This window comes from Arachis hypogaea, chromosome 14 (assembly GCF_003086295.3).
Source record: "Arachis hypogaea cultivar Tifrunner chromosome 14, arahy.Tifrunner.gnm2.J5K5, whole genome shotgun sequence".
Taxonomy (NCBI): domain Eukaryota; kingdom Viridiplantae; phylum Streptophyta; class Magnoliopsida; order Fabales; family Fabaceae; genus Arachis; species Arachis hypogaea.
In genome coordinates, this window is record NC_092049.1 from 72,347,606 (window position 1) to 72,419,694 (window position 72,089).

At 36.9% G+C, this 72,089-nt stretch overlaps 1 protein-coding gene across 4 annotated transcripts; it reads right to left on the reverse strand.

Annotated features, from left to right (window-relative positions):
- Positions 1-14,290: 14,290 nt before the first annotated feature.
- LOC112742101 (1-aminocyclopropane-1-carboxylate oxidase homolog 12) lies at positions 14,291-41,379 on the reverse strand. Of its 4 annotated transcripts, none has more exons than XM_072214176.1 (4): positions 41,088-41,379; positions 40,403-40,943; positions 38,804-39,125; positions 14,291-14,639 (listed from the first exon to the last, which is right to left on the reverse strand). In XM_072214176.1, exons 2-4 carry the CDS (start codon positions 40,804-40,806, stop codon positions 14,379-14,381), a joined length of 987 nt encoding a protein of 328 aa, XP_072070277.1. In that variant the 5' UTR covers positions 40,807-40,943; positions 41,088-41,379; the 3' UTR covers positions 14,291-14,378. The 4 variants fall into 4 exon arrangements, with proteins under 4 accessions (XP_072070277.1, XP_072070273.1, XP_072070276.1 ...); XM_072214172.1 differs by having other exon boundaries at positions 40,403-40,992; positions 41,088-41,355; XM_072214175.1 differs by having other exon boundaries at positions 41,032-41,355.
- Between the last annotated feature and the right edge of the window lie 30,710 nt (positions 41,380-72,089).

The window sequence follows — 72,089 nt, forward strand, 5'->3', positions numbered from 1 at the left end:
GAGGCTAGAACCAAAGGCGCAATATTCTCTGATCCGGAATATTCGACCTTTTCTGTGGTGTCTTGAGTAGGATCATCAAGGGAATGAACTGCAGGAGCTTTACCCTCATTCAGATTGGGCGCACACTAAACCTGGCGTTCGGCCTGAGAGAGGAAGATTGGCGGCCATTAAACCGGCGTTGATCACTTACAGCCTGCCATGGAAAGAACCACTCACAGTTGGAGAAGACATTAGGAAAGGTTGATCCAGAAGAATGAAGCATCTTCAAAGCCTCAACCGTTCTCTTATCACTGGTTTCACTCAAATTAAGTAATTTCATCCCTATTCTTGTTTTATGCATTTCTCTCAACAAACTATATTTTCTAGTCGCCTGACTAAGATTTACAAGGTGTCCATAGCTTGATTCAAGCCAACAATCTCCGTGGGATCAACCTTGACTCACCTCAGGTATTACTTGGATGACCCAGTGCATTTGCTGGTTCAGTTGTACGACTTCTTATTTTGCGCACCAACTACGCCGTTCTAGCCTAAACCATGGAAAAGTCACCTATGGCATCCCTCTAAAAGCTATCTAGCAGGTATCAGTTCAATCTAAGAAAGCAACAATAAAAAGGAAACCAAGGCAACAATGATGTAGAATAAGTAAAATGGCATAGATAATTGGTCACTTTCCAACAATTGTGACGCAGAAAGGTGCTCGAAGATGGAAATGGCAGGACTCTCGTGACAGTAGCAAAAATCAACAGAAAAGGAAGGAAATGGTAGTTGTAGAAGGGAGGAAACACAGGTAAGTAATGGTAAGCAATTATGAAAAAAGAAGAGAAAAAGAAAAAGATAATATGAAAAATGAGCGTGGTAACTGTTACTAGGGAAGTAGAAGTGCAAAAAGGTAGGGGTATAATGGGCTTTTCCACGATCTTTCAAATCAATTAAGGGGCATTTAATGCTCTGGCCACAGCAATCGAAGCGACGCCTTCAAGTAATGGTTGGGGACAACTCACGTGCGCGAGGAAAGCGCTACAAGCGTGAGCCTTGCCAACGGAGCCACGATGGGCGAAGACTGCCACATACGAGAACACGGGCTAAGTTAATGTGCTAGTCACGAACCCCCCAACTTGGCGTATTGTGGGCATTGTTCTGCCCCAGCCCAATAAGTGCCGGAGGTCCACCAAACGGACCCACGACTTGGCTGTAAGGTGAGACACCATCACGTGACACGACCTCCTGTAGGAGGATTTAGACAGCTGGCGGAAGCTTTTAAAGGGCTAGGCCTGAGTGAGAGGGCTGACGTTGGGTTTTTATGGTGGTAAAGAATTTTATAAAAACAGTCGCGTTGTAGATATAGTCTCTAAACCAACAGAAATCCCTTCGTACAAACGTTTTGGTTGTCACAAGTAACAAACCCCTAAATAAATTGATAACCGAAGTATTCAAACCTCGGGTCGTCTTCTCAAGGAACTGCAGGGAAGTATGTTCTTATTATTGGTTATGGAGATTGTAAATTGGGGTTTTGAGAATGAGGAGCGAATGGTTTAATTAGCAATTAAAGTAAATGAAGAACAAGTAATTTAAATGGCAAGTAAAATAAATAAATGACTGTAAATAAACTTTTGGCAAGGTATGAGAAATTAGAGGTCCTATCCTAGTTATCCTTATCAACGATGATGAGAATTGAATCTTAATTCCACTTTGTTAACCTTTACTAAGATAAAGGAAGGTCAAGGGATTAATTGGTTTGATCTTCAAATCCTATTTATTTCCTAAGAAAAGATTGGGATTATTGAAGTTCAATTTAATTAACAAAGATAACAATTATCAATCATGCTTGAGTTTGATAACTCCTGAGTTACTGATTTCTTAACCAAGACCAAAAGGAGAAAAGTAAATCTACTGGAATAAAAATGTCTTCAGATGGAAATAACAATATTGTAAATAAAAGAAAAGCAATATTAAACTGAAATACCTCAAATAACATTAATTCAAAGATGTAATCTGTAACATGGAAGAATTCATAAATCAAATTGCAAGGGTAAATAAAAAAGGAATGTTGAACCTGATAAAGAGATAATCCTGAAAGCGAATAAAATCCTAATTCTAAATCCTAATCCTAAAGAGAGAAGAGAGAGGAGAGAACCGCTCTCTCAAAACTAAATCTAAATCATGAAAACTAACTAAAAGTGGAGACTCTCTTTGAATGGATGCATTCCCTCACTTCATAACCTCTGGTCTATGCCTTCTGGACTTGGATTTGGGCCAAAAAGGGCTTCAGAATTCGCTGGGAGCATTTTCTGCAATTTCTGGTGCGTGACCTCTGTCACAGTCATGTGACCGCGTCATATGTGTTTCGCTCGAGGCGCGCGGTCGCGTCAGTTATGCGACCGCGTCGCTGCTTCTTTGCGCTGGCATGCGGCTGCGTCACCCATGCGATCGCGTGGATGCCAGTTTCTCCAAAAACTCTATTTTATACTTTTTCTTCTATTTTTGTATGTTTCCTTTCCATCCTTTAAGTCATTCCTGCCTTAGAAGATCTGAAACTACTCAACACACTAATCACGGCATCGAATGGAAATAAAGGTAATTAAAATAATTAATTTTAAAGCATAGGAAACATGTTTTTCACATACATCACATAATGAGGAAGGGAAAGTAAAACCATACAATTAATATGAATAAGTGGGTGAAGGATTGAATAAATCACTCAAACTAAGCACAAAATATATCATAAAATATGGGTTTATCAACCTCCCCACACTTAAACAATAGCATGTCCTCATGCTAAGTCTAAGAGTAATGTTAGGTTGAAGTGGTGGAATGTCATGCAATGCAATCTAATATAAATGAAACTACCTAGATGAATGATGCATCATGCAATTCTTATTTTTATTCACTTGTATATAAAGCTTGCATGTAGTTGAATTAATTCATATTCTCAATGAGTCATATATATATATATATATAGCCAAACCTTAGATAATGATAAAGTGCCTTTACAATTGAGATGGGCGAGAAAAACATTTTATAAACTTGCAAGACAATTAATAATTTAGCAGAGATATATGTTAATGAGCTATTGAACCCTCACTGGATTTTATGTTTACTCTCTAATCACTCAGTGTTTATTGGGTTAATCACTCTATTCTTCTTTTTATTCTTACTTTCTATAACTTTGTTCTTCATCTAACCAATCAACAATTATAGAATATAGACATATCAAAAATCATGAGGTCTTTAGTTAAGGTTGTAATGGGGCCAAGGTAAAGGTAAGGGTATATGTATAGGGCTAAGTAAGCTAATAAGTGAATCCTTAATTAGTCTAAGATCTCACCTAACATACATACTTTGTAAAGCAAAGCTTCTTCACCTATTCTCCCATATTTTCCCACTTTTGATGTTACATGCTCATGTTTCAATGTTTATTATTTTTATCCCATGTGCATTGCTTTATTTCTCATTTGGGGAATTCTTTTGTGTCCCCTTTATTCATAACACTTTTTTTTTAATGCACATGGTCATTCAATTATTTTGATTTCACATGAGCATGCTTCCCAAAACTTTTATTTTGAATTATTTTATTCTTTTCAACATTTCTACCTTTTGTTTTTATCATCCATGTTCCCAATAGGTTTCCCACATGTAAACCATACACAATTTCTATCTTAAGCTAACCAAGGATTCAACTTTGGGATTTTTATTTTGTTTTTCTGCTTAAGGCTAGTAATGTGGTTTATAAAATAAAAGGGATTTAAAGACTCAAGGGGCTAACAAGGGTGATGTAAAGGGTAGGCTATTTGGGATAAGTGAGCTAAAATCAAATAATGGCCTCAATCACTCTCTTGGTATGTATTTCTATTCTATAATCGGACATATAGATTAAAACAAAGTAAAGAACACAAAGTAAAAAAGAAGGGTGGAACACACAGGAATAAAATATTATGGTTTGAATGTAACCATACAATTAAGCTCAAAACTCACAGGCTGTGTGTTCTCTAGCTCAAAAATCATTTATCACTTATGTATGTCATGCAGGTTTAGTTAAAAATTCCCATTATTCTCAATGTAAAACTTATATTGAATGGCTTTAAAGTTCTAATGTTTCTCCTTGATGAAATGTTGTTAACTAACTAACATGTAATGCTATATATACAAGGTGTGTGGATTGTTTCTATTATGTTCAAGTTCCTAGTTTACTTCCTTTTTATATTTTTCAATTTAAACTAAGCTATCTTATGCTAAAAAGGGTAAACTATACTAATTAATCCACAATTTCTATAACTAATAAGTTAGAATTGTAACTAAAACTAAATGGCTAAAATATGAACTAAAGTGCAACATGCAGAAATAGAGTAAAAATACATAAAAATAGCAATGTATAAGTAAAAACAAAAATAAGGAGAAAAATAACAAAATAAAATAAAAAGAGTATGTAGTGGTTCACCAAAAAATACGCCAGAGATGGTGACCTCCCCACACTTAAAATGAAGCATCGTCCCCGATGCTCACTCAAGCAGGGTGTGAAGGGGTGTCATCACTGGAAGGACGGGTAGCTGGAGTCTCTGTGGTGGTGGTCTGAGGATCTGGATGCTGCAGAGGAGGTGCTAACTGGATAGGGATCTCGGGGTCTACAGCCTGAATCTGAGGCATAGCCTCCTGATGTGATGCGGCCTACTCTGTGCCTGCCTGCGCAGCCTCGCTCTGGGAATGGGTCTCTGCCTCGTGATCATCCGCCTCCTCCTCAGATGCCTCGGATGGTGTGTTAGGCTCGGAGGGGATGTCGCCAGATCGTATCATCAGCTTCAGGTGCTCATAACGTCGCTTGTTGCGACGCTCCATCTGGTCAAGCCATCGAAACAGGCGGTGCACTAGATGATAGATGGGCTCTGGGGCAGGTGGAGGTGCAGTGGTGGTGGCAAGGGTAGCTGTGGAAGAAGAGGGGCCAGCAGATGGTGTGGCTGTGTCAGCAGTAGCAGTGAAGAAAGGAGGTCTGTAGCCCAAAGCCAGAAAGTTCCTGTTGTGAGGGATAATCTTCTTGCATTCTGCAGCAGGTGGCTTTTCATCAGCATCCTCCCAAGGCACGTCAGCTCGACGGCCTAGCTGTGTAACCAGATAAGGAAAGGAAAGAGTGCCTCGGACGTGGACCCTAGCCATATGGTACCGGATAAAGCGTGGCAGGTGCAGGTCCTTACCCTCCATCACACACCATAGGAGGGTGATCATAGCGGCTGGTATCTCAGTCTCGTGAGTACTCGGCATAATGAAGTTGCTAAGTATCTGATGCCATAGCCGAGCCTCATCATTCAAATAAATCTGCTTGATTCCCTTTGGCATGGTGGTGTTCTGACCCATAATCCAAGGAACGGTCAGGTCAAGGGCTATCCAGGCCTTGACTGCATCCCAATCAAATCGCATGAAGCGCATATCCTCCTCAGCTTTTTGATAACCATCCAGCTGATTAGTTTTAGGCAGAAGCTTCAAGACATCTTCAATGGCCTCTTCAGTGACCAGAATCTGCTTTCCTCTAAGGTTCACTACATCTAGGGAGGTTTTGAAGTAATTGCAGTAGAATTTCCTAACCCAAGATGTATTGACCTCAGTCAGGTTTCTCTCCAGGAAGAACCAGCCTCTTTGTTTGATCTGATCAGAGGTGTATTGCTAGAGTTCTTCTGGGATCTTCAAAGTTCTCTCCAGGTATAGGTTCCTGGAGTTTGCAAACACCGGATACTTCAGCTCACAGTATCGGTTTGCAAATTTCACTGGATCGGTAGCAGGGATTAGCTGGTCGGCCTTCTCCTGCGGGGTAAAATTTTTCTCCCGCAAGGATTCATCGTGCATCATATCTATGATGGACATAGAGGATTCTTCTCTTTTACGTTTTCCAGTAGTAGCCTTGCCTTTTCCTTTTCTCTGGCTGGCAGACATCCTGAAAAATAGAAAACCAAGATATAGTGAAAACAGGAAAACAAATAGGCAAATAGTCAAAAGAAACACAAAGTGGGAAAGGAGCAAAAGGATAAGGAAAATGAGTTAAGTAAATGTGCATTAAGGATTGTATAGGAGTTAAAAGTCCGAAAAGGAGAATTCACAATCCAAAATATAATTGAATTCATGTTAAATAGAAAAATTAACATCATGCCATGGTTAGAATGTTAAAATAAAGTGAAAGAAAATCAGAAGAGAAGTTTTGAAAGGTTAGGTTGGTTAGAATTGAAAAAGAGTTTAGGAAGTTAACATTAGTGAGTTAGTAAAAAGTGGATTAAAGTAATTGGCATAATGAAAATATTCCAAGTAACAAGTATTCACAGTTAGAAACTATAAGTAACTCATATCCAAACAAGGAAAACAAGGTGATGATGATTCAAATAGATATAGAGAAAGCAAAAATTGGAATCAAACATCAAAAATGTAGTTTAGGAACCAGGAAATCAAAAAGGATAAGAAAGCATGCCCTGGAAATCATGAATTGGTTTGGTTAAAGCAGAGGAAAGCAGAGTTCAAAATGCCAAAACCAAAACATGAATGAAAACATTTTACAGAAATTTGGGCAGCATTCCGGCTAAAATTGGATTGTCCCGGAAAATAAACAACAATCAAATAGTTCATATGAATCAAAATTAAAGCTGCAATTACATATGAGGAATATAAACATGAAAATGCAGTGTACAGAGCAGCAAGAAACAAGAAAGTACAACATATAAACATTACAATCATCACAGCAACAGCAAAATAAAACAAGAAACAGGAACAGTGCAATGAAACAGACCTAAATCCACTAACCACATCCTAGGCTACCTAACAACCTAAAATCCACTACAACATGCATATCTAACTAGCTTAAATATGAACAGAAATAGAAAAAAATTATGAATTAACGACGAAGGATAGAAGGGTGGCGTTTGTCGGAACCTGGTAGGCGAATTGAGGAGAGTGGGCAGAAAGGTGGCTGGGGATGACGGCGGTGGTGTTTGGCGCGGCGGAAGAGGGTGGCGCGGCAGCAGTGGCTGCTGTGCGGAGGAAGGGAGGGAAAGGGGGGTTGTAATGGGGGTAGGGGGAAGAAGAGGGGGAAGGGGGAAAGGGGTGGGTGGCGCTGGACAGTGGTGATGGCGGCGCGGGGGTGGTGGTCGCGGAGAGGCAGTGGCGGAGAGGGGGGAAGAAGAAGGAAGAAGAAGAAAGGAGGGGGAAGGAGGAAGGGGGGTGGGTGGCGGCGGGGTCTAGGTGGTCGGCAGCGTCTGGTGGTGGCGGTGATGGTGGTTGGGTGGTGGTTGGGGGTCGGAGAAGAAGAGAGGAAGTGGAGGGGTTTGGGGAGGGGGGGCGCGACTGATACGGTTCGCGTGACTGGGGGGGTTATAATTTGAATCCACGCGATCGCGTGGGGCACGCGGTTGCGTGGTTGGGGCGAAAAGGTGGTTGATGCGATCGCGTGGGTGACGCGATCGCGTGGAGGGAAAAAAGAGTAAATGACGCGATCGCCTGGGGCATGCGATCACGTCGCTGGAATTTGTGCTAAACGCACGAATCCAGCGTCGTTTTAGTGCAACTCTCTATCTCATTTGGGGTGTTTGTGCAATCCATGCGACGCGATCGTGTCGCTCACACTGTCGCGTGGGATTGAGGTTGTGCAAGTGACGCGATCGCGTGGGGCACGCAATCGCGTGGGTCATTTGTGCAAAACGCACAATGGCCGCACGATTCCAGCCTAACTTTCTGGACGTTGGATCTTTACGCCGATCTCCAGGGCACGCGGCCGCGTGGATGACGCGGTCGCGTGGAAAGTGTTTTTCACAACTTGACGCGATCGCATGAATGATGCGGTCGCGTCGCGCACCCTTTTTTTTATGCAATATGCAGAATGCAATGATTAATATGAATGAGATGCAAAACTCCAGGTTCAATATAATAAAATAAAATAAAACTTGAAAGCAAATAAAACTAAATAAAAAAAATATTGAAAAAGGAACGATCATACCATGGTGGGTTGTCTCCCACCTAACACTTTTAGTTAAAGTCCTTAAGTTGGACATTGGATGAGCTTCCTGTTATGGCGGCTTATGCTTAAATTCATCCATAAATCTCCACCAATGCTTGGAATGCCGATAGCTTCCAGGGTCCCAAACTAGGCATGTGAAGCTTCTGAGCAACTTCAAATAGATTGTCAGGCTCCCGGGGTGATGAATGTCAGCACAGATTCCAGGATCCCAAACTTTGCTTTTGAATCTACCTTCGTCTTGATCTATACTTTTCCATCCGGGCAGTTTAGAGATTAGATTCTCACCAGAATAACCAAACATTTTTCGAGATCCATCTGATTGATCATGATGCCAATCCGTGTACTTCGAGTTGAAGCGTGGAACCTTATTGAACCTTGTGCACCAGCTCTGAGTACGAGCCATTTCCCGCTTACTCTTAAAGCCGCAGAGAGCTCTAAGCTGGCCATCTGTTTCAAGCAAACCATATTCAAGTGGAAAAATACAGTTAAAGGTTAAGGATTGTACCCACTTGAAGCTTGTATTGGGTGGTAATGGCCTTGGGATAGGTGGTTCTAGTGGTTCTGTGAGTTCTACTCCCTTGTGCTCTTCTGTGAATTTCTCCACTTCTTTGCAGGATTCTACAAATGTATCCATGTCCTGATCAAAGCCATCTATGTCTTCCTCATCACTTAAGTCATAGACTGGAGGTTGAGAGAAATCTACCTCCGTATCATCTTCGTATTCACTTGGGAAAGATTCTTCGATCTCAGAGAATTCACTTGCGGATGCAGGTTCATTACTAGGAGAACTCGACTTGTGACTATCATCATCAAGGAAATTTGCTTCTTGGGTTATTCTGTCTAGTTTTTCATGAAAGACTTGCTCTGGGGATTGCGCACAATCCTCCTTAGCATCAATTGTAACATCCTTGACAGAATGCTTCACAACTTGGATTCCCATGTAGGTTCAGCGTCTCCTAAGTCTTCAACCAACTCTTCTTCTTCAATAATAACAGCTTCCTCTACTTGTTCCAGTACGAAGCCATGCTCTGTCTTGTCTACTGGAGTTTCTAGTATCTCCTTCATACTACGCTCTTTATTAGATTGTCCACATGGGGCTGTGGGAGGTCCTTGAATGCTCGAACGTCTAGAAGATAATTGACTTACTGCTTGCTCCAGTTGATGAAGGGTTGTTTGAAATCGATTTACTGTTTCCTTGAGGCGAACCTCTGATTCTCGGGGTGATAGATTTGAATATGGTACAGGGGGAAGTGGTGGTGTTTGGGAGTGATTGGATTGGAATCGGGGTAAATGCGGATCATGTGGTGGCGAATGGTGAAAAGGAGCTTGTGAGTGTGGTGGTTCGAAGTTGTGTTGAGAGGATGGTCTATAAGCACAGGGTGGGGCTTGTTGGTGATTATAAGGTTGTCCACCATGTCTATTTGCTTGGTATGCATTGTAGAAAGGTCTTTGTCCATGATATCTTGGAGGGTGTTGTTGCCTAAAAGGTTGATCAGATCCTCTTGGCTCCATCCATCTTTGGTTGCTCTGACCTTGATGCATGTTCCTGTTATAACTTCCATTCCTTTCAATAACATTAGAACCAAACTCAAAACGATATGGGTAAGAATTCATAGTAGCTAAAAAGAAATAAAGAGGGGAAAAATAAAGACAAATAAACAAGTAAAAGAAAAATATTTACAATAACCAATAATAAGGCACAAGATTGCAGTTCCCCGGCAACGGCGCCATTTTGACGTTGGGTTTTTACGGTGGTAAAGAATTTTATAAAAACAGTCGCATTGTAGATATAGTCTCTAAACCAACAGAAATCCCTTCGTACAAACGTTTTGGTTGTCACAAGTAACAAACCCCTAAATAAATTGATAACCGAAGTATTCAAACCTCGGGTCGTCTTCTCAAGAAACTGCAGGAAAGTATGTTCTTATTATTGGTTATGGAGATTGTAAATTGGGGTTTTGAGAATGAGGAGCGAATGGTTTAATTAGCAATTAAAGTAAATGAAGAACAAGTAATTTAAATGGCAAATACAATAAATAAATGACTGTAAATAAACTTTTGGCAAGGTATGAGAAATTAGAGGTCCTATCCTAGTTATCCTTATCAACGATGATGAGAATTGAATCTTAATTTCACTTTGTTAACTTTTACTAAGATAAAGGAAGGTCAAGGGATTAATTGGTTTGATCTTTGAATCCTATTTATTTCCTAAGAAAAGATTGGGATTATTGAAGTTCAATTTAATTAACAAAGATAACAATTATCAATCATGCTTGAGTTTGATAACTCCTGAGTTACTGATTTCTTAACCAAGACCAAAAGGAGAAAAGTAAATCTACTGGAATAAAAATGTCTTCAGATGGAAATAACAATAATGTAAATAAAAGAAAAGGAATATTAAACTGAAATACCTCAAATAACATTAATTCAAAGATGTAATCTGTAACATGGAAGAATTCATAAATCAAATTGCAAGGGTAAATAAAAAAGGAATATTGAACCTGATAAAGAGATAATCCTGAAAGCGAATAAAATCCTAATTCTAAATCCTAATCCTAAAGAGAGAAGAGAGAGGAGAGAACCTCTCTCTCAAAACTAAATCTAAATCATGAAAACTAACTAAAAGTGGAGACTCTCTTTGAATGGATGCATTCCCTCACTTCATAACCTCTGGTCTATGCCTTCTGGACTTGGATTTGGGCCAAAAAGGGCTTCAAAATTTGCTGGGAGCATTTTCTGCAATTTCTGGTGCGTGGCCTCTGTCACGCGTCCGCGTGGGTCACGCAGTCGCGTCATTCGGAGTTTTCCTTGTCACGCGGTCACGTCAGTCATGCGACCGCGTCATATGTGTTTCGCTCGAGGCGTGCGATCGCGTCAGTCATGCGACCTCGTCACTGCTTCTTTGCGCTGGCATGTGGCTGCGTCACCCATGCGATCGCGTGGATGCCAGTTTCTCCAAAAATTCTGTTTTATGCTTTTCCTTCCATTTTTGTATGTTTCTTTTCCATCCTTTAAGTCATTCCTGCCTTAGAAGATCTGAAACTACTCAACACACTAATCACGGCATCGAATGGAAATAAAGGTAATTAAAATAATTAATTTTAAAGCATAGGAAACATGTTTTTCACATACATCACATAATGAGGAAGGGAAAGTAAAACCATGCAATTAATATGAATAAGTGGGTGAAGGATTGAATAAATCACTCAAACTAAGCACAAAATATATCATAAAATATGGGTTTATCAAGGGCTCACCCGACAAATGAGGATAATAGAGAGGGACCTACCCCTCTCCCCAGATACATTACTTTTAGCCTAATTAGCCGCCTCGTCGTATGGACACTTACTTTGGCATCAAAGTGTCCTTACAAATGGCCCCACCCACCGACCCACCGACGACTTCTGGCTTCACACCTCTTCTCAACTCTCGCGCTTAGGTTCTGACCCTCACCTTCAACGATCCATACTCCACCGGTCTGATGAATAATCGAACAATAAAAATTATTATCATATTATATATATTTGATACAGAATTTTACAATCTCGCATAAACTCATGGTGAGTGAGTGTTGATCCCACGAGGATTAAGGAATTAAGCAAGCATAATTTTGATTGAATATTCTAGTCAGTCAATTCATATGGAAATGATAAACAAAATTATAAACTGGAACTTAAATGACTTGAATTCAAAGAAAGCAATAATGTGACTAGAAGGTAAAGAACATAAATGTAAAGTGCTAGGAATTTAAATTGCAAGAAAGTAATTATTGGAAAAGTAAATTGCAAGAAGACTAAAGTACAAGAAAGTGAAGTTCAAGAAAGTATAGTGCATGAATGTAGAGTGCAAGAAAGTAAATGAAGCAACGTAAAGAAACATTAATTAAAAGCAATTAATAAAGAGTGGGGCTAAGAGAATAAGGGAAGATCATTGGGGTACTAAAATATTGAATTCTCTGGATCAAATAGCTTTTCATCTCCTCTTCAATCATGCAATTCATTGATTTCTTGGCAAATCATAAGTGATTAAGTTCCAATGTCTTGGTAATTCAATCCCTCTTAACTTGATCAATTGCCAATATCTTGATTTAATTGCTCATGAGAAGAGATGAAGATTGGTCTCTGATTTAAAGCCACACAATTTCATGAATCAAGTTATAGGTTGATTACATGTCACATATCAATCCCAAACCCAAATTCACCAAATTGGGAGATAGATCTTCAAGCTCAATTCCATGATTCCTCTCTCAAATTTTCATAGAATTCAAGTGAGATTGAAACCATCTCTCAATAGATTGTAAATCCTTGGAATGAAGAATGAAGATTCTTTCTAAAGAAGCAAATGAAAGATGAATTGAAGATGAAGAGTAAATCACAATTGATCCATTAAATTTAATAGATCTTTTTTCCCAATAAAATAGGAAATTAGCCACTCATGGCTTACAAAATGTGAAAGGTAAGAAGAGGAAAAGAGTGGAAGAAGAGAGCTCAGAGAGCTAGCTAGATGCCCCAAAGTTTTCCTTCATCCTCTATTTATAATCTATCTAAAATTACAATTCAAATGAAATTCAAATTACATTAAATTCAAGATTAAATTGAGACGGATTCCATGGGCTTGATCCAATTGAAAATTTGAAAAATTAAGGAATGAATGATGAAGTTGAACATTGGAAGTTGGAGGTTGAATGTGGAGCACAATGCAAAGCCAAACATTTTCATCAGATGATGGCCCAAATCTTGCCTCTGTCGTGCTACGCTAATTGCTTTCTTTCCTTAAATTTTTCCAAAAATTGATGAGTGAGGCAACTAGCATGGGACGACAATGTGCTTGGCATGGCACTTGAATAAGCCTAAATATCCTAGTACGATGCTGAGGCGTGGTACGTCGAGGACTTGGCGTGGCACTTCAATGACTATTTGGCCCAAATTTGTGAAACTTAAGTCACAGGCGTGGTATGGGTCAGCATTGGCATGGGACGCTAATTTGCAGTTGTGTGTACACATGCTTTATTTGAAGATTACGCCGGTTGTGCGTACGCATGAAATGATGCGTAGACATGACTTACTGAATTCGCTATTTGTACGACGCATGAGTGCATGCGTACACATACTTTTACTTAATTTGGACAACTGTGCATACACATAAATGCATGCATACGCACGATTGCCATGGCATGCCAACACTTCTACGTAGGATGGCAAAGCTTTCTAGACCCAGATGTGTTGGTTTTTGTCTTTGGAAAAAGTGTTTCCTTAGCTTTCAAAGCGTGCCCTTTCTTCCAAGCATGTCCTTTGCTTCCTCTTTTGTTCTTTTAATTTTTGTTTCATTTCCTACACTTATCAAAGTACAAAACAATTCTAAAGAGTATTGATCAAGGCACCAAAAGTCTCATTTAAAGCAAGAAAAATTTCTATCTTAAATTTAAAGAAAGAAATATTAAAAACATGGATTAAAAATATGAAATTTTTAATAAAAACTCTAAATCATTACCATTATTTAAAGAAATAACAACTAAAAACTATTAAAGATATGCATGCATCAATGTTTTATTATCACTATCAAAATTCTTTGGATTTGTCACTGCTAATGACCTCAATTATCAATAAAAATAAATAAATATTTATTTTATAAAAATGTATATTTACTGACGCCCTAGCCGAGTGGAGGTCGAGGAGCTATGACTGGAGCATCACAGGATGAGTAATTAGTCACTCGCATCTTGCCCATAGAGAAGTCCATCGGTAACGATGCTCGTCCACTAATTGAGATTGGATAGCTGTGTGTTGACAATCAGCTGGAGGCGGGTATCTGCTTCTCATACCTCTATTGAACACGCCGCTACTCCTCCTACACATACTAGTAGCGTGCCTCGAGATCCCTATTGAGCAAGATAACATGCTCTTGCTCCCTAATGTCGATCGGTCTATTAGAAGTAGACTCAGCATCAGAATAACATGGAGTAGTGGCGATACAGACACGTTCAATCCCGTAGATCCTTTTCTGCTTGCATCCGCCTGCTGTCTACGTCCACAAAGGCATCCTCCGAGACTTGGGGGGGGGTCTGGCCCCTTCAGCGACCCTGGTCCCACGGTGGTTAATTATATTATTAAAATATTTAACATTTCAATATGCTCTTTTCTATAAAAAAAAAAAAAAGAAAAAAAAAAAGAGATGACTTAATTAATGTCTGATGCATCGCATGAGTTACAATATTTAACATTTCAATATGATGCTCTTTTCTAACGTGAGAATATGATGTTGAGATGTTTCTTACATTAAGGTCATTTATGAAGGGAAACAAGCCATATATCAAACTCTCAAAGGAAATGATGACTTATTTATTCCGATGAATTAGGCCACTCCATGTAATAAAAAGTAGTGTAATAACGTGTTGAATTCACAATTTAAAAGAACCCAATTGAGAGCTCCCATTTAGGCTCTTGGCAAAATATTTTGCTAAAAATTCCTTTATTGTGGTCTTTCTGTAGATTGCAGGATTTTCTTCTGAAAGTAGTTCCTTGATAGGACCATAGACCTTAGGAGTACCTTCAACGGGATCCTGTGCATTCACAAAGAAGCTTGCTATAGAAATTCTTGGTCCTGTTTTCTTTGATAACACCCGGTGATAAATACTGATGAATTTATCATTTGTGATAAGCTGCAACATTCAAAGGGAAATTGTTAAATATATTATATCCACAATTGAAGAAACAACAGAAGTAGTTCACATTTCTATTTTTCTTATGCTTTCTTCTTTCACCTACCGCCAGTCCAATTAAAATTTAAGGGCTTTTGTTTTTTCTTTATTTCCCCCTAATTATTTTATCCATGAAAATGGTTGATTTTGTCCCCTTTAGAGTGTAGTATTTGAACGTGCATTAGAAATATTAATAATCTATAAAACTATTTATAACGGGATATGAACTAAGATAGGTCAATTTTTTTTACCTAAAATATATTTTATTTTATATAATCTATAAAAATTATATTTTGTTGTTTCTAAGTATAATGAGATGCTTATTATTTTGGCCAATGCTATATCTATTATTTTCTCGTACATTTAATTTAATAAATAAAAAAGTAGATTAACGCCTGGTCATACACTAGTTATAAAATAAAGGAAAAAATATGCATTTTTTTCACTCACATTGATGAGAAGCTTTAAAATTATAATTAACTTTTAATTTTATTTAATTTTATACTTAGTGTTCGAAATAAATTTCAATTCTAATTGCTACATTTGCTTTTCTATAATCTACATATTATCAAATTTAAGCTAGGTTGACAAAGAGATCCACTTCACCCTACTCTATTTTATATAGAACTCATACTACTCTTACGCGTAGGGTTTGAAAATATGTATTTTAATTTTTTTTTAGGTTAAAAATGAGACTCAAATTTAAAATTTTTATTTAAAAAAATGTTATTTGAAATATAATTGGTTAGCTATTTTTTTGTTTGGATGTGAGAAACTTATCAACACTGAATCATCAGAGTGGTGCACGACTTTCTCTAATACTCATCACAGCCCAATATGTATTCTAACCTTACCGTTGAGTAAATCCATATATGTATTTGAATAAAAATATATATATGTATTCAATTAAAATCATAATTCATAATTTTATATTTTTATATTTATTTTTTTAATATTTTTAATATATAATAATTATTGTAATTATATATGTGTGCACACGTATGTGCATGTGTGCTTGTCCGTATCTCATCCTACTTTGTAGTAAAACTAGTCACAAAGACAATTTGTTCCTCACTGTTCAAGTAATTATCTGTCTTGATTGATTGGAGAGAATGATATTTGCGAGTTTAGTTACTATTATCTTCTATTTTTTAATTTTATCTTCTACCAATATTCTAAAAATTGGATCAAATTGCCCAGTTTGATCAAGTAAATTGAAAATCCGTCTTCTGACCAGTTCGATTAATATCTAAAATCGACTTGCAAAAAATTAGTATAAAAACCAATCGAACCGACTGAATTGGACCGATTTTTGAAGAGTCGGTTTGCTCTTCCACATTATAACAACGTCGTTATGATTTTTTTTCCAAAAAAAAAAAAAAAAAGAAAGCCCAAACGGGCAGAAGCTCATCTCTATCTCCCCAAAATTCCTAGTTTTTAATTTGTGCGACTAGAAGCAAACATATCCCCTTCTCTCTTCTCAAAATCCAACTTTAATTTTTTTTAACCCTATCAAAGAAAACAATAAAGGCACGTCAGCGGCATGCCCCTCTCACAAAAAACTCACGTTGCAGTTGAAGTAGCATCATTATCCTGTCGGCATCACTCAGTTTCATTCGCTTTTGACTCTCACTGACATGCTTCAGATTTGTCGCGGACTTCTCCGATCCCTCCCCGTAGCTTATGTTCGTTCTTTTCTTGTCGGCGCTATGTCGCGGTTCTCTTCCTTGCATCACCGACGTTCGTTCTCTCCTTGGCATCTCTCTTTATTCAAGCGCTCTCTCTCTCCGAATTCACTCCATGTCATCGCTAATAAGCCTCCAGCTCTCCACTGCTTCTTCAATTTCATTTGTGAGCTAATTGTTTTTTTTTTCTTGATTATTTTTTTGACTATTGATTGTTGTTAACAGAGATATGGATTGTTGTTGATTGTTGTTAACAGATTCTGGTGGTGCCTGATATGTGATTATGATTATGATTTGTGATGAATGGTATTTTTTTATTTAGTTAAAAAGTTTGTTTTTGTTTTTGTTTTTGTTTTTGTTGGTGGAATGTATTTGTTAATTATGTATATTTTGATTTTTTTTTATAAACTTTGTTATTTATTTATATTTGTGAATTTTTAAAGATAAATTATAGACAAGTTATTTTATAAAATTGTAAAATTTTAAATTTTATTAGTTTAAAAATTATTATATTTAAATGTTTGAATTTTATATTGAAATTTTAATATATATTTATTTTATATTTAATTAAACCAGTTCGATTACGGTTCAACTTCGATCGAATCATTGAACTATTAAATCAGTTATTTCAGCGGTTCGATTCTCACAAACTTGTTTCTACTACATCATCCATTATGGTGACCATCACATCACCAACTCTGGTCCTCACTATCATATTCCCATCCAACTGCACCTTATCCTACACCACATCATACCATCCTAATCACTGTCATCATTGCCACCATTACTTCGAAAAGCAAAGTTGTTTGGTTTTTTTTTCTCCATCAATTTCACTCTTCAGCTTGCTGACAATGTAAAGTGGAGTGGTGTAGCAGTGGGTGAGGTGTGCTGACAATGACTGAAAGGTGACGACAATGGGTGTACTGATAGCATTAGATAAAGGGAATGGTACGTACAGTGATGGTGTGAGAGGTGATGATGGTGAGACGATGATAACAATTCAGTACTTATAATAAAAAGAATAAAAAAGTTAATAATAAGAATAAAATTTAAACTTATTATAAACGTTAGATAAAGGGCAATTTACATAAATAAAATGAATGGAAAAAACTGTTACGTAAATACAACATTCTGAAAAACCAGATGCAAATGCATCAAACCCAATTGTATGTAATCCACGACACCCTAACGCGAAACTTGGATACACGTAATCTGCTACACCCTGTCGCGGATTAACTTGAGAAGCTAAAAACTCATAAACCGCTACACCCTGTAGCGGTTTATGATCATATGGACCCGAAGCCTATTCCGCTACACCCTATAGCGGATTATGAAGAGAGTGGAAGCAAAGAAGATGCCTATATATACCCAGCAAGTTGTGTAGAGTGTCATTTTCATTCATTCATAAGTTGAGGAATAAAGAGTGAGGAGAGCTTTTTGGTGTTAATACACTCTTCTGGAAAAATAAAAAAGAGTAAGAGGCACAGTGTGAAGTTTATAGATAGAGAACTACTGAGTGTTTTCATCAGGTCGTCTGATACACTGTTGGATCTGAAGACCAGTATATTGCAGAAGTTGGGCGCGTGTGGCACAAAGTGGATGAAGAAGCTGTTCTACAATATTCCTATTGCGATTGTGTCAACCGACGTGCAATATGAAATATTCATGTTATGATCAGATGAAGATATGCAAATGTTATTTCATTATCGTCGGAGTTTCCTGGAAGTGAGTATACACGAGTTGTTTACAAAGTTGGAACATGGGATCGATAGTTCTGGGGCATCTGCGCCAAACCCTCAATCCACCACGATGGGGGTTGCCTCTACCTCGATACCCGTCATTGCACCTGAGTGTTTGTTGGAGTATCGACTAGCTGGTCCAATTGGGGTATTCACCTCAGCGCATCCATCTCCAGATGTTGGACGTGAGGGGGAACCGGATCGGGTTGAAAATGCAATGCTAGAGGATGATTCCGATGAAGAGCCTGCTAACATTGGAGGGGACAGCGATGATGAAATTCTGACAAACCCAACAACATGTCAACCACCGTCAAGTGCGGGCACACATGAGCAACCTGCACATCTTTCTACCCTGGACCTGGAAACCATCGGCCAATCGCCAGATTCAGTTCCAACCTTTGGGGGTCAAGGTTTGCACGAGGGAAATTCTGTAGTTGAATTTCAAGTTGGCCAATCTTTTCACAGTAAGGAGAAAGCTATTCTTACTGTAAAAGATTACAGCATTCGGTGCGATGTTGAGTACAGAGTGATGGAGTCGGATCATCTTAAATACCATGGGAGATGCAAGGAGTTCGGCAAGGGTTGCACGTGGATGATTCGCATCAGCCTTCGAGTGCGAAAGGGAACCTAGGAGGTTCGAGGGTACAACGGATCATAACATGCTTGGCTACATCGATATCAAGCGACCACCGACAACTTGATTATCACGTGATCTGTGCGAAAATGTTTCCTCTGGTTCGAGCCAATGCGGCGGTATCGATAAAGGTGTTGCAAGAAGCTACCGAGGCAACGTATGGGTTCAGACCAACTTACAAGAAGACGTGGTTGGCAAAACAGAAGGCAGTAGCACAAATATACGGGGACTGGGAAGAGTCCTATGCTGAGCTACCTCGTTGGATCCTTGGTGTGCAGTCTACCATGGAGGGGACGGTTGCCTTGTTGAAGACATCTCCTGTTCGAGTCGGTGATGATGTTGACGACTCAACCGTGTACTTTTATCGTCTTTTCTGGACACTTCCTCCTTGTTTGAAGCTTTCTGACATTGCAAGCCATTGGTCAGCATAGACGGTACTCATCTGTATGGCAAGTATGGCGGGACTTTGCTCCTAGCCATCGCCTAAGATGGGAACTCCAACATCTTGCCTATTGCTTTTAGTCTCGTGGAGGGGAAAAATGCCAAGTCGTGGTCTTTCTTCCTGACCAACCTATGCCAACATGTGACTCCGCAATAGGGGATACTGGTCATCTTGGATAGGCACAACGGCATCAATGTTGCACTAGAAAATCCTAACAGTGAGTGGTTAGCCCCTCATGCATATCGAGCATTTTGTATTCGGCATGTTGCAGCTAACTTCGCACTCAGTTTCAAGGGCACGGATGCAAAGCGTTTACTTGTGAACGCTGCTTATGCGAAGACTGAGACAGAGTTTTACTATTGGTTTGATATAATGCAGATTGAGAATTCGGTAATGCGTGATTGGGCGAACAGAATAGAATACGATAAGTGGACTCAGCACTAGGATAGTGGCAAACGATTCGGTCACATGACGACCAATATATCTGAGTGTGTTAATTCTGTTCTGAAGGGTATACAGAATCTTCCGGTTACCGTCCTGGTGAAGTCCACATTTGGTCGGCTAGCGGAGTTGATTGTGATTCGTGGTCAGACGGTAGAGGCTCAATTGGCCAGCGGTGCCATGTTTTGCCAGTCTTTTATGAAGGCGATGGAGCGCAACTTGAGAGACTCCAGGTGCTTTACTGTCACCCTATTCGATAGACACTAGTCTGAGTATACCGTTGCCAAGACGCCACTGACCGAGACCTTTTCACTTGGGACGTACCGAGTTTTTCTTCAGGATCGTACATGCGATTGTGGGTACTTTCAAGCTCTCCATTATCCATATTTCCATGCGATTGCATGTTGTGCCCAGTCACGGCTTGATTGGTCTATCTATGTCGACGAAGTCTACACTATGCAGAAGGTGTTCAGGGTGTACCAGATGGGTTTTATGCCGCCAATACCAGAGGGACTTTGGCCACCTTATGATGGTCCGACCGTTATTCCGGATCCTAGCTTGAGGCATTGTCGTGATGGGCGAACGAGGTCTACCAGAATCTGGAAGAACATGGATGAGGCCGACCCTAACCGACCGAAGCGATGCGGGCTCTGCAGACAGCCTGGGCACACGCATAGATCTTGCCCCCAGAAAGGCTCCACCGTTGCTGGTAGTTCGTAGGACTTGTAGTGTTTGTGCTTCTAGTTTTTGAATTTTATTTTCTCATGTAGCGATTTACGTTTTTGGGTGTTAGTGTTAGTGCCTTGGGTGTGTTAGTGTTAGTTCCGACCTATTTGTATGACTTATGACATTTTTATTTCCATTAAGTGTTAATCGTTTGTGACTATTACATTTGTATGACTTATGTAGTAATTTATTCTGTGTTTGTGTTAATGCCTGGTGGCTATTATATCTGTACGACTTATTGCTTATGACGAGTATATTTGTATAACTTCGTACATTTTGCATCACAGGTTGTTAGTTGTTACTATTTGACTGGTATTCATGAATATGTTTCCAAACTTTCACTCTCTTCATAATCCGCTAAAGAGTGTAGCGGAATAGGCTTCGAGCCCATATCTTCATAAACCGTTACAGGGTGTAGCGGTTTATGAGTTTTTAGCTTATCAACGTAATCCGCGATAGGGTGTAACGGATTACGTGTATCCAAGTTCCGCATTAGGTAGTCGTGGATTACATACAATTAGGTTTGTTGCATTTGCGTTTGGTTTTTCCGAATGTTGTATTTGTGTAATAGTTTCTTTCATTCATTTTGTTTATGTAAATTGCCCTTAGATAAATTTAAATCAAATTAACATAATAAGGTTAATTTTAAATTTCTTCCATATGCTAAAAACAAGAAGTATACTTGATTAAGTATATAATGTATTAGTATTGTTAATTTTTTTATAGATATTTCATTCTGTAGAATATATACTTCCTATAAATTTTAAAATAACCAAATTTAAAAATGTTTAAAAACAATCAATTTTATTATCGTCGTTCTTTTATTGTTATTGTTGATGCGTTTTTTTATTTCTTTTCCTTCTCTTTCTCCAGATAGTTATTGTAATATTTTTTATTTTTTTGTTTGATTTTTTCTTTATTTTTTCTTATTTTTATTCTTGTTAAGAGATGAAACAGAAAAATTATCAGAAGGTGTAATAAGAAAAAAGACAAAGAAGAGAAAGAAAAGAAGATGATGAAAAACAAGAAAAAGAACAGAAAATTTTTTTGAAGTGTAGAATTTATCAGAAAAATAGCACTGTGATACATAAAAATTCTTAATTTTGACACTAAAATTTTTTAACCGTGACATATGTTCTTGTTAAGAGGGTGAAATAAGGATGATGATTTTAAATTATGTAGAATTTATCAGAAAAATACCTCCGAAACTTTTTAACCGTGAAATAGAAATTTTTTAATTTTGACACCGAGAATTCTTAATCGTGATACAAAATTTTTTCAACGTGTTATTTTCAACTAAATGATGTTCTTTTCTTATCATTGAACTATCTGTTCCGGTGTCATTTGCAACGAATTGATATATTTTTAGTTCCAAAACATATTTGAATATATTTTGTTAGTTTAGTGAGTTTAGGTTTTGGCTTTGTGATTCTTTAAAGATTTTTTGTGTCATTTATCAAAAATTCCTATGTCATTTCTAACTTAATGATGTATTATTTTTTATCACTGAAATGATTGTGTGGTATTGAACTAATATATAAGAGAATTAGCCATTCATGTGTCATTTGCAATAATTTAATGTATCTTTTAAATATAAAATATATTTAAATATATTTTGTTAGTTGAGTTAATCGGTTAACTAATTGTATGATATTTAATGATGATGATGTTGATGTGTAATAACCTAGATTTTCAATAATGGACTTTTCAGGCTTCATATGCTGGAAATTTGCAAAATTTGAGTGACACAGTTAGATTTTATTTAATAAGCCAATTTTTAATTTACAGAAAAATAAATAATAATATGTTATGATAATAATATTTTATTAAATAACAAAAATTATTATGATATTAATATTTTATTATAACAATATTTTATGATAATAATATAATAATCAGATCCAAAGTTTAACCAGTAAAAATTATTACCAGTATTCCTAAATCAGTGCTATGGTACTAGAACACTCTAGAGATATTCTAGAATATTGATAATCATAATATATTGATATCAGTGTTATTTATACTGGTATATTAGATATTTAGTCTTATTAAAGTAAAAGTATGCGATCAAATATATCTATTTTTAGTAATTACTCATAAAATTTTACTTTTATTTCAAGTTCATTCTTATCCCTCATAGAAATTCGGTCCTCTCTCTCATTCTCTCTCTCTCTTTCTCTCTCTCTCCTCCAAATTTCTTAAAGTTTCATGAATCCATAAGAGAGAAAAAAGAGAGAAAAACTTTCATGGAAGTTTACTTTCAAACTTGATAAATGAAGGATTTAAAGTTCAAATCAAAATTCTAAATCGATTAAAGTCTTCTTCTCATCTTTCTTTTCATCCTCATACCAATTTTCTGAAGGTAAATTGAAGTATAACTCTCCTTTTCCCTTTTGAAATTCGGCCATATGGTTGTTATGGAGAAAACTTCAAGTTCTTGATGTTTTTGTTTAGAAAATCCTATCTAGAAGCCTCAAGGAACAAAGAACCATCAATTTCTAACTTGAAAGGTGAAGAAAATCTCTTTCTCTTTGTTAAAGAAGGTTCGATTTGATGGAGCATTAAAGGAGTAATCATACTTTGTTCTATTCCTTTATCATGCTCTAGATATTATAAGAAATTCAAAGCCACAATTCTCAAACTCAAAGGGTGAGTAAAACTCTCCCTTTTTCTCATGAGCAATTCGGCCTTAAGAGTTTCTTTGTGTTAAAAATTATTTTTGATTAAAATATAGGAAAAATTTGGTGTTAAAAAGCTTCTAAAAAGTGATTAAAAGGTTCGGAATCAAAGTAAGGGTTTGGTTAAAGTAATTATATGATTATGTATGTTTGATCTATAATTAATGAATTTGATGTTTGGTGAATAAAATTGAGTATTTAAATGCTTAATTGGTGATATTTGTATGTTGATTGAAAGCTTAAAAACTTGATGTTTTTTAGAAGTACCATGGCTGAATTGACTAGGTACTTATAAGAAAGCTTGTTCTAATCTTGTTTAAATTTTAATTTGTGAAGTAAATTTGAAAGTTTAATACATGAAAACAATGTTGCTTGAAAAGATTAAAAAACAAGCTTAAGGAAGATGTCAAGAAATAAAAGAGAAAAGAAAAAGGAATGATGTAGTAAGAGTAGAAGAAGATTCAGTCAAAGAGAAAAAGGTGATAAGGTATAATATTAATAAAGGTAAAATGGTCTTTTAATAAAAGATTAAGGTTAAAATGGTAATTTGAGGACACAAGGATATTATGATCATTTAATAATGGAAAAGTATGGGAAACTAATGTAATTGGTGTACAATGTGTACAATGGTGGTTAACACAAAAATGAATAGCACTTTTGAAATTAGAGTAAACATGGATAATTTTCAATTTTAACTCATATTGGACTAAATAAGCCGCCCATTGTACACATTGTACAGATATTCCATTAGCTCCCTAACGGGATTCTTTAATAAAATATGTGAGGGTAAAAAGATTTGTTCAAGATTTTAGGGATAAAAGGGTAATTATGTAAAAATATAGTGATAAAAGTGTAATTTTAAAAAAGATAAGGGGCTAAAATATAAATAGATAAAAGCTCTGGGACAAAATATAAATATGGAAAGTTAAGGAATAATTATGTAATTATATAAAGTATAAGGGACATAAATGTAATTATAATAAAACTTAGGACATAGTGATAAAATCAAGAGAAGATCATGGGCGTAATGGTAATTTTTAATAAAGAAGTATAGAAAAGGTAATTTAAAGCCAAAAACTCAGAACTCCTTTACATAACAGATTTAAGGTAGAGATGGCGATTTGAGGGAAGAATAATTGATGATTAAAAAAGAAGAGGATAAGTAATAGAAAAAGGTTAATATGAGGAGTGATAACTGAAAACTGATGATTGAGAAATGAGGAATTGAATTGATAAAGAACAAATATGAATTGAGAACAGAATAGTTAATGAATCAAAAAGAGAAAAGAGAACTGAGAATCGATAAGCGAGAAATGATAATTGATAACTAAAAACTGAAAGCAAACTGAATGACTCCAACCATAAGACTTAAGCAAGAGAGAATTGAAAGTCAACTGAATTGCACTAGCCATAAGACTTAAACAACTAAAAACAGAAAACTGAGAAAGATGAATAAAATGACTGAAAATGCTAAATGAATGACTAAATGCCTAGCAAGGTCAAGGGTTTTGTCCTGCTTGCTCAGTGCTTGAATGTAATAGTAGGGACGCCCACAGACTAAGAACTATTTTTCAAATGTAGGTGTACTAGTGCAAAGAAAATTCAACTGAATGTCTATGTCATAGGGCTTATTGCAATTCTGGAAGTCAACTGATATAGTTTCATCATAAAGGCTTATGCAACTGAATATCTAGAAAGTCATATTTGGGACTAGCGCTCGGGTAATGTTGGGTTCTGGGTAGTCAATCGATACATGAGCCATGGCCTATATAGGTCTAGACATGCATCATACTTGTCTGCAGCATAATTTCTGTGATCTTGTATTATGCTTGAATTCTTGTTGTTGTGCTCTATGACTTGTTTGTATTTTGATTGTGTGGCTTGTCTGTGATCGTCTGTTAATGGTTGACTACTTTGAGATTGACCTTAAAGTTAAAGATGAAAGGAAAATTGTAAGGAACAACGTGAAAAGGAAAATAAGGCTAAATTGACTACGGAGGAAAAGTTAGTAAGATCGTATAATCTAGGATCGAAAAGATTACGCGATGAATTACCTCTATGCTAGATCGTTGTCCTAGGACTAATGAAGGATTCATTACCCTCGTTAGTACCCTACTGGGAACCATAGATTCTCACTCCCTTCCCTTCACTATTCCTACAGGCAGAGCTGATGGCGACTCCCGTTAAAGAGATGGTGCCACTCTTTTTGCTATATCCTAGACTTAAAGTACATATACGTTTAAAGGACGTCTGATGCTATGTGAAGTTATAGAGCCTAGAGTGTTTTTCCCTCTTCTTGTTAGAATTTTCCTTGAGGGATAAGACTTATCTAGGATGAGTTCCAGACTAGAGGCTTTTTAGATGGGTTAGGGCTCAGGGTGTCATATATATCCTAGAGGCTTTTTATATATATATATATATATATATATATATATATATATATATATATATACTAAAGGTGTCTAAGTCTAGGCTAATACTATTTACGTTTGTTTGACTAGTGCTACCTTATCCTTTCTTGCTGCTTGTATGAAATTTATGTATCTATGTTGTGAATTAAGTTTATTTCTGTCTTTTATTATGATTTATAACTTATTGTGTATGACCGCTATTATTTGCAATGCATTTTAAAAAAAAAACTTACCTCAAAAATGCGTTTATGTTTCTAACGGCGAACCAGGCTCATATGTTATATTAATAAGGAGTTAGAGTTTTAGGAGAACAAGTTGGTAACACCTTTTTTCTAGTGCGATTATGACGTGCTAAAAATTAGATTGTTACAAGAAGAAAAAAGATAGAAGAGAAAAAACTCAAATGAGAAAGAGAAGGAGGAGGCGGTAATAATGATAATAACGACCATGATAATGTAAGAGAAAGAGAAAGAAAAAAAAGGAACAAAAGAAAAAAAAAGTAACAATAGTGCACAAAAATAAAAATGACTTGGTTAAAAATTTATTTTGTTGTCTAATTTTTCTAAAAATATACAGTGAATGTAAGTTTAAAATTACTCAAATTTGTTAAACTAAATATAAATACAAGCCTAAATTAAACCAAAATAAATTCCAAGATAACAAAAGTGTAGAGACAGAAGAATTAAGATAGTTTGATAAATCTCATTATGTTTTCAATTCGAAATCCACCATAAAAGATTAATTTATTGATTTGTGAGGGTGCACATTTTAAAGATAAATATCTAAAAGGATAAATATTTTCAAATAATTTAATTAAAATCGAAACTATCCCATTAACATACACACAAGAGCCAGCAATCCTAACAATTATGAGTAACACATACCTAAAAAATCACAAATATACCCAACCCGCAAATCTAAGACATCCAAACCAAATAATGACTTTTCAATTATAGTTACTGTCATGCCTGTTAAGTTGCACTTTATGTTATTATTCTGAGTGATTTGCATATGTAACAATTTAATACCACACTAATTATTTAATATCTATATCTGTAAATAAAAATATAAAAGAATAATATAGAAATAAATAGCTTCTAAACACAGTTTTATGTATAAAAGTGACTATTATACCATTTTAAAAAAATTCAAAGCATATTATAATAAAAAATAGTCATTTTTAGCTATAAAAAATTTGAACACTAACAAAATTGAAAACAAAAAAATTAAATACCCATAAAAAATGAATATTATTTGACAAAAATATTCTATCGTTAAATTTTAAATTGATCTCGTTAAAATTTTATAAAATTTTTAAATTAACCTTTCTATCATCTACTCCACCGAATTTTTTTAACCTAACGTCTTCAAAATCAGAATCAACCTTAATAACCCTCGGTCCCTCACTTTCATTCTCTCTTACTCACCTAACTCAACCCCTCATCCTTACCTCTCTTATTTTGCTTCACTCACCTAACTTAGCTCTTCATTCTAACATCTCTCATTCTCCATGACTAACTGAATCACTTCCCTCATCCTTCTTCAATCGTCACTCTCACTTACTCAGCCTTACTCAATCATAGAAGCAAGCTCATCTTCCTTCACACCAACATCGTTATCTCATCATGATCACTGGCTTGTCTGCTACTCTGTGCTGCCAACAGCTCCTCGCCGTAGAAATTTCAGAGTTCATCTTATTATTAACTTTTAGGTTTTCATCTAGGTGAGTTGGTCTTCTCTTTCATGTATTAAAGTATTGATTATTGCTTTTGCTATTTCTGAATTGAAAAATTCTGCTATTCTAGCTTGGTTCCATACTTTGTTAGAAAGAATTAAATCTGAGACCCAAATTGGTATGCTGAATTAGGGATAGATATAGGTGTGATTGCAGTATATTCTTTAACCCAAGAATTAACCTAAATATTGATTGAAATTCCTCTACCTACCTTCTAGAGTAGTCCTTTTTCTAGCACCTTCCTACCCTCCAAAATATTTTTTCAACCCCAAGAAGGATTATTACCAGTTTCTACTCGTAGGAAATTAGTAAACCTGAAATACTTGCTCATATACACCTTATAGATCAAGGAGTTTGTTTGGATTAGAAGCCTCCAACCTTGTTTTGCAAGTATTGCAATGTTGAAAGCTTTTAAATCTTTGAAGTTTAAACCTCCTTGTATTTTTGATACGCAAGTAATCTTCCAACTTACACATTGCATCTTTGTTTTTGTTCCTTTTTAGCCCTACCAAAATTAAAGAATAGGCAGTTTGTCTAAGAGAATCTCTGACAATTTGAAGCAACTTTTAATGCAAATTGGAACCATTGTAGCCACTACCTTAATCAAAATTTTCCTACCGCTTGGGGGATAGTAATGCTCTTTTCCAATGTTGAAGCTTCAGAGTTACTTTGTCTTTAATGTAATTAAATATGGCCTTTTTTTTATCTCTGAACTAGCGAATAGGTAAATCCAAGTACTTGTTTTTATTTCCAATGTGAGGAACCATTAGAATGTTGGCTAAGTTTCTTGGGTTTGTAGTGAGGTGTTATTGCTGAAAAACATTAACGACTTATCTAAATTAACCATTTGCCCACTTAATTCTTCAAATACTTGTAGGGTATGCATTAGGCCCTGACAATCCTCTTAAGTAGCTCTAATAAATAGAATTGAGTCATCTACAAAAAATAGGTGGTTGATCTTCAGACATCTGTGATTAAGTCTCAAGCTAGTAAACTCCTGTCTTTGTTCTCCTTTGTTGAGCAAATGGGAGAGCCCTTCTGCATAAAATAGAAAAAGGCAGGGGAAGAGAGGGTCGCCTTGCCGCAGCCCTCTGCATGGTTTGAAAAAACCATGAGGTTGACTGTCCATAGTAACAGAATAAGAAACTGTCGTCACACATTCCTTGATCCAGTCCATCCATTTGATACAAAAACCCAATTTCTTCATCATAACCTAGACAAAAGGCCACTCAATTTTGTTATACGCCTTACTCATGTCAACCTTCAGGGCTAGATCATACTCACCACATCTTTTGTTCTTTAGAAATTGCATGAATTCATGAGCAATTAAAATATTATCACTAATGAGTCTTCTTTTAACTGCTACTAAGACTTATTGGTTGATTTGCTTCATTGAACTAGCATTAGCAACTTTTGGAATTAAGCAAATATTTGTGTGATTAAATGCTTTAAAGTTTTTACCTTCCAGGAAAAAAACTTCTTAATGCTTTAACCACATCCTCTTTGATCATTTCCCAAAAGAATTGGAAGATTTTGTCATTGATCGAATTAACAGCCTATTAGTGGTATCATCAATTTTCCATGGTACTTCTTGAATTTCCTCTTTAGGATCCCTCGAATTGGTTGATGAGAATAGTTCTTCAAAATACTGCCGAGCGATCAAGGCTATCCCTTCCGATCAGTTACTGAATTGCCATATTCATCCTGCAAAATGTGTACTTTATTCTTTTTATTCCAATTTTTAAACTTGGAATGAAAGAACTTAGTGTTTCTATCCTCCAACTCCAATCACTGCAATCTTGATTTCTCCCTCCAATACATTTTCTCCTCCATCAAAGCCTTCTCTAATTCTGCTTTCACCACCCAAACCTATATAGGATTGGCCCTGACTTCCTTCCCTACGTCAATCAACCGCTCTTTAATGCACAACATTCTGGTTTGGAAGTTATTAGGAGATCTTTTTTGCCACTTATTTGTGTCGATAATTTTCAATTTTTCAGCCAGTTTACACATCGATAAGCCATCAATATCTATCTTCCAAGCTTCCTTAACTAATGAAATCACTTCGTCCTTATCACAACATCTTTCCTGGAATTGAAAGCGTCTTTTATACCTCCTCTCTCGCTTGTCAACACTTAATAATAGTGGTTTATGGTTGGATCCAAGGTCTTCTAAGTGCATTACAAAGGCATTCGGCCAAGCTATCCTCCACCCATTCGTCACCATCACCCTGTCAAATCATTCCCAGATAAGGTTGCTACCAAATTGATGGTTATTCCATGTAAATTGCTCCCCTTCATATCCTAAATCAGCAAGTGATGTGTGAGTATCTTATTTATATTTTCTATTTATTTTAGATATAAATTAAGTGAGTTTTAATCTTATTTTAGTATTTGGAATCTCTTTGGATGCTACTTAGAGTTGCTTTAGTCTTTTAATTATTTCGGGTAAAGTTCGGATTAGTTTGGCAGAGTTTATGTGCAAGAAAAGAGAAGAATTGGAAGCTGCTAAGTTGGCGCTAAGCGCGGACCTGGGCGTTTAGCGCTAGTAGCTCAGAAGCGCGAGAGAGCTCTCTGCCCACGAGGGCGCTAAACGCCAGACCTGGCATTTAGTGCCAGCAAGCCAGAATGGATAGAAGCGTTTCTACCCCCTAGGGCGCTAAACGCCGAATCTGGCATTTGGCACCAGCAATGTTGATCACACTTCATCAAAAGAGCATTTTTAGTTGGATTTAGCTTTTAATTGTTCTATTTTATTTTATTTTAGTTATTTTTAATTACAAATAAAATCTTTTAGGTTTAGAATTTATTATTTTATTTTAGTTTCAAATCAAATTAGGTTAGATATAAAAGGAAAAATATTTAGCCCTTCAAGGGATCTTCTCTCTTTCGCACTTTCACATTTTTTGAACCCTAGTTTTCTCTCGAAGTCATGAGCCGTTAAACCTCCTTGGTTAAGGTTAGGAGCTCTGTTTATTTCTATAGATTAAGACTATTGTTTTTCAATTTTAATTAATGTGTTGATTCAGTTTTAAGGATTACTTTCATTCTTCATCTTATGAATTTGGATGTATTGGAAAAATAACTTTTATTCTATATGCGTTCTTATGATTCTTGGAAGAGTTATCTCACTTGAATACCTGCTTGAGAGTAAACTCCTCCTAAATTGCTAATTACTTAGACTTAACGAGATACGTAACATATAATCCTTTTATATTTGGGTAGTTAGAGTTTTGTGGCCAATAAACTAGAATTGAACCTAATCTTCTAATCTATATTAAGTGACTAAGACATTGGCGGTTGATTAGGTTAGAGGAGACTAAATCACTAAGGAATTAGGGTTTAGTCAATTACAGTTTGCCATGAAATGAATCTTGCATGATTAAAATAGTTGGTAAGAAAACTTAATCCAGACAAATAAATAACTCTGAAACCTTAACTGTTTTCTCCCATATATTTCACACCAATTTACTGTTTGCTTTCTGATTCTCTGATTTTACTGTTTAATGCAATTGAACTCTCAAAACAATATTTTCTGCTTGCCTGACTAAGTAATTCATTCAACTACCGTTGCTTAGTCCATCAATTCTCGTGCGATCGACCCTCACTCACCTGAAGTATTACTTGGTATGATCGGTGCACTTCTCAATTCAGTTGTGGTATTCATATTCCACACCAGCAAGTTCTTCTGAGTTAATGAAGTCATTAAAGTCTTGAATTGACTTCGCTGAGTTATCTTTGCCTCCTTCCTTCTCATGGTGACCCCGTACTACATTGAAGTCTCCCATAACAATCAGATTGTTGTTGCTCCTTTCAATTATCTGCAATATGGTAGCAAATTAATCCCTTCTATTCTCATCCAAAGCCAGATACATTCTAACTACCTCCCATTACTTGTTTGTTTTCAAGTGGACATTTTGAAGTGAATGAAAAAGCATTTTTGATTAAAAAACACATCCGTCCCATCCTTCCACACACAATTGCCAAACTACATAGTTTCCCTTTTAGGTCCACTCACTCCACTGCCAAGGCAATATTCTTAGTTTCACATAGGAATATTACTTCAGAGGAATGGGACTTAGCAATCCCTTATGTATATATACATGTGTTATTTATAAATTTTTAATGTAAATTTTATATTTTGACATATATTCTATATATGTGGTTAATTTAGTGTATACGTTAATATTAAGACTACACATCAAAAAGTTCAAGAAAGCAAGATTTAAGAACTTACCTAACTAACTGCACAAACAGATTTTTTGTTTTTATTGGTTTTTCTATTTTTGTGATGGGATTCAACTATATTTTTATGTTGGTTGTCAAAGACCTAATACAACCCTCATCTTTTATCCCGGAAGTAGTGTTAAATGAGCAAGGATTCTCGCGTTTTCGTAAACAGACGAGGGTAAATAAGCTAGTTCACAAAGTTAAAGGTAAAGGTCGGAGCGACAGAAGGTTGAGATTTGGGACAAGGAACATAGGCACTCTAACAGGAAAGTCCATGGAGGTAGTGGACACGATGACAAGGAGGAAGATTAACATTATGTGCCTACAAGAAACAAAGTGGGTAGGTGCGAAGGCTAGGGAGTTGGCTACTTCTGGTTTCAAACTTTGGTATACAGGAAAGGTGAAGAATAGGAATGGGGTTGGAATAATTGTGGATAAGCAGTGGAAGAAGGACGTAGTAGATGTCAAGAGGGTGGGAGATTGGATCATCTCTATCAAACTTGTAGTAGAGGGAGGTGCTTTCCATGTGATTAGCACCTATGCACCGCAAGTGGGTTCGGACGAACAACACAAGATAAGATTTTCTTAGGAGGAGATTTAAATGGCCATGTTGGGAGAGAAGTGACTGGATATGGGAGTATTCATGGAGGCCATGGTTTCAGGGTGATCAATGTCGAAGGTAAAACTATTTTGGACTTTTCCTCAATTATTGATCTTCTCATCGCAAATACATGTTTTAAAAAGAGAGACGAACATCTTATAACTTATAAGAGTGGCATGACAAGCTCTCAAATCGACTTCTTCTTGTTGAGGAGAGTCAACCAGAAATTTTGTATTAATTGTAAAATTATCCCGAGAAAGAGTTTGACAACACAACATAGGGTGCTCGTCATGGATTTTCGCGTTGAGAAAAAGTTGAGGAAAAGACATCATACGAAGAACCCAAGGACGAGGTGGTGGCGGATGAAAGGTGAGGAACAAAGAAGCTTCCTAAGACGGGTAGGAGAAGAGGCAAAGTGGGATGGGAATGGAAGCGCAGAAGAGATGTGGAGGGAGATGGCAGAAGTTATTAGATGAATAGCAAAAGAAAGCTTTGGTGAATCTAAAGGAATAGGACCAAGAGATAAGGAGTCCTGGTGGTAGAATGTGAGTGTACAAGAAAAGATAAAGATAAAATGGAGTGCTTTAAAGAGTGGTCTTTATGCCGCAATGCAGATAATTGGGAAAAATATAAGGCGGTTAAGAAAGAGACAAAAGTGGCTGTAAGTGAAGCAAGAACAAGAGCATATGAGGGCCTCTACCAGTCTTTGGGCACAAAAGAAGGAGAAAAAGATATATATAGAATCGCAAAAAGCCGTGAAAGAAGAACGAGAGATTTGGATCAGGTTAAGTGCATAAAGGATAAGGATAGAGAGGTGTTGGCTAAAGAGTAGAAGATTAATGAAAGGTGGAAGAGTTACTTCTACGAGTTATTTAATGAGGGACAGAAGACTCTTCTGAGCCTTGGTCGGTTATGCACAAGGGAAGAAGATCAAAACTTTGACTACTATCGAATGATTCGAGACTTCAAGGTAAAAGAGGCTCTAAAGCAGATGAAAAATGGCAGGGCAGTAGGACCTGATAATATCCCGATTGAGGTTTGGAAGGGTCTTAGAGAAAAAGGCATCAACTGGTTAACCAAGCTTTTTAATGAGATTTTAAGGTCAAAGAAGATGCCTGATGAGTGGAAAAAGAGCACCTTGGTACCTATCTACAAGAATAAGGGGGATGTACAAAGTTGCGAAAACTATAGAGGGATCAAGCTTATGAGTCATACCATGAAGTTATGGGAAATGGTGACAGAACAGAGGTTGAAAAAAGAGACACAAGTAATAGAGAACCAATTCGGATTTATGCCAGGCAGATCTACCACTGAAGCGATATACCTATTAAGAAAGATGATGGAGAAGTATCGTAGTAATAAAAGGGATCTACATATGGTGTTTATTGATTTGGAAAAGGCGTATGATAGAGTACCAAGGGAGGTCTTATGGAAGGTTTTAGAAAAGAGGAGAGTAAGAATCGCATATATTCGTGCAATTTAAGACATGTATGATGGGTCACAACTAGTGTGAAGACTCAAGGTTGTGTGACTGAGGAATTTTCTATTGGTATAGGATTACACTAGGGATCATCCTTAAGTCCATACCTTTTCACATTAGTCTTGGAAGTGCTCATAGAGCACATCTAAGAGCTTGTGCCATGGTGCATGCTTTTTGCCGATGATATCGTCCTTATGGGAGAGTCAAGGAAAGACCTAAATAAGAAGTTGGAGTTATGGAGAGAAGCTCTAGAAGTGTATGGTCTGTGCATAAGCCGTAGCAAGATGGAATATATGGAATGTAAGTTTCAGTTTGAGAAGGGAAAACCTTGATATAGAGGTGAAGATTGGAGAAAACATCCTACGAAAAGTTAAAAGTTTTAAGTATCTTGGATGTATCATACAGGATAATGGAGAGATTGAACAGGATGTAAATCATAGGATCCAAGCAGGTTGGTCAAAATGGCGGAGTGTATCTAGTTTTATATGCAGAAAAGTGCCTTTAAAACTTAAAGGTAAATTCTATCGCACCGCTATACGATCGGCTATGCTTTTATGGTACGGAGTGTTGGGTGGCTAAAGGGGAGCACGAATATAAGCTGAGTGTGGCAGAGATGAAGATGTTGAGATGGATGAGTGGTCATACGCGATTTGATAAAATAAGGAACGAAGATATAAGGGAGAGAGCTGGAGTAGCACCCATTGTGGAAAAAGATGGTTGAATATCGGGTCTCAGGTGGTTTGGACATGTGAAAAGAAGGCCGATAGAACATCCAGTCAGGAGGGTGGATGAGATGAAAGATGGACAAGGGGCGAAAGGCAGAGGAAGACCTAAGAAGACAATCCATGAGGTGGTCAAACGAGATCTACATGTAAACGGTCTCTCTGTAGACATGATACATGACAGAGCACAATGGCGTCGTTTGATTCATGTAGCTGACCCCACTTAGTGGGACAAGGCTTTGTTATTGTTGTTGCTGTTGTTGTTATTGGTTTTTCTATTTTCTAACTAGTTACTGTGCTAGAGATGTAGTAAGATGTATGTGTCATGTGTGTATATAAGATGGATCATTTAGATGAATGGATGTATGAGGATTCTAGCTATTTATTTTGAACACAAAACAATTCTCTTTTCTGAATTTCTCTACTTTCTTTTCTTACTGCACAAGCAATTACTTCTGATTTCTATTATGGTATCTAGTGCTTAGAATTTTTTTTCTTTTCTCTTTACCATTGATTCTGTAGGTGAAATATCATCCATCAACATTGATCCTCCAAGCAACAATGCTGGAAATTCTTCTCAACAACCATTTATCATCAATCAACGATCCTTCACACTTATTTCTGATAAATCGGGTGAAAACAATAAGAAAATTTGGCTGCAGCAAGATCTAGCTGCTATTAGAGAAGAAGATCTAGAAGAACACCTATATGCAGATCGAGTTCCATCCCAACAATCATCAACAGCAACACAAGGTTCCTCCACAAACACAACAACTTACAAGTAATGGTGTCAAGATTATCAAAATTTAAAATTCACCTAATTTTAAAGGATATAAATGCCTCTCTTCTAGTGAAAAAATGTACATTTCAAGAAGTGTTCATTTTGATGAAACTCAATTTTCATATTCTGAATTATTCACTAATACCTCTACTGATAGAATTATAACTAATGACACTGATAATCATGATTTTGCATCCTCTTTCACCAAACACTCTTTACTGCATACAGATCATCATCGTATTACTACTGATAATACTACTTCTAAATCAAACACTAGCCACATTAATTCTCAAATTGATTGTCTTGATATTACTGAGAATGACATTAATAATCAATTACATAATTCTGATTTACCCCTAAATTCCTCCCAAATTCCAATTTCAAGCATAGAAATACAACACCCTGCCTTAGATACTGATGCCATTGAACTAGATTTACCTCATATTAAACGTTGTGCACTTAATGCTAATAAACACTTTGGTTACTAGGTCTAAGGCTAACAACAACAATCCCAAAGTCTTAAATTCTATCATTACTTCCCCTTATTACACACAACATTCACCAAAATCTGCTAAAATAGCAGTTACTATACCTCATTGGCATAAGTCATGATGGAAAAATATCAAACCCTTATGAAAGCTAAGATATGGATTGTAGTTCCACCACCACATCATGCTAAACTTACAGGCAGTAAATGAATTTTTACCATTAAGAAGCATCCAGATGAAATTATACAAAGTACAAAGTTAGACTTATTGCTCAAGGCTTTCATTGAGAAGAAGGCTTTGATTTTGAGCAAGTCTTTAGTCCTGTAATTTGGTCATCTACAATTCGATTAGTTTTGAGCATAGTTTTATCTAAAAACTAGATTTTGAGGTAGTTTGATTTTAATAATGCATTTCTAAATGGGGATTTAAATCAAATCTTATATATGCATCAACTAGTTGGTTTTGAACAAATTCTATCTAAATATGTTTGCAAATTGCATAAATCCATTTATGGATTGAAACAGGCCCTAGGCAATGGTTTACTAAACTAAGTACTACTCGTTACTCCTAAATCTGACACATCTTTATTTGTTAAACACAATTCTAGTTCAGTTATATATCTTTTGTGCTATGTAGATGACATAATCATTACAGGGAACAATGCTAGTAAAGTTCAATCCTTAATCAATTCACTAGATAAAGTGTTTTCTTTGAAAGATTTAGGAAATTTAAAATTTTTTTGGGCATTGAGATTCAAAGAACCAATTTAGGACAACTACATCTCTCATAAACAAAGTATATCACTGAGTTGTTAACAAAATTGGGAATGGCATGATCCAATTCAATGCTTACTCCAATGATCTATTCCCTTCAACTCCTCTCAACAGGCTTAGATACCCTTGAAGATCCTAATCTCTTCAGAACAATGATTGGATCTTTGCAATACTTAACCATCACAAGACCAAATGTGGCATATGCAGTGAGCAAGATTAGTCAATTCATGCATTCACTCTTCTTGCTCACTAGAAAGCTGATAAACGAGTTCTAAGATACCTTCAATGAACTAAAGAGCATGGACTTATGATACATAGATGCCAGAATTATAGACTATATAGTTTTTCAGATTCAAACTGGGCAACTGATCTTGAAGATCGCAAGTTTGTTTCTGATTTTTGTGTGTTTTCAGGTACTAATCTAATTTCTTGGACATACAGAAAATAACACACAATTAGCAGATCGTCTATAGAGGCAGAATTTCAAAGCCTTGCATCATGTGAAGCTGAGTTGGAGTGGCTCAAAAACTTGCTCTTAGAGTTATAAATTCTTCTCAAGACAACACCTACAATATTTTGTGATAACATGAGTACATTTCTTCTAACGACAAGGCCCTACTCAAATTTGAAGAGGATATTAAAACTACACATCAAGAAGTTCAAGAAAATAAAGTTCAAGAACTTACCTAACTAACTGCATATATAAATTTTTGTTATTACTGGTTTTTCTGATTTCTATCTAGCTGCTATGCTAGAGCTGCAATAAGATGTATGTGTCATGTATATAAGGTGGAACATTTAGATAAATGGGTGTATGAGGATTCTAGCTATTCATTTTGAATACAGCATATAACTTTCTTCTCTGAATTTCTCTGCTTTCTTTCTTACTGTACAAGCAATTACTTCTGATTTCTATTAGTTAATATATACATAATTGATTCTTATTGCATTTAATAATTATATTTTAAATAGTTTAACTAAAACTGTGAATAAACCGGTGCAAAGCAGGAGCTAAACTCTAGTTGTTTTCTAATGCTTAGTAGCATGAGTAGTTGAGATTTTTGTGTGACTCTGTTTGTGGTGTTTTCTCATTCACTCTATTTGCATCCTTAACACCAGACAATCATGCCAAAAAAAAAAAAAAAAACCCATGAAACAAAAGGACAAAATAATGAAAATTATTGGGTCTACGCATATAAAAATAAATAAAGATTAAACGAAATAAAACTTTTCGTACTTCTATTATCCAAGAAATATTTTATTGAGAAACTCAGCAAAGAAAAAAGACAAAGAAGCTTAGCTAAGGATATAACAGATTGCCTGTCATTATATTTCGAGGTAGTTGTCTCAAAGAAAAAATCTCCGTTGATTAATATTTGCCATGACAGTCCTTAATATGTTTTCTTTTTCGGTTGTTCCTATCGATCCTTTTATACAAAAATTTTTAATAATTTAATTTTTGTTCCCGATTATACGGATAGTCTAATATACTTGAGCTATTATTTGTTTGTTTCTTTTCTTTTTTTTGAATGATGAATCATTACCAATAAATTTTAAAATTATGTGGAAAATTTCTTCCAGAAAAATTTTATCAGGACCACATGAGATCAGATGTGTGATAGCTATATTCTAATTAGCGCTAGACTGTGTGCATGAAAATAAATACCTATTTAAAATGGAATTAATAACTAGTTACTTGGTAGTGCATTAACATCAAGAAAAAGAGATTTAATAGTGAGTCTTCAAACTAGACCACTAGTGGAAGTCAGAATGAAAAATTGGCATTATGTATGTGAATAATGTAGAGCATCTATGCATAGTGGCACCTCATATATGCAACTTTCAAATCAGTAATGGTAGGAACGAAGAGTTCTTTTTCGTGTGTTCCTGTTTTTACTGTAAACTTATTATTTATTATTATTATTATTATAAAATAAAGTGGCCACTATATGGAATCAAAATATATGTCAGATATATATAGCACTAAAATATTAAGTAAAATATTTTATCAAAATTGGCTCAAGCCCGAAAAATAGCCAAGCAAAATACACATCTTAAGGAATTAAATATTTTTATATATGTTTATTGTGTATTATTCATCACCTTACTAACTAGAAGATGAAATATTGTTTTCAACAAAGTAAAAATTAAAATCATCTTATGACGTGTGAAAGAATAAATTAGAATCAACAAAATAAAATAAAATAAAATAAAAACATTCTTTACGGATAATATATCATTCATGTATTTATATCTAATATTTTAAATTTTTAAAATAAATAATTTTATAATATAATATCATAATTTTATCACCAAAATATTTAAAATTTAATTCTTATTATTTATTTCATAAGTAAGAAATTTTAATAATAATAACTTAAACTTGTTGAATAAATAATTTCATGACCCCATTCTGGCCCTTCCTCTTTCTTTCCCAAGCCTTATGAAAAATTGATATAATAAAAGCTTAATAAAACCATTAAAATGCAGATATTTTTGTTAACTTACGATAAAATAAATAAATAAATCCAATGATAACTTTAATTCTTCGAGTATTTACCTGTAGAAGATCTCCTATGTTTACTATTATAGCTCCATGCACAGGAAGAACATTGACCCATTGATTCTGGTGAAGAAATTGAAGCCCACCATGTTGGTCTTGCAGAATTAATGTCATGAAGGTGCTATCAGTGTGCTTGGTGGCTCCCATTGTTAATTCAGGTTCAGGGCATGGTGGATAGTAGTGACCCAAAATGTAGAGTCCTTCGGCACAATCTAACTCCTTCAGATAAGAAGGATTAAGGCCAAGGGCCTCTGATAATAACTCAAAGATTGTGAAACCCAATTCCATTATCTTCCTTGAGAATTCAATCACAATATCTCTGTGATAAGTACGTAATAAACTCATCATCATGGGTTGAAATAATTCAGTTGGACAAGATCATAACAGCAACCGAAATTCACTTGCAATGGTAATTACTCATCATTTAATGTACAACAGCCTAAGTTATTACAGCTGAGAATTTGCACATGCACTTGTAAAAGGGAAATGTTTGATAACTAAAATAAATTAACTGAAAATAATTAAAATTGGTCTTATTTAACCTTTATTAATTGTTCATAAATAAAGTAAGTTCTGATTTTTTTTCTAACATTACTGCTTGCAAAAATTAAGATAGTATTTATTGAGACATAATTTAACCTTCATAATTTTATGTATATATATAATATTTATTTATATATTTATTATATTTAAAATTCTATAATTATTATAACTAACTCTAATGTCTTCCAAACATGATTGCAAAAGTATCTAAATATTATTCTACCTTTTTAATAATATAGATGATACAATATAAAAAATGGTATTCGTCTATGAGAAAGTTTTAGGACTAGTATTTTCATTAAAATTTAGTCAATATTTAACTATTAAGAAAAGAGTGTGTAATTTCACATCATTAAATATAATCTCATACCATTAAAGATATTAATGATGACTAACTAATAACTACAAATACAAAATGTGGTGGCCCCTATCACTATTGTTACCCATTATAAGTTAAATTGTATATAATCAAATTATCTAGTCTTGATCAAGGAAGAATTAATCAAAGTGGTAAGTATCTTGATATTTTTTAATAAGAAATCTAACATTTAATTTAACCATATGACTTTCAATAAGGATAGTAGATAACTAGGATAATAATACTCTTATTTATAAATCTAATCAAGCACTCCCTCCAATTAAAAAATGACTGTCCATTTAAAAATTTAAATTGGTTTAAAAAAAATTTAAGTAACAATTAACGTAGTAATTTTATAAAATGAGAGAGAAGAATATTTTTAATAATCACTTTTTATGTAGAACAATGGTATGACCACTAAAATTTATTATTTTTGGTAAATATTTTAAAAATATTTAATACTAAATTTTAAACCTTAAATTTTAAATTTTTTAATAGTAAAAAAAAGTGTGTTAAGTTAAAATTGATAAAGAGTGGAGGTCTCTTAAGATTTCTGTTTTAAATATATGTATTTAGTACTATAAATAGACAACTATCTTGAAGACAAGGGATGGAATAACTAATTAACTTAACTTCTAATAGCTAATGAGCACTTGAGCTTAAATTGGAATCAAACTGATAATGTTTTCTATTACCTGCATATTTGTGGTATTTCTTCTGGTTTGGGTGGATCAGGAGCAACCAACATAGTAAGAGTATCTCTCCAATTAGCAGCCTGGTTAGTATTGGCTCTAACACTGGAATGATACAAAACTTTCTTCTTTACAAGATCCCTGCAATAAAACTCTTTCCTTACCTTAGCATCTTGTTCATGGAACCGCCTAATCCCATCGATCATACCGTCCAAGATGCTGACTGGAATTTCATGATTAATCACCTGAAAAATTCCCCACTCATGGCATGCCCTGCGAATATTTTCAATTACTTTGGCGCGGAAAGTTGTGCTGCTCTTTATGTCTCTGATGTCGACGATGGGAACATTGGAATCATAGGCAGTTGCTTGAGTTTCGTTGGCGTCCAACTTGCCCGAGTGGAACATGCGTGGGATTTTGGTCACACCGGATTCTATAAGGCCTCTAACGCCGACTTTGGAATCTTCGAATGCTTTCCCTTCGGCTTTTCTGTCATAAGTGGAATCACTTGTAACTGCTTCCTCTAACTGCTTTGTGTTTTCTCCTGCCATGTTGAGAGCGGAGTTACAAAAAATGAAACAGGGTCCTGCGTGCTATGAAACAAAGCCGGTGTGGAATTGAGAAAAACTAACCCAAGACCCGAAAGGAATTATATAGAGGGAGTAGAAAGGAATTGAGAAAAACTAACCCAAGACCCGAAAGGAATTATACACCAAACTTAAAACTTTGCTCGTCCTCGAGCAAAAATAAAGAAAAGAGAAGAATGGAGTAGAAGAAGAAGAAAATAGAGGAAGATAGAGGGAGACAGAGGGCTCGGCCTTGTGGGTTGATGAGTGTATAAGAGGTGTGTGTATGAAGGGTTATGAAGAGTTGTATTTATAGGATGGGGGTAGGTTAAGTTCGGCCATAGGTGGGGTTTTAGGTGAGAAATTTGATTTTGAAGTGGGTGGGGGTTGGTGGAAATTATGATGGTTTTGGGGAACTGGTATGGATGTGATTGGGCTAGGGTTTATAGGAAAATGTGTGTGGGGAAGTGTGAAAGTAAGTGGGGTAGGTGAAGATGCTGTGGGACCCAATGGTCCTGAGAGATTAGGGAATTTAGATTCCCTGCTCTCTGCACTGGCGTTTGAACGCCCAGGGTCTGCTCCCTGGTTGGCGTTCAACTTTAATAACACTCCATCCATAGTGTTCTGTTTTTACTGCTGTGACATTTCTGTCTCTGTTTTGACTGCTGCATATGATTATGAACCTAAAATGAAAATTAAAGAGAAACAAAATAAAAGAAAATAATTAATTAAGGTTGGGTTGCCTCCCAACAAGCGATTCTTTAACGTCGTTAGCTTGACGGTTAGCTCCTTGCGGAAGTGAGTATGGGCTCAGATTTTCGCCCCCTTACAGTGAATTTTCTTCCTGTCTACTCATGGATAAGCTCTACATGCTCTAAAGACAAGACACGACTCACTGTGTATGGTAAAACTGGCTTCTTAGTGAAGACAACTCTAATGCCAGGTGAGAGGCCTTCAGTTGGGACTTTCTTGTCCCTCCAACCTTTAGGTACTTTCTTCTTAGTACCTTTGTGCTTAGAGTTTGTTGATGGCTGCCCACCACCAAACTTAGAATTGGTGTCTGGGGACTCTGCAATGCTCTGCATAGAAAGAGAGGGTTGGAACACTAGGTGTTGCACAGTTATCTCTCTTTTAGAGGGAGAATTGGGATGAGGCATCTTGAATAAGATGTGATCCTCCCCTAATTGTAGGGTCAATTCTCCTTTAGCCACATCAATGATAGCATTAACAGTGGCTAGGAAAGGTCTTTCAAGGACGATAGAGTCATCCTCATGAGACCTCATCCTCTCCAATATCCAAGACTATGAAGTTTGCAGGGATGTAGTGGTTTTCAACTTTCACCAAGACATCATCTACTAAGCCATATGGCTTCTTCATTGTCTTGTCTGCCATCTCTAACGAGATGTTTGCATGTTGTACTTCAAGAAGTCCCAGCTTCTCCATTACAGAGAGTGGCATGAGGTTTATACTTGACCCTAGGTCACATAGAGCCTTGTCAAAGGTCATGGTGCCTATGGTGCAAGGAATCAAAAGCGTCCAGGATCTGGAAGCTTCTGAGGTAGCCTTTATGATAAACCACTATTTTATGGTTTATCTTGTGCTCAATTGAGTGGTTTTCATCAACTCTTTACCCACTTATTCATACTATTTGCATGGTTTTATATTTGCCTTCCTAATTATGTGCTTTGATTGAAAACATGTTTCTTTGGACTTATATTTGCTAATATTAATCCTCTCTTATTACCATTAGATGTCTTGATATGTGTGTTAAGTGTTTTCAGAGATTATAGGGCAGGAATGGCTCAGAGGATGGAAAGGAAGCATGCAAAAGTGGAAGGAATACAATAAGTTGGAGAAATTGCTAAGCTGTCTAGCCTGACCTCTTCGCACTCAAACGGCTATAACTTTAGCTACAGAGATCCAAATGATGCGGTTCTAGTTGCGTTGGAAAGCTAACGTCCGGGGCTTCGATTTGATATATAATTTGCCATAGTTTCCTTGCTGCCAGACGACGCGAACGCGTGGGTCACGCGTCTGGCCAACACTCAACCCGCGCGTCCGCATGGACGACGCGGCCGCGTCATCTTTCCGCGACCTGAACGTAACAGAAATTGCAGAGGGCGATTTCTGGGCTGCTTTTGACCCAATTTTCAGCCCAGAACACACAGATTAGAGGCTATAAAGTGGGGGAATGCATCCATTCATGAGGAGGCTCATATAATTCACTTCTCATGATGTAGATTAGTTTTTGAGAGAGGTTCTCTCCTCTCTCTCTTAGGATTTAGGACTTCTCTTAGTTTTAGGAGTGACTCTCAATCCCAGGTTCTTTATTTTTATTTAATTTATGAACTCTTCCATGTTACATATAATTTTCTTAATCAATATATTTTGAGGTATTTCAGACTTATGATTGCTTTCTTTTATTTATATGATTATTGCTTCCATCTGAAGGCATTCTTATTCCAGTAGATTTACTTTTCCCCTTTTGGTTTTCGTTAAGAAATCAGTAACTCAGGAGTTATCCAATTCAACAGCATAATTGTTAATTGTTATCTTGCCAATTGAGTTGAACTTCAATAATCCCAATCTTTTCTTAGGAAATAAATAGGATTTGAAAATCAAACTAATTAGTCCCTTGACTTTCCTTTACTTTAGTAAAGGTTAACTAAGTGGAATTAAGATTCGACTTTCATTGTTATTGATAAGGATAACTAGACTAGACTTCCAATTTCTCATACCTTGCCAAAAGTTGCTTTACAGTATTTATTTATTTTTAATTGCCATTTAATTTATTTGTCATATAACATATTCCCACCTTACTTCCAAAACCCCAATTTACAAACTCATAACCAATAATAAGAACATACTTCCCTACAATTCCTTGAGAAGACGACCCGAGGTTTAAATACTCGGTTATCAATTTTAAAGGGGTTTGTTACTTGTGACAACCAAAACGTTTGTATGAAAGGACTTTTGAAGGTTTAGAAACTATACTTGCAACGAGGATTTATCCGCAAATTTCTAGACCATGCAAAAGTTCTCTCATCAAAATGGCGCCGTTGCCGGGGAATTGCAAACGTGTGCCTTATTATTGGTTATTGTAAATATTTTTTGCTTTTTGTTTGTTTATTTGTTTTTATTTTTGCTTTTTCATAAATTAAGAGGTTATTGGTTTTTATTTAGTTATTAAAAAAAATTTTTTTTTCAAAAATTTGTTCTTAATGTTCATCTTGATCTTCAAGTTGTTCTTCGCATTCATCTTGACTTTCAAGCTGTTCTTAGTTGTTTTCTTTGTTTTGATCTAAAAAATTTGAAATTTGGTGTCATTTTATTGTTTTTCTCTTTCCTCATTAAATTCAAAAATATTTTTAATTAATTTTTTCGAAAAAAAAATTTCAGATTTTTATTTTTAAAATTTTTATCTTATCTTATCTTATTTCAAAAATCAAATTTCAAAATTCAAATTAATAAATTTTCAAAATTTAAATTTAAAAATTTTCAAATTTCAAATTTCAAGTTTCAAATATTCAAATTTAAAAAATTTAAAATTCAAATTTCAAAATTTAATTTTCAAATTCAAAATTTAAATAACCTTTTAATTTAAATTTGTTTTTATTTTTATTTTTAATTTTTATTTGCTACTATGAACTCTCACTCCTTTGGCTATGAGTCTGGTTACAATAATGTTGCAGGAAGAAGAAATTACAATGAGAACAGGCATCAAGGTTGGAACAATCAAAGATGGGAGGAGCCACAAGGATTTGATCAACCCTCTTGGCAACAACCACCTCCAATGGATTATCAACAACTACCACCATATGCCTATAAACCCTCTCCTCAACATAACTTTGGACCACCAAACTCACAAGCCCCTTTCCGCCATTCACCCCATATGACCCTAACCCTCAACCACCATACCAACCACCTTATGAGCCATATGAACCATATATAGAACCACCCCAATTCCAACCCAATTACTCACAAGAACCACTACTTCAATATTCACCATCTCCATATCCATCAATCCAAGAGCACTATGATCCTATTTATGAAAGCCGAGTGCATCAAGAGACAAAGGATCGTTTCAAGGAAACAGTGGATCGATGTCATGCAACCATTCGTCAATTGGAGCAAGCAATAATGAGTCAATTAGCTTCCCGACGTTCGAACACTCAAGAAACCCCCATGGCTTCATGTGGACAATCTAATGAAGAACGTCGCATGAAAGGAGACACTAGAAACTCCAGTGAACAGTACGGAGCATGACTTTGTACTGGAACAAGTAGAGGAAGCCGGAATTATTGAAGAAGAAGAAGTGGTTGAAGACTTAGGAGATGCTAAACCTCCATGGGAAAGTCCTGTCATAGAACCCCTTCCAAGGCGTTTGAAATTGATGCTGAGGAGGGTGTACAACCTCCAAAGCATATCACAGTTAAAGACTTGAAAGAGGCTGATCAAGAGATGGAGATTCAAGAAGAAGAAGCACAACCTCCCATGCCCTTGGAAGCAATGAAGAGGAGATTGAATTGGAAGAAAGCTGCCAAGAGGAAGAGGTTGAAATTGAAGAAGCTTGCAAAGAGGTGGAAATTATCAGAGAAGAGCACAAGGGAGTGGAGCTTGCAATTTCATTGAAAATACCTCCCCCTAAGTTGCCATCATCCTTCACAACATTCAAGTGGATAAATTTCATATCCCTTAGCTTTCTAATCCCACTTGAATATGGGCAACTGGAGACGGATGGTCAACTTAGAGCTCTTTGTGGCATTAAGAGTAAGAGGAAGATGGTCAGTGGTAAGAATTGTCCTGCAAGGTTCATCATGGTTGGAAGCTTTAAGTTTAAATGCAAAGGTTGGTGTAAAGCTCAACTGAATGGGTCTAGGAAGTTGTTTGGCCGCTAACGTGAGAATTCAGACTGCTTGCCACCCGGATGGAACAATATTGCTCAACCAAAAGACGGGTGCAAGGGCAAGGTCTGGGACCCCGGAATCCATTCTATCAATAACCACTCTTGGGGCCTGGTCACTTGCTTTAACTTACTTGAAGGCTTTCTGCGCCTAGTTTGGGATCCCGGAGGTTACTGGAGATACAAACATTGGTGGAGATTCCTGGATGAATTCAAGCACAAGCCACCATAACAGGAAGCTCACCAAATGTCCAACTTAAGGACTCTAACTAAAAGTGCTAGGTGGGAGACAACCCACCATGGTATGATCGTCCTTTTTCATTTTTATTTAGTTTTATTTGTTTTTGAGTTTCGTTTTATTTTATTATATTGAACCTGGAGTTTGGCATCACATTCATATTAACACTGCATTCTGCATTTTTTTCAGAATATCAAAAAAAAAAAAACATGCACGCGTCACCAGTGCAATGGGAAGAAAAGAAAATGAACAGAAAGTTACGTAGGAGCAGGACTGGAGGTGTGCCAACGGCACAAATTACCCCACGCGACCGCGTCATATGGGAATAATGGCCTCCCACGCGACCGCGTGCCCTACGCGGTCGCGTGACCAGGATTTCGACGTCAAAAGGGTGCATGGCCGAAAGTTGAGCTGGAATTGGGCTGGACCCATGCTAGTAGCACAAGCCCTGCCACGCGAACGCGTCACCCACGCGTCCGTGTCATATTGGAAATAAGGCCACCCGTGCGATCGCGTCGACCACGCGACCGCGTCACCCTGGATTTTGGCAATACTGCGTTTTGAAGAGAGAGTTGTGCGACCGCGAGGCTGCACTCGCGCCAATCGCACAAAACAGGCCACGCGATCGCGTGACCCACACGTCCGCGTCGCCTAACCTTATTTGCGCACCACGCGACCGCGTCAACCACGCGACCGCGTCGCCAGCGTCGTACAACCTATCCAGATTAGTGCCAATTTTCTTATCCTTTCTTTTCCAATCCTAATTTCTTCCTTCTCTCTCCTTTCTCACTTTCTTTTTCCTCTTCTCATCCCTTTTCACTCTCATTCTATTTTATTTAATTTATTTGCATACTTTCATTCATTACATATTTTTTATTTTTTCTAAATTTATTATTTTACCATTGGTGTTCAAATGCTCTTATTCAACTATTATATATTTTCTGGTATTATCTTGGTGCTTATGACTTGTTTTATTCTGATTGGGTAACATTATTTAAATCAATGCTAATCTTTTAAGATACTTGTACTTCTCTTGCATCGATATGAACTTATCTTATCTTGCATTACCCACACTCTCCCCTCCTTTGTTGCAAATTCTGCACCACTGGTATGCCATGGTTTATATTATTTTCTCACGTACATGTTGAAGCTTCCATGTAAATGAGACCCTTATCATTTGGCATTAACCCAACCATACTTCATTTATTTTCTTATCTCTATTATTGGGTTACCTTTCTTCCCTTTTTCTTTCAGGATGGCCACCAGGAAGAGAATCGGAAGACGCTTAAAAGGGGAGACAAATAAGTCCATCTGCACAATCCTTGAAGAAAAGCATCAGTTGGAACAGCCCGTCCACTTGTACATCTTAGCATGCACCGAGGACGGTGCAATCTTTAAGTGTGGGGAGGTCGATACCGATCTCCATGGGTTAGTTATTTCCTATTTCAACACCAATGTTAATTTGTTCATTGTTGCATCTGCATATTTGATTGCATGTTTATTTGATTTTGTGCATTTAGTTACTACTTGGTTAAAGTAATAAAATTCTTTAGTTACTACTTGGTTAAAGTAATAAAATTCATTTTAGGACCCTATTTTTGAAAAATTTCACTAATTTAAAATGAAAATTTTTGTGTTAAACTTGTTTGAAGTTGTATTTGGAACATGGTTTTTGAGCCAAAGAACATACAACCTGTGAGACTTTGAGCTTATTTACATGGTTACATTATTTAACCATAAATTTTTATTCTTGTGTGTTTCCTTCCCTATGATTGTAATCTATATTTTGTTCCAATCTATATGTCCATTATTTAGTGTATTTACATACTTGCATATGATTGAGGCCATTGTTTGATTCTAGCTCACTTATCCCAAATTAGCCTACCTTTTACATCACCCTTGTTAGCCCCCTTGAGCTTCTAAATCCCTCCTTGTTTTAATAACCACATTACTAGCCTTAAGCAGAAAAACAAAATAAAAATCCTAAGTTGAATCCTTGGTTAGCTTAAGATAGAAATTGTATATTGTTTAAGTGTGGGGAACCTTATGGGAACATGGATGATAAAAACAAAGGTAGAAAATTAAAAAGAATAAAGACATTTCAAAATAAAAGTTTTGGGAAGCATGCTCATGTAAAATCAAAATAATCAAATTACCATGTGCATTGAAAAAAAATATTAAGTAATTAAATAAGGGATACAAAAGAAAAAAAAATAATATATATATATATATATATATATATATATATATATTACCCCAAATGCAAAATAAAAAGAACCAATGCACATGGGACAAAATTCAAAAGAAAAAAAAGTTTGATACATGAGTATGTAATACAAAAGTGGGAAAATTTGGGTAGCTAAGTATAATTTTAATAGAGTATGTATATGTTAGGTGAGATCTTAGACTACTCAAGGATTCACTTCACTAGCTCACTTAGCCTTATATATATACCCTCACCCTTACCTTGGCCCCATTACAACCTTGAAAAGACCTCATGATGTTTGCATTGGTACATTAAATATTTGTTGATTGGTTAGATGAAGAACAAAGTTTAGAAAGCATGACTAGAGAAGAGTAGAGTGATTAACCCTATACACTTGAGAGATTAGAGTGCATATACACTTCCTGTAAGGGTTCAGTGCTTAATTCTATGTTTCCTGCTTTCATGAGCTATCTTCCTACAAGTTTACTTGTTTTTACTGTATAATTTTAATTAGTGAAATCTGATTTATGTTTGTCTTGGGGAAACTTATTTATTTTTAACCAAGTAGGTAGGAACATTTTTTGCATGTAGTTGCATTCATATAGATAGGTTGCATTTCATACATCCTACCATTCCTCTTCATCTTTATAGTTCTCTTAAGCTTAGCATGAGGACATGCTAGTGTTTAAGTGTGGGGAGGTTGATAATCCACTATTTTATGGTTTATCTTGTGCTCAATTGAGTGGTTTTCATCAACTCTTTACCCACTTATTCATACTATTTGCATGGTTTTACATTTGCCTTCCTAATTATGTGCTTTGATTGAAAACATGTTTCTTTGGACTTATATTTGCTAATATTAATCCTCTCTTATTACCATTAGATGCCTTGATATGTGTGTTAAGTGTTTTCAGAGATTATAGGGCAGGAATGGCTCAGAGGATGGAAAGGAAGCATGCAAAAGTGGAAGGAATACAATAAGTTGGAGAAATTGCTAAGCTGTCCAGCCTGACCTCTTCGCACTCAAACGACTATAACTTTAGCTATAGAAGTCCAAATGATGCGGTTCTAGTTGCGTTAGAAAGCTAACGTCCGGGGCTTCAATTTAATATATAATTTGACCTAGTTTTCAGCCCAGAACACACAGATTAGAGGCTATAAAGTGGGAAAATGCATCCATTCATGAGGAGGCTCATATAATTCACTTCTCATGATTTAGATTAGTTTTTGAGAGAGGTTCTCTCCTCTCTCTCTTAGGATTTAGGACTTCTCTTAGTTTTAGGAGTGACTCTCAATCCCAGGTTCTTTATTTTTATTTAATTTAAGAACTCTTCCATGTTACATATAATTTTCTTAATCAATATATTTTGAGGTATTTCAATATTATGATTACTTTCTTTTATTTATATGATTATTGCTTCCCATCTGAAGGCATTCTTATTCCAGTAGATTTACTTTTCCCCTTTTGGTTTTGGTTAAGAAATCAGTAACTCAGGAGTTATCCAATTCAACAGCATAATTGTTAATTGTTATCTTGCCAATTGAGTTGAACTTCAATAATCCCAATCTTTTCTTAGGAAATAAATAGGATTCGAAGATCAAACTAATTAGTCCCTTGACTTTCCTTTACTTTAGTAAAGGTTAACTAAGTGGAATTAAGATTCGACTTTCATTGTTATTGATAAGGATAACTAGACTGGACTTCCAATTTCTCATACCTTGCCAAAAGTTGCTTTACAGTATTTATTTATTTTTAATTGCCATTTAATTTATTTGTCATATAACATATTCCCACCTTACTTCCAAAACCCCAATTTACAAACTCATAACCAATAATAAGAACATACTTCCCTGCAATTCCTTTAGAAGATGACCCGAGGTTTAAATACTCGGTTATCAATTTTAAAGGGGTTTGTTACTTGTGACAACCAAAACGTTTGTATGAAAGGACTTTTGAAGGTTTAGAAACTATACTTGCAACGAGGATTTATCTGCAAATTTCTAGATCATGCAAAAGTTCTCTCATCACTCTGCTGAACCAAAGCATGGAGTTCTTTGGAAAGCAGTAGAGGTTCTTCCTCCAGAGGCATTGTCCCAAATAACTTAGTATTCAGCTTCATTAGAGCTCCTAAGTACCGAGCAACTTGCTCTTTCCTAGTGTCTTCATCCTCATCAGAGGATGAGTAGTCATCAGAACTCATGCACTGCAGAAGTGCATGCAAAGGAACCTCAATGGTCTTTATGGTTTTCTTTGGTTCTGGGATAGAGGGTTCTTGAGTGGGACTTAAGCATTCAAAGGGTGTGCTTTTACTGGCGTTCAACGGAAGCTCTGTTAGCTCTTTGGGTGTTGAACGCCCTTGCTGTGCACCTTTACTGGAGTTAAACACCAGTTCCTCTATGCTTTCGAGTATTGAACGCCCAGCAGGGATGTCCTTACTCGCGTTTAACGCCGGCTTCCCTGGGTGTGTGGGCGTTGAATGCCCAGTGAGGGGTTCCTCACTGGCGTTCAGCACCAGAAAGCTTGCCTGGTTGGGCATTGAATGCCCAGTGAGGGGTTCCTCACTGGTGTTCAACGCCAGAAAGCCTGCATGTTTCGGTGTTGAACGCCCAGCCAGTGCTCCCTGGCTGGCGTTTAATGCTTGCTCTGCTGCCAAGATGGGCGTTGAACACCCAGTGAGGGGTTCCTCATTGGCGTTCAGTGCCAGGCTTACTGCCAGATTGGGCGTTGAATGCACAGTGAAACCTTCTTTACTGGCGTTCAATGCCCTCCCAATTTCTCCTGATTCGGCCTCTACCTCTATGGTTATGGCCTTGCACTCTTCTCTTGGATTCACCTCGGTGTTACTAGGAAGAGTTTCAGGAGGAGTCTCAGGGATCCTCTTACTCAGTTGACCAACTTGCATCTCCAAGTTTCTAATGAGGACCTTGTTTCATTAATGAACCTATGAGTGGTCTTAGAGAGGCTGAAAACCAGAGTTACTAAGTCAGAAAGGCTCTGCTTAGAGGTTTCCATATTCCCTTTAGAAGATGGGAATGGTGGTCTGTTGTTGAACCTATTCTGGTTCCTTCCACCTTGATTGTTATTGAAACCTTGCTGAGGCTTCTGCTGATCCTTCCATGAGCGGTTAGGATGATTCCTCCATGAAGGATTATAAGTGTTTTCATAGGGTTCTTCATTGTAATTCACTTCCTCCATGGTGGGTTGATCAGGATCATAAGCTTATATTTCAGAGGAAGCTTCTTGATTACTGTCAGCTGTGGTTTGCATTCCAGTCAGATGCTGGGAGGTCGTATTGACCTATTGGGTCAAGATCCTGTTCTGAGCCAGTATGGCATTCAGAGTATCAACTTCATGAACTCTTTTCCACTAAGAGGTCCCATGGTTTACACAATTCCTTTCAGAAGTGTACATGAACTGGTTGTTTGCAATCATTTCAATAAGTTCTCTTGCTTCTGCAGGTGTTTTCTTCAAGTGCAGTGATCCACCTGTAGAGCTGTCCAATGAGATTTTGGACATCTCAGATAGACCATCATAGAACACGCATATGATGGACCATTCTGAAAGCATGTCAGGAGGACATCTCCTGATCAATTGCTTGTACTTTCCCAAGCTTCATAGAAGGATTCACCTTATCTTTGTTTGAAGGTTTAAACTTCCACTCTAATTTCGCTCATCATTTTAGGGTGAAAGAATTTATCCAAAAAAGCATTAACCAGCTTTTCCCAGGAGTTTAAGGTCTCTTTTGGTTGGGAATCTAACCATATCTTCGCTCTATCTCTTACTGCAAAGGAAAAGAGCATAAGCTTGTAGACTTCAGGATTAACTCCATTAGTCTTTTCAGTATCATAGATTTGTAAGAATTCAACTAAAAACGGATGTGGATCTTCCATTGGAAGTCCATGGAATTTGCAGTTCTGCTGCAGAAAAAAGACTAACTGAGGCTTAATCTCAAAATTGTTAGCTCCAACGGCAGGTACAGAGATATTTCTGCCATAAAAGTCAGAGGTAGACATGGTGAAGTCACCAAGAACCTTTCTGGCATCACCTTCAGGTTCGGCCATGACTCCTAATTCTTGTTCAAAGTTTTTCGAAAGGTTTCTTCTGGAATGTTGTGCTCTAGCTTGTTGTAAACTTTTCTTCAGAGTCCTTTCAAGTTTAGGATCAAGATCAAAGAGGGGTTTTTTATCCCTGTTCCTGGTCATAAACAAGAAGAGAAGAAAAGAAAGAAAGGAAGGAAGCTTTTTGTGCTACTTGGACTAAGACCTTCCAGTGAGATGTGAAGAAAGTAGAGGAAGATATAATAAAGATAAAAGAAAGGGAAAAATAATACTTTGAAAATAGGGGAGAGGAGTTCGAATAAATAGAAGTAGAGAAGAGAAGAATTAGAAATAGAAAAGATAAATAAGAATTAAAATATTTTTGTTTTTATTTTATTTATTGATTATTTTTGAAAATTAAGTTAATAATTTAAAATGAATTGAAGATTGGTTAGTAAATTTTCGAAAATGGAAGAGAGAGAAGAAGAGAGAGTTTTCAAAAATTACAAGAGAAGAGTTAGTTAGGAAGTTTTGAAAAAGAAGTGAGACAAGAGAAGTTATTAATTAAGAAGCGATTTGAATTTAAAATAAGATAAAAGATAAGATAAGAAGAGATTTGAATTTTAAAAAATTAAAATTAGGAAAGATAAGAAAAGAAATTAAAAAGATGTAAGAAAGATTTAATTTTAAAATTTGAGACTAGAAAAGATAAGATAAGAAACAAAAAAGATTTGAAAAAAGATTTTATAAAGATAAGATTTGAAATTTGATTTGAAAAAGATATGATTTTTTAAAATTTGAAATTTGAAATGATAAGATGTTGAAAACGATAAGATTTTTAATTTTGAAAAGATTTGATTTTTGAAATTTGACAACAAAGATAAGATAAAAATTTAAAATTAAAATCTGAATTTTTAAATGTAATTTTAAAAAATTAACTAAAATTAAGTTAGAAAAGATATATATATATATATATATATATATATATTAATTTAATGATGAAAGAGAAAAACAAGTAAAAGACACAAGACTTAAAATTTTTAGATCTAATGCCCCAAGTTTTCGAAAATTTGAAGGAGAAACACCAAGGAACACCAAACTTAAAAATTTTAAGATCAAAACAAAAAGAAGACACAAGAACACTTTGAAGATTGACAAGAACACCAAGAACAAGACTTAAAAAATTTAATGAACACAAGAACATATAAAGGACACCAAACATAAAATTTTTAGAAAGCTAAACACAATTTTCCAAAACTAAAAGAAAAATAACAAGAAGAGACCAAATTAAAGAATTGAAACAAGACTTAAACAAAAAGACACTAAATTTTAAAATTTTTAGAGAAAGGACTCAAGATTTTCGAAAATTGACTCAACAAGAACAAAGACTCAAACAAAAATAAAGAAAGCTAAGGATGCTTGAAAATAAACTGTATAAAAAAGGATTTTGAAGAAGTTTAAAAATTTTTGTAATTGAAAAACAAAAAACTGGTAATACTCAAACTAAGAACAAAGATTAAACAAAGAAAATAAAATTTTTTGAAAAAGTTTTTAAATATTTTTCAAAAAAAAAAGAAGAAGAAAATCAAAATAAAAGACTCTACAAAATAAAATAAATTACCTGATCTAGGGAGCAAGACAATACGTCAGTTTGTCCAAAATCGAACAATCTCCGGCAACGGCGCCAAAAACTTGGTGCACGAATCCCCACACTTTATTACAGCTGTACCAGCAAGTGCACTGGGTCATCCAAGTAATACGTGAGTGAGTCAGGGTCGATCCCACGAGGATTGTGGTTTGAAGTAAGCTATGGTTATCTTGCAGGTCTTAGTCAGGCGAATCAGAAGGTTATGTTTAGATGCAGTTTGATTGTGAATTTGAAAGGGATCAGTAATAGGAATATAGTTGAGGATTGGAGTTGCTTTGTCTTTCTGAATTAACTCTGGTAGTATTGTTTCCTTTGCTTCTGAATGATTTCTTCAATGGCAGGCTGTATGTGATTGACGCTGGTTTGAGCAGCCGCCAATACTCCTCTGGATCTGAACGCCAGGGTTAGTGCGGATCCATCTCTACTTGAGGGTGAAGCTCGTACAGTCCATTCTCCTTAATGATCTTACGCAAAGCGCCACAGACAAGGTCGAATCTTCCGGATGGGAGGAATGCTGCACCTTTGGTTCTAGCCTCTACAACAGAGAACCTAATCTCCCCATAAATTGGCTGAGCTGATGTCTCAAGAAGTCCCCAACGAAGTCGTTGATTAGCCGTCTGAGAGATGTATAATTAAGATGGTGGTTCATCATTATCCGATGAAAGACGCAGTCTAAACCCATGTAGATTGTGATAACCTTATGCCATTTCAATGCATTCATATTGATGAACGAATATACATCTTAGAATTAATCAAACACGGATCTAAGAGAAAAAGTAATACTTTTATTAATTCATAGGACTCAGCAGGGCTCCTCCCCTCAACCTAGGAGGTTTAGAAACTCATAATAAAGGGAAAATACAATGTAAAACTAAAAAATATGCTGAATGATGGGTGTCTCTCCCTTAGAGAGATGTAAAATAAGTCTTAAATACTAAACAGATGACTAGTAAGGGTAAAACAGTCTATCTAGTGCTAAAATTCACTTCTAGGGCCCACTTGGTGAGTGTTCGGGCTGAGCTTTGATGAGATCCATGTGCTAGGAGGTTCCTAGGGCATTGAACGCTGGCTAGGGGGTCTTCACTGGGCGTTTGGACGCTGGGCTCTGCTCTTTTGGCGCTGGATGCCTGGAAGGGGGCAGGAAGCTGGCATTGGATACCAGTTTTGGGCCTTCTAATCTGAAGCAAAGTATAGACTATTTTACATCGCTGGAAAGCTCTGGAAGTCAGCTTTCCAAATTCGTTGAGAACGCTTCATTTTAACTTCTGTAGCTCCAAAAAATGTCTTCAAAGTGCAAGGAGATCAGATCCAGACAGCATCTGCAGTGCTTTCTCTGTTTCTGAATCAGACTTTTGCTCCAGCTCCTCAATTTCAGCCAGAAAATACTTGAAATTGCACAAAAATACAAAAACTCATAGTAGAATCCAAAAATGTAAATTTAACACTAAAACTTATAAAAACTAAATAAAACACACAAAAACTATATGAAAAGGATGCCAAAAAGCGTATAAAATATCCGCTTATCATCGCCGTCGCCCAGTGTCGTTGTCGGCGTCAAGGCCGTGTCGAAGAAAAGGAGCCGCCACCATTTGTCGCTGCCAGCTCGTCCTCGTCGCTAGCTGTGCCGCCACCGTGTTTCTATCGCCGTTGAAGTTCCATCGTGTAAACCCTGCAAAATTAATAAAAAATTAGCCAATAAAAAATTATTATTCAAAAAAATTAGAAAATTAAATTTGATAATTTAGAAGAGTAGAAATAATTAAAATGCGAATTTTGACACTAATTTTAAATCTTTGGGCCTAAAAACTGGGTCGTCCAAGTAATACATCAGTTGAGTGAGGGTTGATCCCACGAGGATTGTTGGATTGAGCAAGCAATGGTTATCCTACAGATCTTAGTCAGGCGAATAGAAAGGTAGTTGTTGTTGTTGAGTGTGCGTAAATAGAAAATAAAGAAAAATGTAAGGAGTTAACGTAGAATCAATAATAAAAAATCAGTTAAGGCTTTGGAGATGCTTTATCTTTCTGGATTAATACTTCTTACAGACTACTTCAACAATGAATGATTCGTTCTATGGCAAAGCTGTAAGTGATTAACTCATGTCCTCTCATTAAGTTAATCTCCTCTAATTAATATCAAACACCGTTGTCAGTGGTCATTCAATATGAACAAGGATGAAGCCCACGCAATTCACTTTCCTTTTGTGATCCTACTCAAAACGCTACAAACAAGGTCAGATCTTCCAGATTGGAGAATGAAACTCTATGATTATACCCTTAGCGCCACAAGAACTTCATCACCCCTAACTAACCAGATTATATGTCACTTATCCTCGATTAGCCCAGATAAATTATTGGTTCAGGTGATGTATTCTCAAGCTTTAGCTTAATTCTATCCGGATCAGGACTCGTAAAGAACTCATGTAGAAAAAGGAACATACACAGTCTCATTAGATGAAGAACGACAATACATTATAGAATGGAATCAGATATATATTGAAATAGATACAGTAATATTATTAATCCATAGGAATCAGCAGAGCTCCTAATCTTAACCTAAGAGGTTTAGTTACTCATGTTTTACAAATAAAATACAGAAAAAAGGTGTAAAGTAATGTGTCTATGCTTCTCCCCTCCTAGGAGGCATGATCCTCAAGAGGAAGAAAGTCCTTTATTTATAGTAAAAACTCTAAGACTAAACCTAAAAGATATTGTTTTTAATTAAAAATTACAAAAAGAAACTAAAATAAGCTAAGTATAATTGCTAAAATTTACTTTAGGGCTCACTTGATGAGTGTTTGGGCTGATGCCTAGCGTTCAACTCAGGTTTTGGGCGTTTAACTTTGGTCCCTGCTCCCTGGCTGGCGTTGAACGCCAGTTTGGGCGTTCAACTTGGGAGGCCAGTCCTTCTTGGGCATTGAACTTCAGATGTGGATGTTGAATGCCCATTTTGGGCCATGTTCCTGAAAGAGAAGTACAGACTGTATATATTGCTTGAAAGCTCTGGAAGTTAGCTTTTCAATGCCATTGAGAACGCGTCAATTGGACCTCTATAGCTCAATATATGCTCGTTGGAATGCACGGAGGTTAGGATTTGACAACATCTGCTATCCTTTCTTCGTCTCTGAACAAGGCTTTGCCAACTTTGCCAATTTTTGTCCAAAAATCACCTAAAATCATAGAAAAATACAAAAACTTAAAGTAGTATCCAAAAGATGAATTTTGCACTAAAACATATTAAAACATAATAAAAATTAATGAAATCTAACTGAAAACAAGATGAAAATGCTACGAAAAAGCGTATAAGATATCCACTTATCATAACACCAAACTTAAACTATTGCTTGTCCTCAAGCAACCAAAAAGAAGATAGGACTATAGAAGAGAAAAATACATTAGGTCTTATAGTTCTTAATGAAAGTCAGTTCCAATTACTGAATGGGGCTTTTAACACTTTATTTCTGAACAGCTTTGGCATCTCACTTTCCTTTGAAGTTCAGAAATATTGACATCCTTTGGAACTAGAATCCAGATGATATTATGGAGTCTCTTCTTTTATTTTTTCTTGATTCTTGAACACATCTTTTTCTTTTGGTGCTTTGGACGTTTTGAGCCTAGCCGTGACTCTAAGCGTTTTGTTTTCAAGTATTACCACCGGATAAATAAACGCCACAAGCACTTAACTAGGGGAACCCTTTGGATTCGAATTTAGTTTTTCTTAAATTCCCAGACAGTTGTGCTCAGAGTTCTTAAGCGTACTTTTTATGCATTGGATCATGAATTTAATTGCTCAGTCTCAAGATTTTCTTGACACCTTCACACCACAAGCATTTAGTTAGGGATAGCAACTCATTTGAGCTTTTTAGGCCAATTTTGGCCCTCCTAACCATTGATGCTCAAAGCCTTTGACCCTTTTTCTTTTCTTTTGAGCTTTCTTTTTCTTGTCTTTTTATTTTTCTTTTTCTTTCTGCTATTTCTTTTGCTTCATGAATCAATCTTTTTTATTTTTTAGAGAGCCAATAATACTTCTCTACATTCATCGTCCTTCAAAAGTCAATATACTCAACTTCAACATCAATTATGCACAATTAATTCATAGTTCAGAAAATAAAGGTTAGGCCACCACATCAAGGTAATTGGAATAACTCATAATATAACTCAAAACTCGTGTAATTTACTACTTCTTTTTTAAAAAGTTTTCTTTTAAGCTTGTTGTGGGATACATGAGACATATTACACCCAAATTTTTTTTTTGAAAATTTAAACTACTAGACTAAAAAGCAAAGAAAATCCTAATAGTGATAATGTAAAAGCTATAATAGAAAATGGAAAATAGAATGAAATACTGGAAAAAGAAAGAAAGGGGCAATGAATCTCAACCACCTTGGTGCTAATGGTTGCTCAGGCTGTGCTCTTCTATGAAGATGATTCACCTCCCTTTGGTGCCATTGATGATAATATACACCAGAGCTCGCTCTGCAACACCAAACTTAAAAAGTTTGCTTATCCCTAAGTAAAGAAAACTTGGTCCTTTTTATTCCCTTATGGGCGTTGAACACCCAAGCTCTCTTCCCCCTTCTAGCGTTGAACGCAAGTAAGGGGACCCTCCTAGGTGTTTTGTTTTCCTTGTTAAGTCTTCTTGTTCCTTGTTCTAAGCACTGTACATGATCACAAATATTAGAAACCTAGGAAAACTTTGAAAAATAAAATAAATAAAATTGAGATAAAACTGAAATAAACTAAAAGATACTTATGGTTGGGTTGCTTCATGATGAGCGGATTTTTGCTAGTAAAGAATTTTATAAAAATAATCACGTTGTAGGTATAGTTTCTAAACCAGCAAGGAATCCTTTCATGCAAAAGTTTTGGTTGTCACAAGTAACAAAACCCAATAAAATTTATAGCCGAAGTATTTAAACCTCGGGTCGTCTCTCAAGGAATTGCAGGGAAGTATGATTTATTATTGGTTATGGAAAAGGGTATATTTTTGGGTTTTTGAAATAGGGAACAGGAAAATAAACTAGCAATAATTAAAGTAAATTATCATGAAAACTATTGCAAGGTATAAGAACTGGAAATCCCATCCTAGTTATCCTTATCAAGTGTGATGAGAATTGTTTATTGCTCCCACTTAGTTAACCCTTACTAAATAAAGGAAAGTCAAGTGGACTAATCAATTTGATTCCTCAAGTCCTAGTCAACTCCTATGGAAAGACTAGCTTTAGAGGGATCCAAATCAATGAGCAAATTCCAATTTTCAATCAACAGCTGAGTTTGATAACTCAAGTGTCACCAATTACTCAACCAAAGCAATAGGAGAGAGAAATCTAAATTAAATTAAAAGCATCAATAACATGAATTCGAAGAAAGCAATCTTAAATCTGAAATACCTCAAATTATATTAAATAGAAAATCAAATTAACATGAAGTTCATAGATCAATATTGAGAAAATAAATAAAGCAAAGTAATAGAATAAATAAAAGTAGAAGAGAACATAATTTAAAGGAACATTGAACCTGGAATTGAGAAGAAACAATCCTAAAACTAAGAGAAATCCTAAATCCTAAAACCTAGAGAGAGGAGAGAGCCTCTCTATCTAGAAACTACATCTAAAACCTAAAATTATGAATAATGAATGAATGATTGATGGATTATTTGATTCTCCCATTCTCCAGCCTCTATTCTGTATTTCTGGGCTTGGATTCGGGCCGAAAAAGAGCCCAGAAATCACTGGGGCAAATTCTATAACTTTCTGCACATGGCGTCTGTCACGCGTACGCGTAGGTCAGGCGTGCGCGTCATTTGGAGATTTTCCTTGTCACGTGTACGCGTCATTCACGCGTACGCATCACTCGTGCTTTGCGCTAGGCACGCGTCTGCGTCGTCCATGCGCGCGCGTCGTTGCCATTTCCTTCAAAACTTTAATTTGCGCGTTCCTTCCACTTTTGCATGTTTTATTTCTGTTCTCTAAGCCATTCCTGCCCTATAAAGCCTGAAAATACTTAACACACAGATCACGGCATCGAATGGTAATAAAGGATAATTAAAATTAACAGTTTTAAGGTCTAGAAAACATGTTTTCACATATATCATAGATTAAGGAAGGAATTGTAAAACCATGCAAATTATATGAATAAGTGGGTGAAGAATTGATAAAAACCACTCAATTAAGCACAAGATAAATCATAAAATAGTAGTTTATCAACCTCCCCACACTTAAACATTAGCATGTCCTCATGCTAAATTCAAGAGAAACTGAAAAAGAGTGAAGGTAGAATGGTGGAATCTATGCAATGCAATCTATCTAAATGCAAGCTACCTAAATGAATCATGCAATTCTATCCACTTATATATATATAAAGCTTTCATGTGGTTAAATTGAGTCAAATTCTTCAAGGAAACATATATGCACAGCCAAGGGCTAAATCATGTTAAAACATATTCACAATTGAGTTGAGTTAATCAAAAGAGTTCACAAACTTGCAAGACAATCAGTGATTAAACATGGATATATGGAAATGAGCTATTGAACCCTCACTGGATTTGTATATACACTCTAATCACTCAGTGTTTGGGGTTAATCACTCTACTCTTCTCTAGTCATGCTTCCTAAAACTTTGTTCTTCATCTAACCAATCAACAAATATTTAATATACACATGCAAACATCATGAGGTCTTTTCAAGGTTGTAATGGGGTTAAGACAAAGGTGAGGATATATGTATGGCCAAGTGAGCTATAATTTGAATCCTTGATTAGTCTAAGATCTCACCTAACATATACATACTCTTATACAATTCTTTAAATTATGCCTAGCTACCCAATTTTCTCACTTTTGCATCACATACTCATGTACCAAATTTTCTCTTAATTTGTATCACATATGCATTGATTTTTCATTAACTTAATATTGGGGTAATTTTATCACCTTATTTATTTATTTACTTAAAGGGATTTTTTTTAACATAAACATAAAATATCAATGCACATGGTATTTTAATTATTTAACTCTCACATGAGCATGCACCCAAATTCCGATTATTTTGTCAATTTAATCATTTCCTATTAACCCATGTTCCCACGTTTTCCCCATACTTAATTGATACACAATCTCTATCTTAAGCTAACCAAAGATTCAATTTGGGGTGTTTCATTTGTTTTTCTGCTTAAGGCTAGTGATGTGGTAAAATACAGAATAAATGGGGATTAAAAGGCTCAAGGTGGCTAACAAGGGTGACATAAAAGGGTTGGCTTATTTGGGATAAGTGAGCTTTTAGAGAAACATGGCCTCAATCATATGCTAGCATGTAACTACATTCTATATTGGACATATAGAGTGGAACAAAGTAAAGTCTGCAATTATAGAGAAGGGAACACACAGGAATGAAAACTATGGTTAAATAATGTAACCATACAATTAAGCTCAAAAACTCACGGATTGTGTGTTCTTTGGCTCAGAAACCATATATCAGTTACGTATGTCATGCAAGTAAGAGTAAAGAGTTCCAACTCTAATTAATGTGAATAATTGAATGGCTTTTATAAAAATAAATATATTCCTTGAAAAATGTTGTCAATTTACCAACATTTATTATTATATATCTATATATGCTAAGTGGATTGATGTGATTATGAAAAACTAAAAATTTCTAGTTTACGCTCTATTTTCAATTAAACCGAATTCTCATATGCTAAAAGGGTAAACTAAATAATCCATATTTTTTTATATCACAACTAATAAACTAGGAGTGCAAATTAAGCTAAATATCTAAGATATATATACAACCCAAAGTGCAAAATGTAATAAAGTAGGAATAAACAAAAGTACAGTAAAAGAAAATGTGCAAGTACTAAAAGGAAAATAAGATAAAATAAAATAAAAAATAAAAATACAGAAAAAGAAATAAAATATAATGAAAAAGAGTCTGAAAGTAGTTCACCAAAATAAGATTCGCCAGAGATGGCGACCTCCCCACACTTATATAATAGCATCGTCCTCGATGCTCAATCAAGCTGGGTATGAAGAAGCATCATATCCGGAAAGGTGTGCTGCTGCTGTCTCTATGGTAGCCTGTGGTGCTGCAGGCTGCTTAAGCTGAGGCTCTGTGGGGTTTGTCAGTGTAGGAGCCTGTGGCTCTGCCTGTATAGGGGCCTGTGGATCTGCTGATTGTGTTTTCTGAGGCTCCTCATGCTGGGATGCTGCCTGCTCATTCTCTACCCGTGCATCATCCTTCTGCTCATCTGCCTCCTCCTCAGATGGTTCTGATGGTGTGTCAGGCTCAGAGGGGATGTCAATGTGTCCTGACCTGATCATTAGCTTCAGATGCTCGTAGCGTCGCTTGCTGTGACACTCAGACCGCTCATATCGCCACTGGTTGCGGCGCCCCATCTGATCTAGGCGCTCAAAGAGGCGGTACACTAAGTGGTAAATGGGCTGGGAAGCAGGTGAGGGTGCTGTGGGTGTGGGTGGTGCAGCAGGTGCTGAAGGGGCAGCAGAAGATGTGGCTGCATCAGCGGAGGCAGTAAGAGAGGGCGGTCTGTAGCCTAGAGCCTCGAACTTCCTGCCGTGTGGGATGATCTTCTTGCAGTCGGCGGCTGGTGGCTTCTCATCCTCAGGCTCCCAGGGTACCTCAGCTCGTCGGCCCAATTGGGTAATCAGATATGGGAAAGGTAGAGTGCCTTGGGCGTGAACTTTAGCCATGGAGTGATGTATAAATCGAGGAAGGTACATGTCCTTACCTTCTATCACGCACCAGATAAGAGTAATCATAGCAGCTGGCACCTCAGTCTTGTGAGTGCTCGGCATCACATAGTTGCTCAGAATTTGTTGCCATAGCCGAGCCTCATCATTCAGATAAATAATATTTATGCTTTTTGGGTTCACTGTTGACTTACCCATAACCCATGGGACAGCTGGATCGATGGATATGGTTCGCTTTACTGCCTCCCAATCAAAAGTCATAAATCTTATGGCTTTCTTAGCCTTCTGGTAACCATCTGGTTCATCTGACTTAGGCTGGAAATGGAGGATATCTTCAATTGCCTCCTCAGTAACTAAAACTTGTTTTCCTCTGAGCTGTACTACGTCCAGGTTCGTCTTATAATAGTTGCAGTAAAATTCCCTGACCTAAGATGCATTAACCTCAGTCAAATTCCTTTTCATAAAGAATCAGCCTCTCTGTTTTATCTATTCTGTAGTGTACTATTGTAGTTCAGCTGAAATTTTGAGGGTCTTTTCCAAGCATAGGTGCCTTTTAGTCCCAAAGACCTCATATTTCAGTTCACAGTAGCGGTTTGCGAACTTGATCAGATCAGTGGCAGGCACGAGTTGATCTGCTTTTTCTTGTAGAGTAAAGTTTTTCTCACGCCAGGAATCATCATGTAGTATATCTAAAATAGTGGCAGATGATTCTCCTCTTTTCCTTTTCCCTGTGCCAGCTTTAGCTTTGCCTTTCCCTTTTAGATCAGACATCCTGGGGTGCGCAGTGAAAGAAATTGAAATGAAGAGGGAAGGGAATGTTGATGGTGGCGTTGGTGGTGGCGGAAAGGCAGCTCTGGTGCTGCGGTGGTGGCACGGCGGCGGGCTTGAGGTCGGCGACGGGGCAGGGGTGAGAAAAAGAAGAGAAGGGAGAGAAGAGGAAAAGAAGGGAAGGAAAGGAAGGAGGGGGAGGGGGTGACGGTGGCGGCAGGGGTCGTCGACGATGGCGGCGGAGGGGGGGCTGGGTCGGCGATGGGGTAGGGGGCAGTGGGGGTTCGAGAGGGTGAAGGAGAAGGAGAAGAAGAGAAGAGGGAGGGGTGAGGGTGGGGGACGTTTGCGGTGGTGGTGGGCAGCGATCTGGGTGTGGCGGTGGTGGTGGTTATGGAGGTTTAGAGGGAGAGAGGGTGGAGGAGAACGTTGGGGAGGGGGGAAGGGAAAGTGACGCGAGAGGGGGATAGGGTTTCCACGTCAGGGGTTAGTGAATTCAAATCCATGCATACGCGTGTGTCACGCGTGCGCGTGAATGAGGTAAAATTGCAACGACGCGTAAGCGTCATTGACGCGAACACGTGAAGAGGGATAGGTGGAGATGACGCATACGCGTGAACCATGCGTATGCATCGACTAGAATCGTGCTAAATGCATGAATCCACCGTCGTTTTGGCACAACTCTCTGTTTCATTTGAGGGAGCAAATATTTTCAGGCGACGCGTGTGCATCGCCCACGCCCACGCATGATGTGCCAGAATGTAATTGATGCGAACGCGTCATGGATGTGCACGCGTGGGCCAAATTGTGCCTAACGCACATCAGCTGCACGATTCCAGCCCAATTTTCTGGGCGTTGGATGGAGACGCCGATTTGAAATTGACGCCAATTTGAAATCGATGCCCACGCCTGGCCTACGTGCACGCGTAGTGTGAGCTTTTTTTTTTAAATCTGAAATATGCAGAATGCAAAATGTAGATGCTGATGCGGATGTTATGAATGACACTAGAGAAAATAAAATAAAATAAAACTAAAAACAAACAAAACAAAATAAAATTAAAATTGAAAAGGAACGATCATACCATGGTGGGTTGTCTCCCACCTAGCACTTTTAGTTAAAGTCCTTAAGTTGGACATTTGATGAGCTCCTTGTTATGGTGGCTTGTGCTTGAACTCATCCAGAAATCTCCACCATCGTTTGCAATTCCAATAGCGTCCGGGATCCCAAACTACGCACGTAAAGCCTTCGAGCAAGTTAAAGCAGGTGATCAGGCTCCAGGAGTGTTGATTATCAGAATAAATTCCAGGATCCCAAACCTTGCTTTTGTACCCATCTTCACTTTTATCTGCATTGTTCCAACCGGGCGGTACACAACCTGTATTTTCACTGAGACACCCAAACATCTTTCGAAACCTATTCAATCGAGCTCTACACCAATCCTTGCACTTCCATTTGGAGCGTGGAACTGTATTGAACTTTGGATGCCAATTTCAATTACTAACCATCTCTCTTTTACTCTTAAAGCCACAAAGAGCTCTAAGCTGGCCATCAGTTTCAAGCAAACCATATTCAAGTAGAAAGGTAAAGATAAAGGCTAAGGATTTTACCCACTTGAAGTTTGTATTGGGTGGTAATGGCCTTGGAAGAGGTGTTTCCAGTGGTCCTTCAAGCTCCACTTCCTTGTACTCCTCTGTGAATTCTTCCATTTCCTGACAAACCTCTTCAACTGCAACTACGTCTTGATCAAAGTCTTCGATTTCCTCCCCATCACTCAAGTCATAATTTGGAGGTTGAGAAAAGTCTACCTCCACGTCATCTTCATACTCACTTGGGGAAGATTCTTCAATCTCAAAGAATTCAATTGCGGATGCAGGTTTATCACTAGGAGAGCTTGATTTATGATCATCATTACCAAGGAAACTTTCTTCTTGATCTGTTCCGCCTAGTTCTTCATAAGGTGTATGCCTTGGGGGTTGTGCACTATCCTCCTTAGCATCAATTGCAGATTTCTTGGCAGAATTCTCTACAACTCTTGATTCCCATGGAGGTTCAACGTCTCCTAAGTCTTCAACCAATTCTTCTTCTTCGATAATTCCAGCTTCCTCCACTTGTTTCAATACAAAGTTGGTGCACGAAATTACAATCACACTTTTGTAATTCCGCACAACTAACCAGCAAGTGCACTGGGTCATCCAAGTAATACCTTACGTGAGTAAGGGTCGATCCCACGGAGATTGTCGGCTTGAAGCAAGCTATGGTCATCCTTGTAAATCTCAATCAGGAAAATTAAAATGGTTTTGAAGTTTTGATAATTGAAATATAATTAAAACATAAAATAAGATAGAAATACTTATGTAATTCATTGGTGACAATTTTAGATAAGCATATGGAGATGCTTTGTTGCTTCTGAACCTCTACTTTCCTATTGCCTTCTTCCAACCATGCGTTACCTCCTTCCATGGCAAGCTGTATATTGGGGGATCACCGTTGTCAATGGCTACTGTCCGTCCTCTCAGTGAAAATGGTCCAGCTACGGGTTACGTAGGGCTAATCATCTGTCGGTTCTCACTCATGTTGGAATAAGATCCAATGATCCTTTTGCGCATTGTCACTGCACCCAGCACTCGTGAGTTTGAAGCTCGTCACAGTCATCCCATCCCGGATCCTACTCGGAATACCACAGACAAGGTTTAGACTTTCCGGATCTCAAGAATGCTGCCAATTAATTCTAGCCTATACCACGAAGACTCTGATCTCACCGAATGGAGGGCTCTGTTGTCAGGAGAGGCAACCATGCGTCGTGAACCAGGAGGCTAAGAGATACACACTCAAGTTATTGCAGATAGAACGGAAGTGGTTGTCAGGCACGCGTTCATGGGTGAGAATGATGATGAGTGTCACGGATCATCACATTCATCAGGTTGAAGTGCGAGTGAATATCTTAGAATAAGAAGTAGGCGTGAATTGGATAGAAAATCAGTAGTAATTGCATTAATTCATGAAGAACAGCAGAGCTCCACACCTTAATCTTTGGGGTGTAGAAACTCCACCGTTGAAAATACAAAAGTGATGAAGGTCCAGGCATGGCCGAATGGCCAGCCCCCAAAACGTGATTAAGAGATCAAAAATGATCCAAGGATGGTCTCAAAAATGATCTAAAAATGAAAATACAATAGTAAAATGTCCTATTTATAATAAACTAGTAGCCTAGGGTTTATAGAAAAGAGTAAATGATGCAGAAATCCACTTTCGGGGCCCACTTGGTGTGTTCTTGGGCTGTGCATTGAAGCTTTTTCGTGCATAGACTATACCTGGAGTTAAACGCCAGCTTTGGTGCCAGTTTGGGCGTTTTATGCCAGAAATTTTAGGATGACTTTAAATGCCGGTTTGGGCCATCAAATCTCGGGAAAAGTATGGACTATTATATATTTCTGGAAAGCCCAGGATGTCTACTTTCTAACGCAATTAAGAGCGCGCAAATTGGGCTTCTGTAGCTCCAGAAAATCCTCTTCGAGTGCAGAGAGGTCAGAATCCAACAGCATTTGCAGTCCTTTTTTAGCCTCTGAATTAGATTTTTGCTCAGGTCCCTCAATTTCAGCCAGAAAATACCCGAAATCACAAAAAAATACACAAACTCATAGTAAAGTCCAGAAATGTAATTTTTATTTAAAAAATAATAAAAATATAATAAAAAGTAACCAAAACATATTAAAAACTACCTAAAAACAATGTCAAAAAGCGTATAAATTATCCACTCATCACAACACCAAACTTAAATTGTTGCTTGTCCCCAAGCAACTAAAAAAAAGTATGATAAAAAGAAGAGAATATACAATAAATTCCAAAAACATCTATGAAGATTAGTTTGAATTAGATGAGCGGGGCTAGTAGCTTTTTGCTTCTGAACAGTTTTGGCATCTCACTTTATCCTTTGAAGCTCAGAATGATTGGTATCTATAGGAACTCAGAATTCAGATAGTGTTATTGATTCTCCTAATTCAGTATGTTGATTCTTGAACACAGTTACTTTATAAGTCTTGGCCGTGACCCTAAACATTTTGTTTTCCAGTATTACCACCGGATACATAAATGCCACAGACATATAACTGGGTGAACCTTTTCAGATTGTGACTCAGCTTTGCTAGAGTCCCCAATTAGAGGTGTCCAGAGCCCTTAAGCACACTTTTTTTGCTTTGGACCACGAATTTAACCGCTCAGTCTCAAGCTTTTCACTTGACACCTTCACGCCACAAGCACATGGTTAGGGACAACTTGGTTTAGCCACTTAGGCCAGGATTTCATTCCTTGGGGCCCTCCTATCCATTAATGCTCAAAACCTTGGATCCTTTTTGATGACAAGTCTTCTTAGCCTAGTTTCACTAGCCTTTTTCTTTTGTTTTCAATTGAATTATGCACTTTCTTGAGCCATAAGCAAGCTAATTGGGTAGATTTTCATGCTTCCTTTGATTTAATCAACCATAGATGAATTAATGCAATTTCATGAGGTTTTATGCTATAATTGTCACATATTATGAAAGAATGAATATCTCATGATTTTGAGCATAGCTTTGATGTGTTTGGTTTATTAATGATAGGTGAAGAAAGCTTGGAGAAAGGTTGAAGCAAGAAGGAATGGCTAAGAGGAAGAGAGGACAAAAAGTTTGAGCAAAAGTTTGCCTCAAACTTTAGCTCAAACTTTTGGAATAAGTAAAAATGAACCAGGGAGCAAAAAGCTGGACCAAAAGTTTGCCTCAAACTTTTGTGCAAACTTTTGGGCAAAAAGCTTGAGCAAAAGTTTACCTCAAACTTTAGCTCAAACTTTTGGGAGAAAAGCTTGAGCCAACGTTTGCCTCAAACTTTTTGGCAAACGTTGGCATAAAAAATCAACACCCTGGAGAGCAAAAGTTTGCGCCAACGTTTGCCTCAAACTTTTTGGCAAACGTTGGCGCCATGAACAACACACCCTGGAGAGCAAAAGTTTGCGCCAACGTTTGCCTCAAACTTTTTGGCAAACGTTGGCGCCATGAGTGTGCAAGGGGAGGCCAACGTTTGAGCAGAAGTTTGATCCCAAACTTTAGCTCAAACGTTGGTAGCAGCAAAATGGGGTGGCTGATATGAAAAGTTTGAGTAAAAGTTTGCCTCAAACCTTTACTCAAACTTTTACTCAAGCTTTCATGATTCCAAACCTGGTTCACTTCGGTTCTTCTCCAAACTCCAAGAGCAATCAACCAAGGCCTCTATCAACCCAATTCCATCAAGAGCAAAGGCCCAATTGAAGGCTTGAAGACCATTTGAAGAAAGTGTATAAATAGCATAGGATTTAAGTTTTTAGGGGGCTTTTTTTTCGGTTTTGATTAGTACACTTAGTAGAGAGCTCACTTGACATTTCTTAGCATTGTTGTTTTAATTCAAGAGAATTTGGAAGGAGAATTGATCTCTCTTCTTCCTTGTTCTTGCCCAGCACTCTTTACTTTCCTTGTCTTGGATCTTGGGGTGGAGAATTGAAGGAAATCTGTTTCAATCTCATCCTGAGATCTCTCTGTTTCATTTTACTGCATAATTAAATTTCTATTTTGGTTAATTGCTTCTGTCTTCTACTTTCTCTGCAATTTACAATTTACAATTCCTTTGCAATTGTTCTTGTTGGATCTAGGAAGGCATTGAGATCTAGACTTGGTTATCTAGTCTCTTGAGTCCTGAGATCTAAATTCTCATTTTACTTTCTCTGTTTAACGCTTTTCATGCTCATTTACAATTCTGTTTTTAGATCCGGTTCCATCCAAGTTATCTTCTATTCCTCTGCTTGTTGAATTTTACTTTCCCTTGTTTAATTTCTGCAAATCCAATTCCCAATTCCCTTTACAATTCAAGCCATTTACATTTCTTGCACTTTAAGATTCTGAAATTTACATTTCTTGCGTTCTAAGTTTTTGCCATTTAATTTCTTGTTCTTTAAGATTCAGCACTTTAAATTTCAGTTCTCTTTAATTTCATGCAATTTACCCATTCCCTTTACTTCCCATGCAATTTAATTTCTGCAAATCACAATTCACTCAACCAAATCTTGATTCGCTTGACTAAATCAACCACTAAACTAAAATTGCTCAATCCTTCAATCCCTGTGGGATCGACCTCACTCCCGTGAGTTATTATTACTTGATGCGACCCGGTGCACTTGCTGGTGAGTTTTGTGTCGGATCGTTTTCCGCACATCAAGTTTTTGGCGCCGTTGCCGGGGATTGATTAGATTGACAATGATTAAGTGAAGTGGAGATCTAGATCAAGCACTTTTTCTTTTCTGTCCTTTAACTTTCAATTAACCCACTAACTGTTTGAATTTTTTCTTAAGCTAACTAAAACTTCATTCTAGCAGTAGATTGAAGTATCACTGGTTTGTGTGTTTCTTATGTTCTGCTTGTATGTCAGGTACAAGAAGAACCACACCAACCTTTCATGAACAAGACGAAAGAACTCTCAGGAGGTTAAGAAGAGCTGAAAGAGGGAAAAATATTGTTGGAGAAGAGGAATCAGAAGAAGAATTCCAAGATCTGGAGGAACATTCAACCAATCCACCTGGTGGAGCAGACAATAACAATAACAACCCACCCCAGAGGAGAGTTTTGGCCTCCTACACCTTTGCAAATGCTAGACATTGTGGAAGCAGCATTCTCACCTCTAATGTCAATGCAAATAACTTTGAATTGAAGCCACAACTCATTACATTGGTCCAAAACAACTGCTTGTTTGGGGAAGGACCATTGGAGGATCCAAATCAACATCTATCTACCTTCTTAAGGATTTGTGACACTGTCAAGTCCAATGGCGTGAATCCTGAGACTTACAAGCTTCTGCTGTTCCCGTTCTCATTAAGGGACAAGGCCGCACAATGGCTTGAAACTTTTCCTCAAGGAAGCATCACTAGCTGGGATGATTTGGTGACTAAATTTCTAGCCAAATTCTATCCACCTCAAAGAGTCATCAGGCTGAAAACTGAGGTGCAAACATTCACACAATTGGATGCTGAAAATCTGTATGAAGCATGGGAGAGATACAAGGCTCTGCTGAGGAAATGTCCACCAGAAATGTTCACTGAGTGGGACAAGCTACAGAACTTCTATGAAGGACTCACTCTAAAGGCTCAAGAATCACTTGACCACTCAGCTGGAGGATCATTGCAACTGATGAAAACAGCAGAAGAAGCTCAAAATCTTATTGACATGGTGGCCAACAATCAATATTTCTTTACTCACCAAAGAAATCGCCAACCATCACAAAGGAGAGGAGTAATGGAGCTAGAAGGAGTGGACTCAATATTGGCTCAAAACAAGATGATGCAGCAGCAAATTCAACAACAATTTGAGCAAATGGCCAAGAGGATTGATAGCCTCTAAGTTGCAGCAGTTAACACAAGCCAACCATCATCCACATGGGGGCAAAATGAAGAAACTCAAGAAGAACAATAACAAGAGCAAGTACAGTATATGCACAACCAAGGACCAAATGAAGTGTATGGTGATACATACAATCCATCCTGGAAGAACCATCCAAACCTCAGATGGGGAGATAATCACACCCAAAACCAACAACCATGGCAGAGGAACTCAAACCAAAACAACCCAAGAAGCAACCAAAACCACAACCAGCAGCAAACTAACCAGAACTCCTACAGAAAACCTCAAAACAACTATCCCAACTCCAACCAGTACCAATCCAATAACCAACCCACCAACCAAAATGCCTACCATCCACCACCACATCTCACAACCCACCTCAAGTATCACCTGAATCTCAAAGACTCACTAACTTGGAGACCTTGATGGATAAAATGTTGAAACACCAGAAAATGACAACCAAGAACCATGAAGCCTCCATAAAGATCCTAGAGAGGCAAATTGGGCAAATCTCCAAACAGATTTCTGTTGAGAGACCTTCAAGTTCACTGCCGAGTGACACAATCCCAAATCCTAAGGAAGAATGCAAGGCAATACAATTAAGGAGTGGGAGAACATTGAAGAGAAGCAAGAGACCACTAGAAGAGGAACAGTCAACACACACAGAAGAAGCCAATGATGATGATGCAATGGCAAGCAAGCAAGCTTCAAAACAAATTCAAGAAAAGGAGAAACAATCAAAAATCCCAAAAAAGGGGAATGAAGCAATTGAAGAGCCAACAAAGAATCAAAAGCAACAAGCAGAGAAGGCCTTTGTACCTCCACTGCCATATCCCCAGAGGTTCAACAAAGAGGCTAAGGACCAACATTTTCATAAGTTCCTTGAGACTCTCAAGAAGCTGGAGATCAATATTCCCTTGGCTGAAGCACTTGAGCAAATGCCTCTGTATGCCAAGTTTTTGAAGGAGCTTATCAATAAGAAAAGAAGTTAGGATATGAAAGAAACCATACTGCTTACTGAGGAATGCAGAGCCTTGATTCAAAAAGGGCTTCCTCCTAAGCTTGAGGACCCAGGGAGCTTTTTGCTACCTTGCACCATTGGGGAATTAACCATCACTAAAGCAATGTGCGATCTAGGAGCAAGTATCAACTTAATACTATCCTCCTTGGTAAAAAAGTTGCATATAGAGGAAGTTAAACCGGTACGGATATCTCTAGAGCTAGTAGATAAGTC

What these genes read in the sequence shown, in the direction of transcription:
- LOC112742101 (XM_072214172.1), bottom strand. Translation starts at nt 40,950, where the DNA reads ATGGCAGGAGAAAACACAAAGCAGTTAGAGGAAGCAGTTACAAGTGAT. An exon ending in GAAATACCACAAATATGCAG is followed by an intron (nt 39,126 to 40,402) that starts GTAATAGAAAAC and finishes TACTTATCACAG; the next exon opens with AGATATTGTGATTGAATTCT. An exon ending in ACATAGGAGATCTTCTACAG is followed by an intron (nt 14,640 to 38,803) that starts GTAAATACTCGA and finishes TGAATGTTGCAG; the next exon opens with CTTATCACAAATGATAAATT.